Below are 59,678 nucleotides of genomic sequence, written 5' to 3' on the forward strand. Positions count from 1 at the left end.
ATTGTACTTTATTCTGAGATTTTATCTTCCTATGTATTAAATTGCCTTTTAATATTTTTATCTTATTTATTTTTTATTCTCAGCCAAGGGTATGCTTAGTGATTTTTAGAGAGAGGGGAAAGGTGGGAAAAAGTGGGGGAGAGAAACAATGATGTAAGAGAGAAACATCAATCGGTTATCTCTTGGGTACCTAACCTGAAACCTAGGCATGTGCCCTGACTGGGAATCGAACCCATGACCTTTTCAGTTTACAGGATTCTCCAACCAACTGAGCCACATTGGCCAGAGCATAAAGTGCCCTTTTATAAAACGGTGCTAATGGTCGGTAGCTCTGTTTTGTTGTTTTGTTAATATCCTTATTTGGCAAAATTAAAGTTGACATTTTCTCTGCTCTCCCTCCCCTTTTTTTAACATTTATAAGCTTTTGAAATCCCACACTCTGGAACCCACTAGTTTAAATGACTTTTAGAAGCCCTTCCAACTGAGATTCTATGGTTTTGTCTCTATATTTGGTGTGTCTCCTCATTGGTTTCCAGCCTGCTGCAGTCACTATTCCAGTATTGACAATACCAAGCAAAATGTACTAAAAGTCAGACTTTTCAAATGTGATTTCAGTTGATTCCATCTGAAGATTTAAATTTGTCAGATTTAAAAAGGACAAAAGTTGGGGTATTTTTAACATAGAAAATGAAGTTTTTAGGTGTCAGTTATGACTCAGCCTTATCCTTAAAATCATCTATCATTTGCAGTAACTTTCAGCCTCAACAATTGAAGAATTACCTGTTTTAGGTGCTGCTATTTTTAAGTTACAAGTCATTCTGTATTTATTGAATCAGTATCAGTTTTGGTGTAATGGAAGGAGTCTTTTAAAATGTGCCAAAATGCAATTCCTAACTCCTGGATCAGTTGAATTCACTAAAAATACAATCAAGAGTATAAGATAAAAATGTTAGACTTTGAGGGAAATACTGCATCTAGTTAGTTAAATAATAATATTTTTAAATGCTTTTCAATTTACAGAGTGGTCTCACCCGTATCAGTTGTGCCCTACTAGGACAAAATGGCTTGTCCAAGATCAAACAGATATTAGAAGCAAAGAAAGGACTAGAACCCAAAGCTCTAGCCAAAGAGAAAAAGGAAAGGATAGGATGCAAATTGGGACAATCATGCCACAGTGATTACTTTTGTGCTTGTAGAGAGGTCAAGATGAATTGAAAATTTTTTTAAGCCATGGTGTTTACCCAAGAAAAGATCACTAGTAACCAGAGTGTGTATTTTAGATTTTATTTATTTACTTTTAGAGGGAGGGAAGGAGAAAGAGAGGGAGAGAAATATCAATGCATGTGAGAGATACATCAATCTATTGCCTCTTGCACACCCCCACCTTGATCAGGAATCGAACCAGTGACATTTCTGTTCCCAGGCTTGCACTCAGTCCACTGGGCTACACCAGCCAGGGTGTAACCAGAGTATGTTTTGAGTAAAATGATGAGGACAAGCACAAGAAATATAGATGGATGCTGTAAGGAAGAAAATACAAGGGTGGCCTGCCAATTTCTAGAGTTGTTTGGTGCAAATAGGTAGAAAAAATGGATTGCCTTAGAATATATCACTGTTTTAGGTGTTAACTGTTACACAGCCTGTGCATAATCAATTATCAGATAAGTGAGCCAGTGGAATGATGGAAAACATGTCGTTTTGGGTCAGAGTGATCAGTCATTCAGTCTGTTTTCCAGTCGTTGACTGTGACACAGTTTCTGTGTCCCTTTTGTGTCTCGGTTCTGTTCTCCCCTCTGCTGTTGTTCAGGAGGCTTTGTGAAAGGAGCCTGGTGCATCTATGATAGCAACTTCAAACACATTTAAGATATTCTATAAACATTTCTTACTTTCTATATAGTCATTAACTATACATTTACTTCAATTAATTTAATTTTTTGAACTTAAAGACTTCACAACTCTAAAGACTGATTAGCTCCATGTATATGCTACCCAATGATCTTTTTATTTTTTAAAGATTTTATTTAATTTATTTTTAGAGAGGGGGAGGGAGGGAGAAAAAAGGGTAGAGAAACATCAATGCACAAGAGAAACATCACTCAGTTGCCTCTCACACACTGCCAACTGGGGACCACCTGGAATCGAACCAGGAGACCTTTTGCTTTGTGGGATGACGCTCAACCCACTGAGCCACGCTGGTCAGGGCCCCAGTGATTTTTTAATAATCACATATACACATAAAATGTTTATTGTTGTTTTCCTTATAAACATGACAAATGTTCACTTGAAAAATGTAAGTAAATCAGAAAAATGAAAACAAAAATCAACATATGTTTACTTTTATTTCTTAAAACTTGCAACTAATAGTTATAGTCCATTCAGTTTTGAGACTTGTTTTTTTTTCATGTAATGATTTGTTGGAGACACGTTTTCATATGAATGATCCTCCAAAACATCATTTTAAATCTCTATACGTTAAATATGTATAGCGTTGATGAAACAACATTTAACCAATATCAGTGGAGTATTCCAGTTATTTTCTAACTTTTACTAGTATAAACAGTGCTTTAATGAATATTTCTGTAGCTAAATCTCTGCTGATACCCAAAATTAATTGGGTAGGATACGTTTCTAGAAATGCTACTGGTCTTAAAATCCCTTGTATGATAAACAACTTCTGATTCTGTTTTGGTAGAGTTTGTGATTATTAAACCCATATACATGTGCTATCCTATCTTCTTTCCTAAATTTATCTTCAAATTTAAATCCTAGTCCTTCAATTTCTTAAAAGTGTCTGTTAGATTTTCTTTTCTGACCAACCATTGTAAAACCTAATAAACTTAGAAGAATTCTTTGCAACTCCCCATTCCCTTCTCCACATATTTCAAAATCTCAAGAATTTTGCAAGTCTGTGGTTTGCAAATGAAAATGTCCCTTATGGACACAGCTAACAAGAAGCATTTGTTGGCCGTTAGTGAAACAATTGTGTTCTACAGAGACTGAGATTTAGCTGAAGGAGGAGGGAGGGATTAGTTTCTTGTAAGAGGTCAAAGGACCCTCAAAATCAAGAATATAATTAATCTAGTATGAAAAACAGAATAATCTCATATATGTTCAAATCTCCCAATTGTTGCATGAAACAAATGTTTATTCCAACAGAAAGAAATGTGCAAGGTCTTAGAGATGGGGAAGAATTCAGTTTGTCACTGTTCCAAACAGATTAACTCAAACTTTATTACAGAAATTTATTTTTTTTATTTTTATATATATTTTTAAAATCTTCACCCGAGGACATGCTTATTAATTTTAGAACGAGGGGAAGGGAGGGAGCAAGGGAGAGAGAAACATCAATGTGAGAGAAAAACATCGATCAGTTACTTCTTCTACGTGCTCCAATCGGGGAACCAAATGGACAGGGGACGGTACCGGAAACCCAGTCCTGTGTCCTGACTGGAAATCAAACTCAACGACCTTTCGGTTTACTGGACAACAATCCAACCAACTGAGCCACACCAGCCAGGACAGGGCCCTCTCAGGCTGCTAGACAGGTGGTAGACCCCCTTAGAGGAGGAACAAGGGGGCTAGAGAATAGCCTGAAACAACTTCCAAACAAGCCCTAGCATGACCACTCCCTTAAGTATTAAGCCCTAGAGATAGCATCTAGGCCTTAGTTTTGTTTCAGCTCCAGGCCCAGAAACAGCAAAGCCAGGTGGGATGACGCCCTGGCTGACATCAGGACCAGCCCTAATGTCTAGTGATCCCCTGCCTTGGGGCTCACCAATCAGGAGAGACCAGGACCCTGAAAGGACACACCTGGAAAGCTGATGACTATTCTATTGAGATCCTTCCCTGAGACCCCTTCCGCCTCCCTCTGCCTCCCTCCTCTCCTCCCTTCCTCTCTCTGCCCCTCTCACATGCCTTTCTCCACGCCTTCTTATTCCAGGCCCACTCTCTCTGCAGCACCCCGGCGCCTGCCTTCTTTTGTCCTTAGTTCCAAGGGCCCTTCTTTAGCCTCTGTAACTTGCTTCCTGGGTCCTCAGAGCCCAGCTGGCTCACGTCTTCCACTGCTCACTTCTTCTACCCCTGTGACTTTCTAAATAAATTTATGCTTGTATTTGAGTTCCTTGGCTCTGAATTCTTTTTCTAGCCGAACCCAAGGATCAAAGTCTAACATCTGGTGTTGTTCGCTGTTAACAGTTCCAGGACTCCCAAGGATACCAAAATCCACAGATGCTCAATTCCCTTACATATATGAAATGGCGTTATAGTTGCATATAACCTATGTACATTCTCCTGTATACCCTGAATCCTCTCTAGATCACTAATAATACCTAATGCAATGTAAATGCTATGTAAATAGTTTTTACACTGTATTGTTTAGGGGATAATGATAAGAAACAAAAGGCCTGTACTTGCTCAGTACAGACAACCATTGTAGGTCTAATTACATAGTACACGTCAGCAACAACATAACATTTTTTTTTCCTGAATATTTTTGATATGTTTGAATCCACGGATGTGGATGAGGAACCTGGGGATAAAAAAGGCCAACTATAATGGTGTCTTAGTTTCAGGTATGGCTTTCCCTCGAGGTGAGGGAGGGGCTTCCCTTAAAAAACGATCTCTCAGTCTCCATATACTGCAACTTGGTGCTCAGTCAGAGTCTGCGTTCTGTCTTCCAGCTGTGTCTGAACTCCCACAATTTTTAGGGCTGACACCCGTCTCCTACACGGTCCTTGTTAGTCTTTAAAAAAATACTTGCTTTGATTTGCATAGAGGAAAATCTTACTCTTCAACAGTCTTAATTCTTGGCAAGGAATGAGCTTCAAGAGTGAAAATCAAGCAAAGCTGGTTTTTGTCCTCTTATATTACTGTTTCCACTAGCCCCACCCCTGCCTCTCAGAGTAGCATTGAAATAATGCCTGAGGCTTCGGCTCTTTTGTCTGCAATGAACATTCTGCAGTGTAATATTTAAATGCCAGAAATATGTCCTAACAGGGAGGAAATTCAAATAATTTGATGCTCCATGCGCCTATTGAAAACCTTGCTAAGGCCAGGATTTGAAACACACTATAAAAGATGAAATGCCTGAGTTCCTCCTGTGTTCCCCACTCCAACCCATTAACTTGTTCTGATCAGTCTGTCTTGCCAGGCAATTTTTATATAATCAACTTGTACTTTAAAATTTCAGTTTTAATCAGATGAACCATTCATTCCTGGAAATGCACTGTCATGCATGGCGTTTGGGGATATTTGTGCTGGCCATTTTTATTTGGAAGAATTTTATCAGTGTTTTGGAGTGTCTGTAATTTCTGCCCCTTTTCCTTCCCTGCCCCAGCCCTCTTTCTCGGCATTGTTCATTAGCAAGGCCATGAAACTGCTCCTTGTGACTCGTTATTACTCACTGTACTAATCTACTCTTCTTTGTGAGACTAAATTTGGAAGGTGCTTGAGTTGCCAGTCCTGAGAGCCAGTCCTAAAAGCACATCCTGTTAACTCTCAACTCTCCATGCTGGTGCCAAGAAGCACTGATAGCCATCCCAGCAAATGGAATCGCGGCTGCATTTGATCCTGGCTAAGCCCAATATCACCACAGAAAGACTTTCTGCAGTCAACAAAGCCAGGGGCTTGATTGCAAAAAAGGAACTCTGGATTGTAGGGCCCCGATGCACAAAGCAAAAATGTCCAATTATATTCATATAGCCTTTTACAGTTTATAAAGGATTTTGTGATGCACTAACTGGTGCTTTTCATGACCGGTGTAAGAAGTAGGTAAAGCGGCTGTGATATTCATCTTGCGTGTGAGGAAGCTGAAGATTTGGAGAGGCGTGGTAACTTCCCCAACACCACCAGCTTTGGAGAATGCCCCGTGAGCCACACCACTGCTCTGGGATATTTGCTTGTTCACCCTCACAGTCAGCACGTCCTGTCCAGACCTCGGTGTCTGTGGTATATCTGCGTAGGAGCATATTAGCCATCACTAGCACAGCAGACCTACATCTGACTGAAATCGAACCCCTCCAGTTGCTTGGTTCAGCACATCTGCAGCTCAATTGATCTCTGAGTGGCCATGTTCTGCTGCAATCAGTGTCTGGGTTCAGACCTCCAGCTGTGTCTGAACTCCCGCAGTTTTGAGGGCTGACACCCATCTCTTCCATGGCTGGGTCTCAAATCCAGTAGTCCCTGGCTCTCCAGCTGGTTCCTTGATCCCAGCTACCTAATCTCGGGTATTTACCTCTAACCAGTCCCCACCAGCCATCCTGCCTTACCCTTGCCTTGCCAGTGTTAATTACTTCCTTCTCTGCTTTCAGATTCTGAAGCCAACAGATATATTTAGTAAGAGTCTTAGCTACTTACTGGACTTCCCAGACCCTCCTTACTTCCTGTGGACTCTGAACCTGATCTGAACTCCTAAGAATGCTTCTTATCTGTGTTCTCTAGGCCAGGCAAATGAAAGACATGAGGCCCTTTCTACTTACCCTTCAGCCTCCTCTAACCTATGTAAAACTCATATTTTAAAATATTTTTTGGCTTAGAATTTTAAATTCTATTGACCTTCTTAGCCGATATTTTCTTGTCCCACACAGCCATTGATTGTCATAGGTTCTAGTCTAGTTGAAATAGGACATGTAAAAGCACTTTGTTTAAACTATACACCTTGTACAAATATACTCTACTGCTGTTATTAGATAATTCAAGCCAAAGGTGATTTTTTTCTAAGCTTCCTGGTGGAAGGAGATAGGCTGTCTGCTGAAACAGGAACTTAACAATTATTGCCCAAAGCCAAAATAAGACAAGTATAACAACAACAACAAAAATAACTATGATACTACCACAACTGATTGAATTATGTATATTATTCCTTCTGACAAGGTTACTGCCTTAGGTTTTTAAAATTTCTTTTATTGATTGATTTTTTTAGAGAGAGGATAAGGGAGAGAAAAAGAGAAATATTGATTTGTTGTTTCACTTATTTATGCACTCATTGGTAGACTCGTGTATGTGCCCTGACCAGGGATTGAACCCACAACGTTGGCATATCAGGACAAGGTTCTAATCAACTGAACTACCTGGCCAGGGCTCATAGGCCTTTAAGATGAGTCACAGGAAATAAAACAAATATTCTAGGTGATTCTCAAGGCCTCAGAACCTTTCTTCTAGTCAACCTGAAGAAACTGAGTTTTCAGATGGCATTTAACCTGATTGATTTTTCCATGTTAAGGTAGTAATTACTTTTAAGATTTATACAGCATTTTACACTATATATCCTTTTTTAATTTTTAAAAATGTTTACTGATTTTAGAGAGAGAGGAAGGGAGCAAGAAACATCAATGTGAGAGAGAAATGTCAATTGGTTGCTTCTATATGCACCCTGACTGGGGATTGAACCCACAACCTACGTATGTGCCCTGACTGGGAACTGAACCCCCAAACTTTTGTTGTATAGGATGATGCTCCAACCAACTGAGCCACACCAGCGAGGGCTATACTATATTATTCTTACCTACATTATCTTATGTTATAAAAGAAGATTTTGTGGGGAAAGTAACTTCATTGTTTTAAATTTTTAGATAGGGCAACTGAGGCCAGGAGATCTTAGTTAACTTGCCCAAATGCAATAAATGAGTCAGAGGGATATCTTGTTCTGGAACTCAGGTTTTTCTGACTCCCAAAGAAACTGCTTTTTCATTTCTCCAATCAATGCATCTCAGAATGTTAAATCCCCCTGGAAAAGAAACTGCTCATCTATTTCACGATTAAGTGAAGCTATAAGACGGGCATCCACTTAATAATAGATCACAGAATTTGCCACTGAGGGGTAAGTTCAAGAACCTGTGCCTCATCATGGTTTTCAATAGTTATACAATACTGCCATCTTGTGGATGTCCTCATTTGCTGTTACTACTTGAGCCTGCTTCTCTGACCTGGTATCATGCAGGGCCAGAATTACCTAGTTGAATCTGAACAATCAAATGTTAAATGTCCAGGAAAGGGAACTTAGAATAATATTTGAGGGGCTCCTCAACTAAACTGTAGAATTGTCCACTCCCTCCTACAGCAGATACTCTTGGCCGCCTACTCAAGAGCATTCATCTTTCGTTCTTCCTTTTTCCCAGCAAGACTCTTAATTTTGCTAGGTGACTATATACTTCAGAGGGAGGCTGGCCCAATGTTGGGTCTTCATCCATCAAACCAGTCAGTGATTGGTTTCGGTGTGATTAGGTGTTCTAGTCAATGGGATAGGAGGAAGAGTCTACTGGAGAGCTTTTTTGGGGAACTTGCTCTCTTGAAGAGACACACAGGCAGGGATGGTCTTTTATTCTTTGGTCTTTGGTTTTCTAATGTACATTATCATTTCTGGGTGAGCTGGATTTCTGGCACTGGGAACCAAGTAGTACTTACTAAACAAAGAATATGGGAAAAGTAAATAAGTTCCCCAAAACTGGGCTAAAAACTCATAATGGCAACAGGTTGTTGGGTTGCGACTTCTTCCAGAGCTTCTCAGGTGTAATCTGAAACCAGTCCCCATGCACCTAGGTCAAGGAGAGACTGAAGAAAAAGGTAGATCACCCCAGATTGGTAGGTGGCAGGTTTAACAAGCAAGAGAACTTATGAGCCTTGTTCTTGGGTGACTACAAGACAAGTAGTTTTCTGCATCTGCCCTCCAAATCTTAGACGTTTATGCAGAGACCTTAACTGGGGCCAACCATGTACATAGGAGGCCTTAACAGAGTTCAGTTATGTACCACGTCCACATAGTCTCATCACCACATTACAGTCTCACGGCTGTGTCCTTGGGCAGCTTCCAGCTCGGGGAAGGCAAGCAGAGGGCACAGGGTAGGGAGTGGAGAGCCTCCAATTGCCAAGGTCCCGCTCATAGGTCAAACTGGCGCTCACGTCCTCGTGATAACCTTAAAGCCAAATGCTAGGACAGAGGCATTTATTTAGTAATGGAGGTCCAGCAAAGTGAACCTAGAGGGAATCTCCTAAGCTTCAAACCTCAGGCTCATAGTTCACATATTTCTACAGATTGAGAACAGGACTGTTCCAGAGATACTAAATGGTGTTTCTCAGTACAAAGTATAAAACTGGCCGAGAGCAAGTATGGCACGCTGGAGTCCTCTGCAGTCCCAGTTCTCCCACTTCCTGTCAGCGAGGCCCCTGGCAAGTTTCTGAATCTCTCTAAATCTCAGGTTTTTCATTTGTAAAAAGAAGATGGTAGTACTTATCTGTTAGGGCTGACTAGCAGACTACCTGGTTTATGATATGGGCTCAATAAAGCAGACACTCTTGTTATAAAAATTTTAATATGTTCGTAATGAGGTTACTACACTAGCCTGTTATCTAATAAAACTTTAATTCTTGTAAACACATGGCAACTGATAGTTTCTTGACTGACAATTTAATTTTCTGACAATTTAGAAAATAAAAGAAACAATTCACAAAACTTACCTTTGGATTTGGTAGAATTTAAAAAAATGGTGATGGGAGTCTTTGGAGAAAGCAACCACATGAGAGATAGTAGTAGACTTGTCACCTATGAGCCATGTAATCTTGGGTAGGTTACTTAATCACTCTGAGCTTCAGTTTCCTCATCTGTAAAGTGCAAATAATAACTATTATACAGGGTGACTGTCAGAAATAATCGATGAATGTTTTCTGACATGTACTAGGCAAGCAGTACCTAGTATTTATTCTTATTACTACTGTAGAAATTAGAGTGATAGATTTCACAAAGTTGAATGGAAAAAAAAAAAAATCCCAAGACTGAGACTCTAAAAGAGACAGGCAGTTATTTTTTTTAATTATCAGAAAAATAAGGTAGATTCATTAGGCTCATGACACTGCCCCCTCTTGTGCTGCTCAGTACGCATTTGACACAATTTACCTCTTTCTTCTCCACTTTCTTTGTTCAACTGTGCAATTATAAGTGATTCCAATAAGGAAGAAAAGGAGATGCTTAGGAAGAAAATATTGCTGTTGTAAAGAAGTTCTTTTTAAAAAAAATTTTATTGTTATCCTGTTACAGTTGTCCTGATTTTTTGCCCTTTGCCCTCCTCTGCCCAGCCCACTGTTGTAAAGAAGTTCTTGATTAGCTAAAACTTTAAAAGGTTGAGTAATAAGTATGACAAGGCACCTCTTCTGGTTTTGAGAGTTCAGTTCAGGTGCTGTGTTAAGTACTTTATACACATTATACTCTTTAATTCTTTCTGTTTTTTTTTGCCTACAAATTATTAGCAGGTGACTGCAGAGTGTACATTTGTAATATTTCTTCTCACTCAGCTTCCAAATTGCATTTATCAGTTTGAGGAACAGGCCATTGGGTGAGGCAGGGCCCTGCATCTCACTCAATGAAGCCAAAAGGCCCTGGTATTCATTTTTCTTGATTACTGACTTCCTGGGACCCAAGCATGACTGATCACTCAATCCCTCCCGGGTTGTGATGCTGGAGACAGGAGGCAAGAAAAGCAGGCAATGTGTATAATTTATTCTGGTAGCAGTGACATTCAGTATCTGGTAGCAATGACCAGTTGATGCCCATCAATATTTCTCTCCCTCTCCTTCTCCCTCCATTCCCCTCTCTCTAAAAATAAATAAATAAAATCTTTAAAAAAATTCCTTTTCTGCTTCAGTCAACCAGACTCAGTTTTTGTTGATTGCAACCAAAAGACTCTGGCTGAGTACATAGCTATAGTGAGCGTTCAGACTCTTTAGGGAATGATCAGCATCAGACTCTTTCTAACCCAAGGAGTCTGATACTGCTGGATAAAGTCATGGTCAAATTTACAACTGGTCTGGGAGTTCTGTCTGGGCTTCCTTTAAACCCATGCACCTCATGTAAAACGTCTACTGCCCCACCCTAAACCACATCTTTCTCTGTCTCCAACAACTTCTTAATTCACACTCAATAAACACTTACCCAGTGCCTACTACATACAAAGCAATGTGCCAGGCACTGAGAAGAATCCAAGATCAACAAGCTGTAGTAGTCCTGACTGTATATTTTCAAATCTGAACCAGGAAAATATATTTTCTTTTCAAAAAGTAAATTTAAAAATGGATTACTCTGTTGAGGGTAGAAGTGAAGGGAAACGTTTTATCTTTGAGTTAGTGCCATTAGGAGCAAGGTGATGTTCATTTCTTTATAAATGATCCAGAAATCAATCCCAAAAGGCAACTGGATTCCTTTGTTAGAAGCTTCTAGTCAAGAAGAAGCAAGTAGCTCTTTAGAGCACTGAGAAAATAATGTCTCTTCTGAGGCTGACAACTAGATTGCTGCTCATCAAAATATTTGTGATGAGGATGAGAGATGGGGAATTAGTGCCAGTGTGTTAGAAATTTAACTCCAGATAACAGAGTCCTAAAACAGAATAAAAGAAATAGCAGTTTCACATGAAAATACTATCCGGTTTGTCTCCTTTGCCTTAAATTACCAAATATCTTTCCAGGGGAGTCCCTACTTTGGGGACCCTGCTGCCTCTGGGATGCCTATAATATAGCAAATTGTCCAGGAGGGTTGACACTTACTTATATATGAAAACACAGAACACTCCACACAGTCAAGGAAGAAGGACACACATTAGTCGTCGTCGTCGTCGGCAGCCGTCCGTCTCGAGAGACGATGGTGTAGCTTCTTCAGAGTCTATCTGCACCGCCAAGAATGGCTGTGCAGTCCGACTCGGGAGTGACATGGTATCTGTCTCCTCCCGTGTTGAATCGACATCTTGCGATGACGCTGAAGCTACAGAGCCTGGGCAGGGTAATATGGAGGGTCTGCTGTTGCCCATGCAGCAGACCACCCCTCTCTTCGCAGCTGAAGGGTCCAAGGGAAAGACGGAGTCGATACAGCTTGGGTTCAGGTGCGCCGCAGGAGTTGCCGGTGTTGACTACAACGTCAAACCGCCTTAGGGACTCCGGCTCCGGATTTTCTGTCGGGGTTTACTCCCTTAGCCTTTCCCCTGAAGAGGTATGCCGCAAGGCAGCGGAGGTTTTTTGGAGTCAGAGTTTTCCTTCTCTGATGTACCCTGACTGGAAGATCGAACCAGCGACACTTAGCTCGCAGGCCGACGCTCAATCCACTGAGCTAAACCAGCCAGGGCAAACACACATTAGTAATGTGAAGTAAAGCAGGGAAAGCAGGTGTTTCCACACACTCAGGGAAAGACTGGTCACACACATACAACACTTACTTTATAGGAGCTTACACTGATGAACTAAGCACTCACAAGACCCTTACCCACAAACAGGTAGTTTGATCTAGAAGTCAGATTTTGTTTGGGGGGTCAGGGCTTTACTCCTTGGGTGACTTTGAACAAGTCACTTAAGCACTGTAGGACTCAATTTTCCTTCAGACTTCCTTCAGAATTGGAAGGACACTTAGAGACGTTCCAAACCAGTCTAACTTTTACATGACTTTTCTTTGAAGCATCTCCAATAAGCCCCTGACTTTTAGTGACAGGATGCTCACTATCTCCAGGTGACTGATGTCATTTCTGAAACACTTTGATTGTTAGAGACGTTCTTCCTTACATATTTTCAATGCGTCTCCCCATAGCTCTTCTCATGCTAGTAACCTCTAAGGTCAAGTCTAACGCGACAACTCAAGAAAGCTCTCAACTTCCTTTGTTTTTTTCCTCTACAGGCTAAAACCACCCCCTCCTCTTCCACTCTTCTCACCCATCACATTCAAGGTCACAACACCATCCCACTCTCCATATTTTTATGGATGTAGAGTGGAGGGTAAGCACTCTGAGGCCTCAGACAGTCTGAATTTGAACACTGGTCCTGCCACTTAGCTGTGGGCCAGTGGACAAGCTACTTTCATTTCTCTGATCTCCTCTCTAAAATGAGGATAATAAAAATAATAATCATCACCAGCAGCATACATATGAGAGAAGTTGTGAAAGAGATAAATGAGAAAACACAGGTAAAATGTTTAGTATAGTACCTGGCAATATTACTACTGCTATCACTAATAATAGATAATAAGCTCTAATAATGAGAATAAGAATAAATGTTAGAACCCGATTTAGAAATGCAACCTAGTCAATTCATGACTCCACAAATAAAGTTCGGTCGCTCTGACATGAAACTTCCCATACTTTTCATAGCAATTATCACTTTCAATTGTGTGTGCAACGTCTGACCCACCAGGAGGAGTCCGAGGACGTTTTCTGTCGTGTTGACTGCTGAACACTTAGTGCCTAGAACAGTGCCCCGTTCGCAGTAGTGTAAGAGAATGGACATTTTCATATCATAGAAAAGGAAACTGGCGTGCAGGGGGAATGGCAGATTTGTCCAAGATTGTGCAGAGGGCTCCCAGGAGAGCTGGGACAAGAATCCAGAAGTCCTGAGCAGGCGACACGCAGAATTAAATCAAGGCGCACCCCTCAAGTTTGGTGATTCGTGCAGGAGCACAGATATCCAGCGATCCAGGCTTCAACGTTCCCGCCGGTGGCCTAAGTGCCAGCCCCTGCTTGCGGGGTGCTGAACCGAACGGGAAGGCTGCTTAAAGAGAAACCAGGGATGGGTGTGTCCCGGGGCGCGGCGCTAACACCCACATGCAATGCTTCGCGCTGGCTCAGGGGTTGTTGCTGCTGAAGCTGCGCCAGCTCCCGGGAGCAGCGAGTGGAAAACAACCTGGATCCCGGGAGACAATTAACAAAGGCGGGACACCGGCCGCCCGTTCCCGGCGCACGCACGCACGCAGCGCGGGCAGAGTCGTGCTCGCCTGCGCCCTCGGCGGGGACAGCCGCTCGGAGGCCCGGCGTGGCGTGGGTCCGGGCAGCCCGGGCCCCCTCCCGCCCTGGCTGCGCAGTCACCGGGCGGCGGAGCTCCGCGCGTGAGCCCCGGCACCTCGCACGCGCGGTGAGTCGGCCTGGCAGGACAGGGCCGGGGCGGGGGCGGGGGCCGGGTAAACAGCTGCCCCCAGATGGAAACGGAGGTGCGGGAGCGCGGGAACGACGACGCCCCGTTCCAGGTTCCTTTGTAGGTAGCTTTGTGTCTTGAGCCCTAGGTAATGCAAGCAACTTGATCCAAGTGACCCAACCAAGTTGTTTTACAGGTGTCAAACTGAGGCCCAAGAGAGGTAAGCTGGTCTAGTAAAAACTGATCACTCCTCCTGCCTGCTTCAGTGCAGGATTTGGGGTGACTTTTAGTAAGAAATCATACATTGAAACAATGGAATAATACAAACAATGCTAAAGAACCCCTGCCAAGAAAAGTATGATTATAAATAGACAGTCAAGGCCGGGAAAAGAGAAGGAAATCTGACGTCCATCAGGTGAACAGCCTTGGCAAAGGGGCCTCAAAAAACTGCCAAAGCTGGGGCTGGAAGCCAGATGGTGGTTGGCTCCGGCTACAGTGCCCCCTGCCCCGTGAGCTCCTGGACCTTAGAGGGGAATGGGGAAACGGACAGCCTGCCAAGGCCCTGGCTCTTAACCTTCTTGGGATCCATGTCCCCTTAGAAATCTTGGTGCCCTCCCCACAGCGGGGTTCACACATAACCTTGCACACGCTATCAGATTTGACATGAAGCATGCCTGCTGTCAGGAGCAGCTGAAGGCTGTCACTGGGGCTGCGCCGTTTCAGACCAATTTATTTTCTCCTTTAAAGCAAAGCAGCTGGTTGAAGAGTATCTGCTGTGAGTCCACACAGAGTCCTGGTGTCACCAGCTGTGTGATCCAGGACACATAGTTTATCCTCTCAAAGGCCCAGTTTTCTCTGTAAGATGGAGATAAGACTGTCTGCTTCCTACTTCAGGCTATGGTCAGACTTAAGAACGAACGCTGAGTTTGGAGTTTGGATCCTAGCACGTGAGAAGTGCTCCATGAAAGTGCTGGTGCACATAACCCAGTGCATCACAGCTGTGCCAGTTGGAAAGGGTGATGGCCTGGAGGAAATTGGGCCGTACCCGAAATAAAATAAAACAGAACTGAAAAAGTTATAAACCTGCAAATATAAAGGTTACCCTATTATGACTTACAAACAACAGCACATGCCTTGTGGTAGTAATTTAAATTGGAGTGCACTTATTTAGAATAAGACGGTATAGTTAATATTTGACCTAAGGGCAAATGCTGAAAGTAGAAACTACCAGACACTAAAAAAATAATAATAAAATAAGAGAGTGAGAGAGGAAAAAATAAAATAGAACAAAACTACCAGACATTCTAACAAAGACTGTTTATTAGGCCTCACTTCCCTCTTTGAATGGAGTTTGCTTTTCAATGAGAGGAAAGATGAGGACGCACATGGGAACCTGGGCCAGTCTTGCCCGGCAATGGTGGTTCAGCTGAGTTTCTGCCAATGTACAGAGTTGCTGACAGTTGGCTCACATCCCTCTTGGATCAGCTGCTTGCTGGGGTGAACAGTGCTTTGGTTGATTCTGCTCTAGATCAAATAAATGGCTTTTTATTTAACCAATGGGGGGGGGGCGTTGTCTTTGGGTGCTGAAACTGAAGCAAAATGGCATTTGTTGACCTTGATTTTCCAAAGCCTATTGCTTGTTTATTGACAAGCTTAAGGATTTAAAAATCTATGGATCCAAAATCATGGGGACAGGGCCTGGGCAGGCCTAGTTATCTATAAAAAGAACTGCTCTTACAAAATACAGTGTTGTCTCTTTTCTCTACCAATTTAGGCCTTATAATTATAGCCAGGGAAATATGGCTTAGGGCAAGTAGCTGGGGACAAGAATGTGCGTGCCTAATAAGTGCTCCTGGTGATTCTCATACACCCTTGGTTACATGTGTTGGGAGGGTGGGGATCAGTAATGGGAGACTACTAAGTCTTTTACCTTTCTGTGTTGTTTATCTAGCTATGTAATGAATGAGAGCCTCTTTTGTAATTTCAGCAAACAAATAGACAAACAACCCCATGATGTCCAGTGAAGATATATGGGTAGCAAATGAATACTTGAAGATAAGCTCAAGATAATTAATCATTGGGAGAATGCACACTAAAACACAATGACATATTGCTTCATACCTATTAGGTATGGCTAAAATTAAAAACATTGCCTACGCCAAGTGTTAAGGAGGTTGTGGAAGAACTAGAACTCTTATACACTGTTAGTGGGAATGTAAAATAGTACTACCACTTTAAAAAGTTTTACATTTTCTTAAAAAGTTAAATATACATCTGTCCTGTGACACATGCATTTCATTCCTAGGTCCAGCTTTATTATAACGAAGAAACGAGAAACAACCACTGCACAGATTATCAAACTATGGTAGATCCATAAAATAGAATACTGCTCAGCAATAAAAAGTAATAAACTGTTGATATATCCTACAACATGGATGGATCTTAAAGTAATTTTTCTGAAAGAAGCTAGGAAAGAAAAAAGAATACATGCTGTGTAATTCCATTTACATAAAATTGAAGGGGAGTTGCCATCTCTTACCTTACCTCAAACTTTTTGGTGACTTTCAAGAGCTGCATATGATCATATTAGTCTAACTCCACTTGTAATAGTGTCATTGGCAATTTGATGATTATTCTGCCAGTGTTTATCCATGTCATTCATTCATTAATTCAACTAGTTGAGCACCTACTATGTTCTAGGTCTAGAGTTGACACTAGGTAATGTGTTGATGAATAAAAAAGAGATGATCCCACTCTGTCTGGGTAGGTCAGTTGGTTGGAGCATCACTCCATGCATCAAAAGGTTGCAGGTTCAATCCCCAGTCAGGGCACATACCCAGGTTGTGGATTCAATCCCCAAATGGGACACTTACAGGAGGCAACCAATCGAGGTTTCTCTCTGTCCCTCTTCCTCTCTCTCTAAAAATCAATCAACATATCCTCAGGTGAGGATTAAAAAATTAAGACTATAAAAGAGATATGATCCCTGCTCTTGTGGATCATACAATCTATCGAATGAACCAGTAAAACAAATAGTATAAGAAAATAACTACTGGGGGAAAGCAGTGGTTCTTTGGGTGTCAGGGAGGACTTGTTTGGGTTTCCAGCAGGGAAATAAAGCAATCAGTTTTATATTTTGGAATGACCACTCCACTCGGACTGTGCATTCAGTCAGGAGGCTGCTGTACTGGTCCAGGAGAAAGGCGGCAGAGGTTTAGACTCAGGTGGCCTTAGAGACGAAAGGCAATGAAAGGACTAATGGATATCCTTAACAAGACAGAGCAGATCCTAGAGGTTGCTACTCATCAATGCTCTTTGAATTTGGTAGTTTTATCCATTTTTAGTTCATATTAATTGTCCTAGTGCCTCTCCCACCTTTAGCCTCCATCAGCACATCTTATTCCTTGATTGTAAGGATGTCACGGGAGACTGACGTCAGCACCTTGCTGGACCAGTTTTGCTAGCTTTCAGCATTCCTTTGATCTACTGATCTAGTTAACTTTAAGTAAGGGAATGAGGATAGTTTGGCATGACCTATTTTTGTTGTTGTTGTTAACCTATGCTGGCTCCAAGAGCTCTGTTTTGTTTTCCAAAGGCTGACAGACCATCTGTTTTAATCAGGTGGCAGAAACCCAGCTCCGCATGGATTACAGCAAAGCAGGGTGGGGAACGAAAACGTAAAAAAGTCCAAAGGGAATCAGATTTATTTCATTCTGGCTGGACTGAGTAATGCCATTGGGGCTCAGTCTCATGGTCTCTCTTATCTCTCAGCTCCAATTCTTTGGTGTGAGCTACGTTCTCATTCAAGCTCTGCTATATAATTATTATTATCATCATGATTACTGTTCTCACCATCTGCTTCTCTATGATCCATCAAGTGTCCTTAGACAATGTCTTCATCCATGTGATCCATGGTAATGTTATGGTTTTTAGTTTAACAGTAATAGTAACAAAAACAACTGCTACTATTATTGAGTGTTTACAATGTACCAGGCACCCTGTTAGACACTTTGCATGGATTATCTAATTATAAGAAAGGTTATATAATGATTGTAGGAAAACCAACCAATTGATTGCAGAATCAGAATTTGAAATCAGGCTTTCTGGCTCCAGGGTCCTGGCTTCAAACTTTCATAGTGCCTCCTGTAGTCACTCTTTAGGGCTAAGAGGGAAGCAAAGCCATCAAATGTGTGCCTATTTCTTACTTTTTCTGAACATAAATCATAAAATATCATTGGCAGTCATAGTAGGGGCAGAGCTTTGGAGGTTTTTCTTTTAACTTTGTCCATTCCAGATCCTTCAGGTTTTGAGAGTTCTGGAAGCTCTTTATACAGGATCGTGCCCTCTGACTAGTGTTTATATCTTCATAAACCAGGCTCATTAAACCGGATCCCTTTGTGACCACTCTTGTTTTTATAGGTGTTTCCTCCCTTTATTCTTCAAGAGGGTCTTTGGCTGTCATGATGCTTGAACTTTATCTTTGACAGCCTTCCCTAACCCCTAGAGTCTCAAACCAGAAGTTTTACTTCCTTTCCCGGCCTTAAATGTTTAAATTGACCTATAAAACTTGGGGTAGGAGGAGGATACCTGTTCAGCTTTCTTTGCTATGACATTTTACTTTCTGGAAGAACTCTTTAAGATGATGGTTTCACTTTTCCCCATAGATCTTACTTTCATTTCTCCAGTTCTGACTGGTCAGAATTAGGTTCAGAGTATTATTTTCCCGTTACTTCCTTTGTATTGAAAGGGATGAAGTAATCAGGATGTTCATTACATTTACTTAGTTCCTCTTCTTCCAGAGGAATGAAACGTGGAGCAAATAACCAGATACTTTACATGTCCCATCCTTATTGCTGAGCCATTTTATCTTGATCTCTGTACCCTCAGAATCCAGGAAAATGCTTGGCATGAAGTAGCTGCTCCAAATTCCTCTGTGTCAGTGTGGACAGAGGAGATGAGAATTAACTGTTTTATCCTATCCTAGAGTTGGAAGCAGTTGCTGCAGAACATTCAACAAACACTTTTTTGTGTGTGAGTGAGAGAGATACATCGATTACATCAATTGGTTGCTTCTCACACCCCCCTGTCTGGGGACCTGGCCCACAAGCCAACATGTGCCCTTACCAGGAGTCAAACGGGCAACTTTTCAGTTCACAGGCGGGCACTCAATCCACTGAGCCACACCTGCCCTTCACTGTCATCCCTAATGAGGTGGCCACTAATCTGTTCTCTGTCTCTATAATTTTGTATGTTATATCAATGGAATCACACAACATGTAGCCTTTTCAGATTGCCTTATTTCAGACAGCATGATACCCTCAAGAATCATTTTATTTCTGAGTAGTCAGTGATTATTGGATGTACCACAGGTTTTTTTAAAACCATTCACCTATTAAAAGACGTTTTTGTAGTTTCTAGTTTTGGGCTACTATATATAAACTTCTGTGAACATTCATGAACAAGTTTTTGCATGGACATACATTTTTGTTGTCTGGAATAGATGCCCTGGAGTGTGATTGCTGGTAAGTGTTTGTTTAGTTTTAAAAGAAACTGACCAACTATTTTCCAGAATGGCTGTACCATTTTACATTCCCACCAACAATGTACAAGAGATTGTTTCTCTGTATCCTTGCCAACAGAGAATATTTTTTTGTTAACAGCTTTATTGATATATAACTCACCCATTTAAACTGTACAAGTCAATGATTTTTAGTATAGTCACTGAGTTGTGCAACCATCACCACAACAAATTTAGAACATTGTTATCATCCACAAAAGAAACCCTGCACCCAGTAGCCACCTAGGCCTCTATCTCTTCCACCTGCAGCCAGTAACTACCTTATGTTTCTATAGACTTGCCTAGTCCAGACATTTCATGGAAGTGGAATCATAGAATACGTGACCCTTTGTGTTTGGCTTCTTTCACTTAGCATAATGTTTTCAGGATTAATCTATGTTGTAGCATGGATCAGTACTTCATTCCTTTTTGTTGCCAGATAATATATAATATTAAAAAAAATAAAAGTGTGTTTCCTCCCATTACATGGGCTATGCGCTGAGAGATAACAAAATGCTACTACAGAGAGCTTTTGCCAGGCCTGCTTGGAGGCCTAGATTGCAATTAACCTAAGTACAAATTCATGCTATTTTTAATATTTAGAAGTTCCCTATGAGGTATTACGTATGCATTTTGTTTATTCAGCAACAGTTACAAGTAGTGGGACCTGGGTAGCTCTCCTGAAATCCTGTTGGGATCTTTCTAGAGAAGCTAGGCATAGAATGGTGAATATCAGCGATTCAGGCCAGGGGGCAGGTCAGCAGACCACAGGCAGCGTTCAGGACCTGGAACAGAGCTGTGCAAAAGACATTTGTGTTCCAGGATCTTTCTAGGCCCTTTGCCTTCTGAACAACCTCGCTCTCCCCAGACATTTGGTTTCCATATTATCTAATCCGTGGGTCAGTGTTTATGGCGAAGGACAGAAACTCCACTGCTACTACTACCACTATGTAGTATGTGGACACACAGAGGACACAAGATGAATTGGTGCTCATCTTGTCTCTTAAAACTCAGTGTCTAGCCAGGGTGATGAGGCATAGCCCTAACTAACACAAGTACAAGGCTAAATGGGATGTGTGCCACTTTCAACATTAGGAAATATTTTAACTATCAAGAAAAGAACAAAGAACAATAAACAAATGCCCATGATCTTACCACCTAGCTATGTTTAATTTTAACATTTTTGCCCTGTTTAGTTTTGTTTTCAAACAAATAAAACATCTCAGATGCTCAGCAATAAAAAGTAAGGAACTATTGATACATGCAGCAACTTACATGAATCTCCAGGGAATTATGCTGATTGAATAAAGCCAGCCCCCAAAGGTTCCATACTATATGGTTCATATATATGTACTGTGTGATTTACATACATTCTTGAACTGACAGGTGATAGAAATGGAGAACAGATTTCTGGTTGCCAGGGGTTAAGGATGGGATAGGGCTGGAGCCAAGGGTGAAATGGCAACATGAGGGATGTTTGTGATGGAACTGCTCTGTATCTTGACTATCTGTGTCTATCCCTGGGTGTGATATTGTCTTTTTAAAATAATTTTCGAGTACAATTGACATACAATGTTATATTAGTCTCATGTGTACAACATAGCAATTGACATTTATATAAATGTGTAATTACAAATTCATTGGAAATATCTTCTGATTAGAGACATCTCTTTTCCTTTTGATTGTAGCATTGTTTATAAACAGAATATTTCAATATTATTGGAGTCAGATTGATCAACCTTTATCAGTCTTTTCTTTTGGGGTTTGTACATTTTCTGTCATATTGAAGGAATTCTTTCCAGCTGGAGAACATAAACATATTTTCCTATGTCTTCTTCTGAGAACTTAAGAGTTTCACGTTTAACATTTAGGTCTTTCATTATCTGGAGTTTATTTGGGGTGCGATGTGGAATTGCATTTGTTTATTTTTCTATATGAGAAGCCAGTTATCTCATGGATTATCTTTGCCCAGGGACTTATGATGACACTATGCCATATATCAAGTTTCCATATTTACTATGGTCTGTTTCAGGGCTCTGTAATCTGTTCCACTGATCTGTTTGCCCATGTCAATATCATACTGCCTAGTTATTATGGCTTTTAAATAGATCTATATATCTGATATGACAGACCCCCCCACCCTTGTTTTTCAGAATTGCTGTAGCCATTATTAGCCTTTTACTCTCCCTTATATATTTTAGAATAATTTCATCATGTTCTATTAAAACAAACACAAAAACAAACCAAAACACCCTGTTGGAAGTTTTATTGAAATTGTGTTGAATCAGTTTGGGGAGAATTTTCATCTTTACGTTATTGATTCTCCCTATCCATGAACATAGTGTATCTCTACTTGTAATTAGTTCTTATATGTATTTCAATAAAGTTTTATAATTTTCTTCATAAAGATCACCTTGTACATGTTTTGTTAAATTAAGATATTTAGGAAGGAATAAATGTTATTCATTATATTATTAAGTCTTTTTATTATTATGCCAATATCTTTCTTTAAATTGCACATTTAAATGTTGTTATAGGCATATATAGGAATATGACTTATTTTTGAATATTGATCTCCAGCAAACTTGAGAAACTCACTTTTTCTTATATTTAGTTTTTTATATAAAAGCATAGAATTTACAGGGATGGATAGTCCTATATTTGTTATGAGAAACAGATAATTCTGCAAGGTTTGTTGTGAGAAACAACCTGTTCTCCTTTCTGTGTCAGCCACTGCTAGACAATGCCTTCTATCATTTTTAGCCGATTGTTTTGGTATTTACCTCCATGTCTTTAAATAGCATGCACATACTGCTCTTGTTGAGCTTTCAGTGCAGACATTGTTCGGTGGTTTTACACTATGGAAGATGAGAATTTAGCTATTTTTTCCTACTCCTCTTCCACCACACATATACAACCTTCCCATTACCCTATCCTTTCCGTATAGTTGCATGTTATATTAATTAGATCACTCACATTACTATGTGTGTAAATTCTATTTATAACTGAACGAGGTAGTAACCTATAATTCTTGTGATAAAACTTGTCGTAACAATTGTTTTTGTTTGTCAGCTTGTTTCTTAGTTTTGCATATATCATCTGTGCCTAAATAAACGCCATACACTCTACTTTATAATAAATCTGTTTCCAAGACTTTCTAGTGCCTTCTGAAGTACTCTAGTCCAGACTGTTGGCCACCTCCCTGTAGCCAGCAGTCAAACCGAGGATTCCCTTCACCTCTGCTGGGGCTTTCCTCAGTCCCTCTCCCAGATTAAATCACCGGTCCCTGGAGCCCATGTCTTCCTCTTCCTTGATTTATTTATTTATTTTGGTGGAGCACCTTCTCCCATAGTTTCCTGAGAACAGGAATATACAAGGTAATTTTTTTAAAAGTATATTTTATTGATTATGTTGTTAGAGTAGTTCCAATGCCCCCCCCCTTGCTCCTCTCTGCCCAGTAGCCCCCTTCCCTCTAGCAATCCCACCCCCCTTAGTTCATGTCCATGGGTCGTGCATATAAGTTCTTTGGCTTCCCCCTTTCCTATATTATCCTTAACTTCCCCCTGTCTATTTTGTTACAAACAATTATGCTTAATCCCTGCACCATTTCCCCATTTCTCCCTCTCCCCGCTCCCAGCTGATAACCCTCCAAATGATCCCCATACCTATGATTCTTTTCCTATTCTGGTTTGCTTAGTTGGATTTTATTTTGTATATTCAGTTGTTAATAGTTGTGAGTTTGTTGTCATTTTAGTGTTCATAGTTTTGATCTTCTTTTTCTTAAGTAAGTCCCTTTGACATTTCATATAATAATGGGTTGGTGATGATGAACTCCTTTAGCTTTACCTTGTCTGGGAAGCACTTCATCTACCCTTTCATTCTAAATGATAGCTTTGCTGGATAGAATAATCTTGGTTGTAAGTCCTTGCTTTTCATCACATTGAATACTGCTTGCCAGTCCCTTCTTGCCCGCAAAATGTCTTTTGAGAAATCAGCTAATAGTCTTATAGGCACCCCTTTGCAGGCAACTCTCCTCTTCTCTCTTGCTGCTTTTAGGATTCTCTCTTTATCTTGAACCTTTGGCATTTTAATTATGATGTGTCTTGGTGTGGTCCTGCTCGTCTGGGACTCTCCATGATTCCTGGACTTGTATGTCTATTTTCTTCACCAAATTTGGGAAGTTTTCCTCCATTATTTTTCACATAAGTTTTCAATTTCTTGCTCTTCCTTTTCTCCTTCTGGCACCCCTACGATTCGGATTTTGGCACATTTAAAATTGTCCCAGAGGTTCCCAAGCCTCTAATTTTTTTCAATTCTTGTTTCCTCATTCTGTATTGGTTGACTGTTTTTTCCTTCCTTATGTTCCAAATAATTGATTTGAACCCGGTTTTCTTCCTTTCACCATTGGTTTTGTGTGGATTTTCCTTCATTTCACTTAGCATAGCCTTCACTTCTTTCCTTATGTGTTTGCTGTACTTAAGCATATCTGTCAAGTCTGTGAGCATTTTTATCACCAGTGTTTGGAGTGCTGTGTCTGTTAGGTTGGCTATCTCCTCGTCATTCAGTTCTCCCACTGGAACCTTGATCTGTTCCCTCTTTGGTGCCATACTTCTCTGTCTCCTCATCTTGACAGGCTCCTGTGTTCGTTTGTCTCTCTGTCTTAGGTAGAGCTGTCACTCCTGTTATGTTATAAGGGGCGGAGCCTTAGGTATTCGTCAGACCTGTTTCATCACGTTGTGGCGCTGAGTGTTGGGGAGGGGTCTGAGAGGGAACAATGTTGCTTTCCTAGCACTCATCCCTTTTCCAGACACTTCTCCCATTTCTGTTTGGGACTGGTGCCTCTCTAGCTGTTGACCTGGCTGTTGTTCCCAGAATGGGTGGGTCTACGGACGTTCTAGGACTGTGGGGGCCCTTTAAACAAGCGGACTCTGCTGAGAGACTGGCAGTTTCTGTCTCTGCCCCAACCCCAACTAGTTTGCATAGTCAGAAGCAATGAGGCTTGATTTTCCCTGGCGCTGGGACTGTGAGCTGTGCGATCTGGTGAGGAGCTGGGAATGCTCCCCAGGTGGCCCTCCCTGGTTTTTAAAACGTGTGACTGCGCTTTCTGCCAGCCTGCTGGTACCGCCGCTTCTGCCACCACCACACCAGATCCTCTCCACCCCGGCTCCATCCCTCCTACCTGTCTGGATGAGTATTTCTTCTTTATATCTTTGTTTGTTGGACTTCCATGAAGTTTGATTTTCTGGAACTTCTGGTTGTTATAAGAATGGAGTCACTCAGAAAACCATCAAGATGCAACAAGCAGAAAAAGTGGTTTATTGAGGGAATCAGCAAGCAGGCTGGGAGCTGTGTTGTGAGTGGCTTTGACTCCAGGCTCCTAGAGAAGGAGGGGGTTGTTTTATAGGGGGAAGAAAAAAGAAACTATTGAATTTTTAGTCGTTGCCTGCTTATCTTGCAGCTGCAAGCATGTCGGGCTGATCAAGGCCAAACGGGGTTCGGTTTGATGCACCCCACTATCAAGGGAAACTCCCAGCCCAAAATATCACTTTCTCCCAGGAGCTGCAAGCAAGTAGGGGGAGGGGGGAGGGCATGGTAACCGAGGCAGTCAGTTTCTAGTTTTGAGGTAGTTGTATTCCTTCTCAGTTGTGGAGGGAGACGCAGTGTGTCTGTCTACACCTCCATCTTGGCCGGAAGTCTCCTGCAAGGTAAATTCTTGAGGCCTTTAAGGTTCTGCAGTTTCTCCTCAATATGTTTAGATGTGGATTTAAAAAAAAAAAAAAATCCTGCTTGGGTCTTGTACTTCTAGGATCTAAGAATTTATATATTTTATAGATTCTGGGAAATTGTTAGTCTTATCTCTTCAAATACTGCCTCTCCTCTCTTTCTTTAATATTGCCTCTGGAACTCAGATCTGATACATGGCCCTCTTATTTCAGTAATCCAGATCTCTTAAATTCTCTCATATTTCCCCTGCTTCTCTCTCTCTTTTTAGCAGTCTGGATAATTTCTTCAGCTCTCCCTGTCCCTTTCTCTTTCCTTGATGTCTGTTGAATCTGTCTACTGAGCTATTAATTTTAAAGGTTAAAATTTAATTTCTTTAAGTTCTACTTGGTGCTTTAAAAATTATACAGGTCTTTTATTTTTTAATATAATGTTTTTTCTTTCCCTGCTTATTTTATTGATTTTATCTGATTGTTTGATTATCTGATGCCCTTGGGGTCTAATTTTGCTCTTTGTTGTTTCTGATGATGCTCAGTCACAGTGAAGTTCTTGTAAGTTTGGATTTTAAATTCATCTTCAGAGCAGGGTTATCTGGTGCAGTACCATGCGTGCTAGGTTAAGGATGTGCCCTTCTGGAAACATTAGTCCAGAATGTTTTTCGTTGTTAATTTCTCGTCTTTGGGCTATTTGAACCTAAAACCCAGTGAAGGCAGGCCTGTGTTTATACATTTTCAGAGGAGACTTTTTCCCTCAGCCAGGACTCAAGCCAAGATGAAGGAGCATCTTCGTCATCTTCTCTGTGGGTTGCAGGGGGAAATGTTTTTTTCTGATCTACCATTTCACCGGAGTCCTTGGGGATCCCAGTTCTGTGAAGGAGCTTGTCTCCTGATCCTGCCTGGGTTCTAATGCCCAAGTCCCTGGTTCACTGAGCTCAGCAATGCCCTCTTCCTTGCCCACTCCTGCCACTGGAGCGGCATCGGCTCAGCTGTACCGGCTCTGGTTTTCAGTTCCCTCTGTTTGGGGGCCCTCCTGCTTTCCTTTACTCCCCTGCAAGCCCTGCCATGCAGTAAAAAGGAAGCTTGTTATAGCTGACCTAGCATTTTTAGATATTTTGTGGCAGGGAGGTGTCTCAGGCCATCTTCTCTATTGCCATTTGCACTTTTTAAAACTTTGTGATAAAGAAAAAGAGTACATCTGGCTGGAAGGATCAGGAAAGGCCATAGAGAAGATGAGTGTTAGAGGATATAGACACAGGAAGGTGCATAGCAGGTGCAAAAGCAGAGGCAGGAAGTGACTGCAGGTATGGAGCAAAGTGTGGAACTCTCTTTACACTGGAGTGTGTTTAGGAAGGGGAAAATGAGGTTGGAGCCGGCCCACGGAGCTGCAGGGGTCATCTAACAGCGTGGACTGCGAGAGTCCCAAGCTTTCTTTCAAGAAGTTTAAGCTGGAACCATGTCCAGGCTGAATGCGTGTGGGTGGCAGCAGCTGGGAGAGGGGTTTGACTTTGGGAAGGTGATCTTGGAGGCTGTGGAAATAGCCCAGGTGACGGGTAGTACGGCCTGAATGGGGTAGTGGGGGGACAGGGAGGGGAGGGAACCTCTGGTGGTGGGATGGGGGAGAGAGAGAGAGACTGATTCAGCTGAACCAGATAAAGAAATCTGGGTCAAGAGCTGGGGAAACAAGTAGAAGAAAAGCCAGACAAACATATTATCTGAATCCTGGGAAATGAATTTAAAATGTCAACAGTTTTCTGAGTTGTGTTCTACCTTTTAAGGCTGTTCAGATACCACTTGCAAATGCTAATACACAGTTCATGTTGACTGTGCATGCAGCTAACGATGTCTTTAGGCTGCTTGATGAATAGTTAGTTAGCTTTGGATTAGTGATCACATGTTCCAGTGGAGCTCCCAGAAATGAGTTGGCTTGTGTTTGCCTTCCCCAGAACCTGCTGACATGGCTGATCGTGGAGCTGATGAACCGTCCCCCAGGACAGGGAGTCCAGATGGGGAAAGTCTGGCCTCTGAGGACAGATGGTCGCTCCATCAGAGACTGGCCATCAGGGAGCTCATTGACACCGAGGCCTCGTACTTGCACACGCTCCGCCTCTGTGCCTTGGACATCAGGAGCCGCCTGCAGCAGGTACCTGGGTGCAGCCACACACAGCCTGTCTTTTGGGGCAACTGTGGGTCCTAGGTTCCAAGTCCTCACATCTGTACCTGCAGCAGGCTTGATGGAGGGAGAGTCACAGCGGATGTGACAGCACCTGGATGTAAGCCCTGTGCTTTCATGTATTGGCTGTGCAGCCCTCAGCAAGGCTTTGGAGCCTTAGTGTGTTCATCTGCTAAATGCGGAGAGGGATCATCACCTCAGAGAATTAAGTGAGTTAAATAAAGTAGCCCTTTATCAAGTTTAGAACAGAGTCTCATTGTCTCATTTGGGGGATGGTGGCATGGAGAGGTTAGTACTATGAAGGGTTTCTAGTTTAGGGTTCATTTTTACATCTTTTTTTCCCCCTTGATTTCAGAAATAATGCAAGCTTTCTCTGTAAAATTTCAAGCATTCCCTAACATGTAAGCTCCTTAAGAGCAAACCTGTCGAATTCAATATATCCCAGTTCTTGACACAGAAATAATGGACCTCAATTAGTGTTTCTTGAATGAATGCAATATTAAAGTAGGTAATGTAGAAGGTGAAAGGCCTCTCATATTTTACTCTAGAAATTCAAATGTTTGCATTAAACAAACAAATATAGATTGTTACTTATTTTAACAAAAGTAAAATCATACTCGAGATATTTTTTGACAGTTTTCCCCCCTTAATTATGTACCCAAGGATGTATATTTCCTATATATGTTCCTGTACATAAATAGATGTTCTGCATCCCTTTAATAGTGGTATAGCCTAGTAATAGGGGCTGGAGTTCAGAATACATCCCAAGGTCATGATGGTAGGTGTCAAATATATCAGAGCTGGAAAGAAGTCTGATTTCCCAGCTTTATATGACAGATAGGGAAACTGAGGGAAGAAAAATGATAGTTGGTAAAATCCCAGCTTAGGTTTCCTTCCATGCTGAGTGCCCCATTTTTCCCTCTCTTCTTGTAGACTAATGAAAATACCTAATTTATAACATTTCCAGGCACTTGCAAGCATCCCACTGGGGCAAACTTCCCAAGAGTGATGGGCCCCTGGGGGCATGCGTGTTTTCAACTATTCCCCAAGGCCTGCAAATCAAGTCCCTCTACTGACCTCTCAGCAACCTCCCATGGCTTCTTTGTTCCTTCCAGCTGTCGCAGGGAGATCTGGATGTCCTGTTCTCAAACATGGATGATATCATCAAGGTGAACAGCAGATTTCTTCAGGATCTGCAGGAGACAGACTGTAGGGAAGAGGAACAAGTGCAGCTAATTGGTAAGCAAAAGACGAGGCATCTGTCATCCTTGGGTTCCTGTGGAGTTGTCCGCAGCATGTGGCCATTGCTGAACTGTGTCCAGAGATCCAGAAAAATGCAGCTCAATGGAAGCCTGCATTTGGGATCCCTGAGACATAGTGTGTCCAAGCTGGCAGGACCCTCAAATAATATCTAGTCCAACCCATCAAGGACACGAACACTTAACATGTAGCCCTTTTCATTCTCACAACATCATTACTTATTGATTATTATTATCCCCATTTCACTAAAGAAAACTCAAGATTCAGAGAGGTTAAGTAACTTTCTCAGGGCCATACAGCTTGACCAGAGAGAAAGAATCTTTCAGACTCTAGAACCCTAGTTCTTTTTGTTTTTTAAGATTAAAAAATAATATTTAGCCCTGGCTGGTGTGGCTCAGTGGACTGAGCGGTGGCTTGCAAACCAAAAGGTCACAGGTTCGATTCCCAGTCAGGGCACATGCCTGGGTTGTGGGCCAGGTGCCCAATTCGGGGTGTACCAGTGGCAATGAATCGATGTATCTCTCACACAACAATGTTTCTCTTCCTTTTCTCCCTCCCTTCTCCTCTCTCTAAAAAATAAATAAATAAAATCTTAAAACACACACACACACACATATATATATATCTTTTTTTTTTTTTTTTTTTTTTTTTTTTAAGGAGAGAGGAAGCGAGGGAGAAAGAGAAGGGGGGAAACGTCAATGTGTAATTGCCTCTTGCACACCCCCAGCTGGGAACCTGGCCCACAACCCAGGCATGTGCCCTGACTGGGAATCGAACCAGTGACCCTTTGGTTCACAGGCTGGTGCTCAATTCACTGAGCCACACCAGCCAAAGCTAGAATCCTAGCTCTTGACCATCCTGCCTTCCCTTCTCTCCTTTTTGACTAATCCCAGCTAGAGGTGGAGTGCCTCTTTGATACTGGGAGTAACTTTTTCTCTGCTATGACTTCTTCACAATCTGTGACTGAAGAAGGACAAGATGAGAGGAAATACGTCTTTACCTTGGTGTCCCAGGGAATTCCCTTCTCTTTGAACAGTTCTGCTCTATGGGAGTTTGCCTTCCTCTGTCCTTCAGTTACAGACATGCCCCCGTCCCTAGCCATACTGGTATGATAGTTTCTTTGACCTCAGCCACATTCCTGTGGAAGCACCCATGTTGAGGAGAATGTGGGACCTGCCCTAGGTTTCATGGCTATGCCCAAGTTATCTCTTAGTGGAGATCATCTCCACCATTGGCTGATCTCCCTGACATGCTGATCCTCCCTACCTATAGTTATGGGTGACTTTTCCTGGTCACATTCTCCCTGCTTCTGGGGGCTTCTCCCGAGGGAGCCCTCTCTGAGGATTCACTGAACTAGCACTGGGGAGGGGGTTTGGTCCTGGGCTGGTAATGCTGCTATGAGAGTCTTTGTCAAGAGCTGGACCACACTGAACTAGGTACCATCTGTTGTGTCCCAAGCGGGGCCTGGTCCAGGTCAGAGGTCCAGCCCACAGCTTTGGCAGGCAGGAGGGTCAGCTGGGCTTCCTGGGGTCCATGGCCCCCCACCTGCTCTTTGGGGTTGATACATTTCTCTTCACCCTCACCACTTCGCCCCAGATGGGCAACCACATACTCTCACCTGGGTATTTGTAGCAGCTTCTAACAGCTCTTCCTTTTACTACTTTGATCCCTGTTTAGCCTCGGCATAGTATCGAGCTAATAGACTATTTTTTAGAGCAGTTTTAGGTTTACAGAAAAATTAAGCAGAAGGTATGCAGAGAGCTCCCATATGCTCCTTCCCCACATCAGAGTTTCCCTATTATTAACATATTAGCATAGCACATTTATGATAATTGATGAATGAATATTAATATATTACTTACTGAAATCCACAGTGTACATTGGGCTCACTCTTTGTGTTGTATGGTTCTGTGGATTTAGACTGATGCAATGTCACGTATCCACCATAACAGTATCGGACATGTAGTTTCCCGCTCTAAAAATCCTCTAGGCTCTGCTTGTTTATGCCCTCCATCCTCCAACACCTGGAAACCACTGATCCTTTTACCATTTCATAGTTTGCCTTTTCCATAATGTCATATTGCTGGATCCACACAGTACGTAGCCTTTTAGACTGACCTCTTTCATCTAGTAATATGCACTTCAGGTTTCTCCATGTCTTTTCCTGGCTTGACACCTCATTTATTTTTTTAGGCACTGAATAGTATTTCATTGTATGGATATGGTGCAGTTTATCCATTCATCGGCTGAAGGACAACTAGTTGCTTCTAAGTTCGGGCAATTATGCATAAAGCTGCTATAACCTCAGTGTGCAGTGTTTTAAAAAACCTTATTTAAAAATTTTTGTGGTTGGCTATACATAACTTATAAAATTTACTATTGTAACTATTTTTAAGTGTACAATTTAGGGGCATTAAGCACATTCACGTTGTTGTACAACCATCACCACTATTCATCTGCAGAACCTTTTCATCATCCTCAGCTGAAAGTCTACCCACTAAAGCAGCCCCTGCAGTTACCCATCATTCTGCGTTCTGTCTCTATGGATCTGAGCGCTCCAGGTACCTCATATAAGTGAATCAGACCATATTGTCTTTTTGTATCTGGTTTCCTTCACTTCACATAATATCTTCAAGGTTCTTTTTACACTTTTTATCTTGAAATAATTTTAGACTTCCAGAAAAGTTGCAAAAATAATACAGAAGTTCCTATATACCCTTCATGTAGCTTCCTCTAATTTTAACATCTTACTTATCCATAGTACACTTATTGAAACAAGGAAATTTACACTATTAACTTTACAGACCTTATTCAGATTTTACCAGTTTTCCTATTTATGTATTTTTCTGATCCAGGATCTAATTTAATATATCACATTTTATTTTATTGTCATGTTCCCTCAGTATCTTTTTGTTTTTAATCACCATAATACTTCTGAAGAGTTTAAGTTTATAGAATATTCCTCAATTTGAAGTTTTCAATGATTAAAACTAAATTTTTTCATATAGTATGTAAAAGTTTCTATAATCTGTATTTTACAAATTTGTATTATAATAAAAATTTTCTATTTTGTAAACTTTTATATGATTTATAAAATTATAATTATTTTAATTTTAGATTAAGTTTGATACATTTTTGACAAGCATATCATAGCCAGTGTCATATACTCAGTGCATCATATCACATGATTACACTACATATTATTACTTAGAATAATGTTAGCTTTGATCACATAGCTGATAGAAGGTAGTCTCTTCTAAGTTTTCTGCTATAAAGTTACTATTTTTCCCTTTGTAATTAATAAATACTTATGGAAAGAAACTGATATTATGCTAATGTTCTGTTTCTTCTCAAACTTTAACCCATTAATTTTAACATCTACTGCTGGTACTTGCTACAATAATTATTACTGGTGTTCTAATAGTAATTTTATATTTCCATTATTATCCTTTTACATATATTAATTAGAATTATCTTTTAAGAACGAACTATCTTTTCTCCCCATTCATTTTTTAATTCAATTATTTATTTATATCAATATGGACTCATGGATTTTTACTTTATTCCATGAGAGAGAATTAGTACTATCATTTATTTTCTTGCTCAAATTGTACCAACTTCAGCCATAGGGAGCCCCTTCAAGTTGGCTCCTATGTTCTAATATGCCTCTAACAACTTTTGAGTACTTCCTTACTTTCTGACACCATAAGATGTTCCAGGATCATCTTCTATGTACATATATATACTGGGAATATGTGAAACATTACCATGGTTCCAAGAGTCAACATATAGAAAGGTATATTGAGCAAAGCATTGCCGCTCATTCCTACCACCCCGTACCCCCTCCCATTTCTTCATTCTTTCCAACCCATTCCGTCTCCCCCTACAGATAGCCAATCTCATAAGTTTGTGATTTAAAAATATGGAATGTGTCGTGAATTTGCATGTCATTCTTGCACAAGGGCCATGCTAATCTTCTCTACATTGTTCTAACTTTAATGTATGTTCTATTGAAATTGAACACCGGAGCGATCCTTTTAAAACAGAGACCAGATTGTGTCACCTCTGCTCAGAACCACCCAGTTGCTTTCTGCTGCCATTAGAATAAAATCCAAACACTTTACTCCACCTTACTTCCTTCTCTCAAGGCTCTGCATGATCTGGCTTCAGTTTCCTGTTTATTTTCTCAACACTGTGCCCTTGCTTACTCTATTCCAGGCACAACTGCCTTCCTACTGTTACCCACGTGCCAGGTGCTCACCTGCCTTCAGGCCTTCATATCAGTTCTTCATGAAGCCCAACGTTCTGCTCTCCTCTACACATTCCCAGGGCTGGGTACTTCTGGTCTCTGGTAAACATTTTTCACAGAAGCTTTCCCTAAATAGATCTACCACCCTCTGTTTTTCTGCCTTTTTCTTGGTTCGTGGTACTCATCACTGCCTAGCATATGGACTATATTTACTTATTGTCTGTCTCTCCCACTAGAATATAAGCCCCATGAGACAGGGGTTTTGTTTTGTTCACAGAGCTTAGAAGAGCGCTTGGCATATAGTCAATAAAGAAGCAGTTGGTAAATATTTGGTGAATGAAATTTGTGTCAAATGCTTTACATGTATTATTTCATTTAATCCTCATCCAAAGAAAAAAGCACTTGGAGGTGAATACTATTTTTATTCCAATCTATAGATGGGAAAATGCAGGGTCTGAGGGATCAAAGACTTACCCCAGTTTACACAGCTGAGGAAGGGTTGACTGGCGATCTGGCCTTAGTTCTCCTTGAGTCCAAAGCCCAGCCATGCCTGTCACTTCCTGGGCTGTGTTAGAGCGTGTCTTTGCAAACTGGGGGTTAGTGGTTGTACATGCCACACACAGTAATTGTAAAGGTATAACATGAGTGCGTTTTGTCAACTGTAAAGCACTGTACTAATACAAGCATTTTCAGTGTTACTGCTCTAATTATAGCTACCATTTATTAAGTACCCACAGTGCGTCAGCCTGAGCCCCACATCATTCTGTCACCTAACCCTTATAGCAAACTTGTGGAAGTAAAATGAAACAAATGGAAACTCAGGAAGATGAGGCAACTTGCCCAAGGTGACAAAGGACGTCAGGCCAGCAGTTGTCTCCCTCGTTACCTCCCTGTCCACGCAGACATGCCTCTGTGAACTTGTTGCTTTTCCGCTCTCAGGTGACTTATTCCTGGAATTCCAAGAGGAGTTCGAGCGAGTCTATAAGGTCTACTGTGCCAATTACGACCAGGCCTTGCTGCTGGTGGGGTCGTACCGGCGGGAACCAGAGCTGCAGCGGGAGATCCAAGGCATCCTTGAGGCAGTGGTGTGAGTAGAATGACCGGTGGGCATCGGTTCCTGCTGCACTGACCCCAAGATCAGGGACCGTTAAGGCCTCGCCTCTGCTTGGTGCTGCTCACACAGCTTCAGGGGTGTCTCAGTCAGGGTAGGCTAGGCGATGCTCCAGACACAAACAACTCCCAGCTCTCAGTGGCTTCAAACCAGAAAGGTTGATACCTTCCTTTGGCTCCATTGTGGGGTGACTTGGGGCTCTTTGCATAATACTCACTCTGGGACCCAAGCCAACAGCAGCCTCTGTCTGGACTATTGCCAGTAATTGTGGCAAAGGGAAAAAGAGCTCTGGAGGGTTGAACCCTGGTAACCGAATGCTCTAGCTTGGAAATGATAGCCACCGCTTCTCATAATTCATGGGCCAGGACTAATCCCATAGCTTTATCCAACTAGCAGGAGGCCAGAAGTGGAAAGCAGAAACATTTGGTGGACAGCTTTCATGACTTCCACAGGAGGGGCAGTGAGGTGGGGTGAACCCCGTGCCGTAAGCAACAGTGTTGGGGAGCAGGTGTGTATCACCTGGGGAGGCCTCTCCATGGACGGCTGAAGTCCTGCCCCATGGAAAAGGATCAGAACTGCCCTGAGTGGCATCACAGCCAGAGCTGACACCAGTGCGTGGAAGCTCCAGGTAGATATATGGAAAGAGAAAAAATTTTAATTAAAGTTTTAAATGGGTAACATAATTCCATGGTTCAAAATCTTTAAAGCATCCAAATTTATACAGTAAAAAAAACAAACTTCTCAACCCCACCCCTTTATCCACTCAATTACCACTCTCATCCACAAAGTTAAAGTAGCTGCTTTAAAATTTTTTATGGATCTTTGCAGGGTTCCTTTATACATGTACAAGCCACTTCAAATATATACTATTTAATAGCTATGTAGAGTTTTTTCCAGGGCAGTTTTATGGTTTATTTAACCATTACCCTGCTGGTAATTAGGGCTGTTACCAACTTTTTACTGTCAGAAATATAGTTGCTGAATAACTTCTTCCTTCCTTGCTTGAGTTGATATTTCTGAGGGTAAATGACTAGAGGAGGATTGATGGAACAAAGGGTTTGCACACTTCACGTACAGCCAAACTTCTCTCCAGAGAGGTCTCACCAGTTGACTCTCCCACCAAGAGGGCCTGTTTCCTCACATTCACCTAGCTCTGGGTATTATCTTCTAATTTGTCTTGCCTCTCTGAAAGGTTGCATACAAATTTTTCTCCGGATTAGCTTAGGAAGGCCGTACTCGTAAGAGGCCGCTGTAACTCTGTAGTGACTCCTTGCTAATTCGGAGAAGAAATGTGATCATCTCTTTGAAGACCCCCTGCCCTCTGACTTAGGAGGTGACAGCTGTCCCCATGAGGAAGTTGGCCCTTTCCTATGGGAAGTAAGCCCAGAGGACAGTTTTGCCAATACCTGGCAACTGTGTCCACCTCTCCTGACCGCGGTCAGCCAGGCACTAGGAAGCCCTTGGCGAGAGCAGATGGTCAGCCCTGCCGCCCCACTCCCTGCAGCTCGTGACAGGGCTCCCACCTGCCCTGCCTATTTTTAGCCTCATGGCCGATCTTTCCTGGCCATTTGGCCTGGAGAGTTTTCTTTAGGACAAAGAGCAAGAGCCCAGGGTACCATGGCGTGGTGGTGCAGAGAATGACTGTGAGTAGCATTTGTGAGACATTGAGGATTGGAACCCTCATGGGTTTCTTGAAAGCCAGGAATGAGCGCTGCTGGTCGTGATGACTGAAGGACTGTTGGCAGTGTCCTAGATGTCCCAGGTGCCATTGACTTGGGCACTCTTTCTGTAAATACCAGCCATCATCATGAAGGAGATTGGAGAAATAGTCATCCATTCATAACGAGCACATCTGGAAGAGACCTGGGCACTATTAGTACCTGTGGCTTTTATTTTTACTTTCTTTTAATGAAAAATTTCAAACCTATGGAAAAAAAGAATGTAATGAACACTTACATACCCACCACCTGAAATGAACCAGTGTTAATCTTTTGCTTTTTGCTTCATCTATTTTTATGCTGAACCATTTAAAGGAAAATATAGCTGTTCTTTTTCCCTTAAATACTTTAAATCTCTAAACATTAAGCTCCTGCAATTTTAAAAGCTTTCCTTTTTTAAAGCAGTAGAATCATTTTATTAAATGCAAAACCATGTGGATGCCCAATACAGAGAGTTGTGCTTGGGATGTATCCAAGTGGAGCTGTTAGGCAGGCAGTCGACCATGTGAGTCTGGAGCTCTGGACATAAGTAGAAAGGGAGGGTTAGGGTTTCGGATATGTTTAAAGCCATAGGACTACATGAACTCAGTACGAGAGTGGGTGCTGAGGGAGGAGAGGAGGCCCTAGAGCACTCCAGCATTGGAGAGAGCCCCGCAGAGTTGGCCAAGAGAGCAACGTGGAGTATAAGAAGGACATAGGGCATCTCTGGGGCCAAAAGAAGTAAGTGTTTCGAGAACGAGAGAGTGGTCATCTCTGTTTGCTGTTGAGTGAATGAGTAAACTGAGGGCAGAGAACTGACCCTTAGGTTCGGAACAGATGCGAACCAAGGCCCAGGAAGGGAGTAAAATGAGAACTAGCAGCATCCGTCTAACTTCTAGACCTCACAAACTACAGATGAGGAGACCGAGAACCACAGAAGCAGGTGACTTATTTGGGATCACTCAGGGAGTTCAATGGCAGAGCTGGAACTAGAAGCCCAGGTTCCCTGGGGCCCCCAAGGGTGGGCTTTGCCGACCTAATTCCAACCTTCTCCCTCAGGCCACAAGCTGGATCCTCAGGCCTCAGTTTCTTACTGGTCATCCCTCTGCAGAGGATTACCAAGTACCCACTGCTGCTGCAGAAAATTCTGGAGAACACACTCCCTGATGCCAGTGCCTACCCTGTTCTCCAGAGGGCGACCTCTGCCCTCCAGGACGTGAACACCAACATTAATGAGTACAAGAGACGCAAGGAAGTGGGTAAGGACTTGGGCAATTTAGAGGATACACCAGTGAGCACACTTCCAGTTATAGAAAACTCATCTCAGACCAGCTTCACCAATAAAGGGCATGTAGCAGCTCATGTAAACACATGTCCAGAGGTAAGTGGTCTTAGGGAGGATTTGATCAGGGTGCTGGCTCAGTTTCCCTATAAGTCTTTTCTCTGCTCTTTACTGTGTCACCTTTATCTTCAGGCTGGCCTTCCTTATAGTAAATGGCTGTTGCTGTTCCAAGATGCGCATCTGCATACCACACCCTCCAAGATAAGGCAGGGCCTTTCTCCTCTTAGCCATGCAAATTAAACTGGAGCTTCACTCTGGCAGGACCCACTTGGGTCATGTGCTTACCCTGCACATTGGTTAGGGGCGTGCCATGAGCTGATTGGCTTAGGCCTGGCTTATGTACCCTTCTTTGGACCAATCGCTGTGGCACCCATGCTTGAACTAAAATAAGATCACCATTCAAACCACATGACTGCTAGCCTTTGGAGGAGAAATGAATACTCGAGTGGGGGTGGGGGCAAAGGGAAAGGGCTGTGTATACACAGGGCAGGGAAGGGGGGGTAAGTGGGGATCCTGCCTCTCAGGTTGTTAAACAGAAAGGTTTGAAAAATGAAGCAGTGTCCCAAGGAGAGAGAAACTTATTTACACAACTGAGACAGTAAAATTAAATTATCATTTAGCTCATGTTTACTAAGGGCTATGACAAGTTTTTTTTTTTTTTTTTTTTTTATCTTGTTTAATCCTTACCATGTCCCTCTGAGGTTGGCACTGTTAGTTCTGTTTCACAGTTGGGTAAACAGAGCTTTAGTCATTTGCTCCAGGTCACAGAGCTGGGAAGGGACAGAGCCAGGTTTTGCACTCAGTCCTGGGGTCAGGCAGTCAATAGAAAGCCCTGAGCCAGGAGTGGCCAAGTCTGGTCCCAGTTTGACCAGGCTAACAGCAACTGAGGAACCTCAGGCAAATCACCTCTCACTTGGGTCATTTTTTAGAAAGTAGATTCAGACCCATCATCTTATGTGATCCTCCCAGCCACCCCGTGAGCTGGCTGGCCTCATTTACAGATAAGGAAACTGAGACCCACGATGTGGCAATTGCCCAAGTCAAGCAGGCTGTTCAGCCAGGGCTCACACCTCAGGGTGAGGGCTCAGCCTGTGCTTGTCTTTCCTGACTCACCACCATTCTAATGGGTGTGACCCTCTTGTTTGAGAAGAGGGCCCACTCGGGTGTCCAGCCAGGTGGGTGAGATGCTGGCTTCTCCAGGTCAGCTTCCTTCCCCACATGCTCCCCCCCCACCCCTTGTCATGCAGCCTCCAAGTACACCAAGGTGGAGCAGCTCACCCTCCGGGATCGGCTGGCCCGCATCAACACGCACACCATCTCCAAGAAGACCACGCGGCTGGGCCAGCTGCTGAAGCAGGAGGCGGGGCTCGTGCTCAGGGTGAGCATGGCAGGAGGAAGGGTCACAGCCCAGCCATCCCCAGGGACAAGCAAGGCTGTGTGGTGGGTGAGGCAGGGGCTTAGACTGCTCTCAGAGATGAGAACGCTGCGGCCAAGGGAGGGAGGTGACTTCCCAGTACTGACAGCCGGCTATAGGCAGCATTGGCACCCCACTTGATTCTGAGGAGCCTGAGTAGGGCTTTCTCCACTGCTCCTGGTGCTGGTGTCTCTCTGGGACCTCTGGACTCAGATAGGAGAGCTAATCTCTGGGTCCGGGCATAGGACCAGTCATAACTTGATCCACACAATGAAGTAGGTGTTCCTATCACCTCCCCTACCCATCCCCCAATTTTGCATATGAGAGACTCAGAGAGGGTAAAACACATGCCCAAGGTCACGTAACTTGGAAGCAAGTGAACCAGGACTCATGTGCTCCTGTGTTTGATTCTGTGGTCTGAATACAAAACCACTAAGCTGCACTCACTGCCTCAAACTGCCCAACTCAGCCAGGGGGCTGGAGGAACTGGCTCTGATGGGCAGGTCTGTGGAAAGGTGGTCCTCAGCGCAGACTTGGGGGTGCAGGTATGTGGTGTACACTGCCCCCACGTGGATATTCTCGGCCCTCACAAGCATAATTTGACTCTCAGACAGAAGACAAGGAATTTGATGACTTGGAAGAGAGGTTCCACTGGGTGTCGCTGTGTGTGACTGAACTGAAGAACAACATCGCTGCTTACCTGGACAATATGGAGGTGAGGATTCTGCAGTTAATAATAGGTGGGGCTGGTTGGGTTCCCTGGGCAGGAGGCGTGCGGGCCCATCTGATAAGCTGGCAAAGGGACCAGCTGCAGGCACCACTGGAAGAGGTCATCATGGGACTGGATAAGGACCCATGGGCAAGCATTCGTTGGGCTGGGCAGCTTCTGAGCCCACTGAGCTCTCAGGGATTGGGGTCAGAGCCCTTAGAAGGACCCTGTCAGACTGTCACCCAGAGTAGGGGTGACAAACTCAGGCACTTAAAGGGGCCAAGCACTGAGTGAAGTGTGCACGTGTATAAAGCCTAGTGTCTGTTTGTGAGACTTTTTTGGTAGTTAAGTCAATATGTGGTAATATTTTGAATTTGAACAAATGAATGCACTAATGAGTAAGTAAAATCTAAAGGGGCAGTTATTACTTGACTCGGGAGAGTTGTTGCTATGGGCCTAGTGCAGCCAGTTCTGACTTTAAGGAAGAAAAGAAAACTGGAAATCCAGCCTTTTAGGGAAAGCTCAGGATGGGTCCATGTGAGCAACTAATTAAATAAAAATTTAAATGTTATTCAGTTCCAAGGAAATATATTTCTATAAGCTGAATTCAGCCCACAGGAACAGCAGGTTGTATTCCCATCTAGCTTGTCACTTTCCTTGTGCCAACAATCCCCCCTCCTTCTTGTCATCGACGCTGACTCATTCCATCCGCTGTGTCCCTTTTACGTGGTTTTGTTCCCAGTTGTGTCCATTTGCGCAAACCAGCTCAGTCACATGATAATGGTCCGTTTGGATAATAGGACTTGGGGTGGTGTTATTGGAAGTGTGTACAAGGCGGGAGGTGGCCGTGTCACGCTCCTCTGGGTGGGCAGATGTCCCTGCTTGGCCCTGCTTCTTCCTGGGCCCCCCAATGGAAGCATCTGAGCAGCAGAAGGAGGTGGAAGGGGAAAATGCTCAGGGCCTGGAGGGAGAGAACCCAGAGGCACCTGAGAGACACATCTGGCTTTGCAAAGGAGGATGGATATTTGGAAGCTTTCAGGCTGCGTTTCCCTCAATGCAGGACTTATGTGACAGCTACAGTGTTGACATGGAATCCCACAGGGACAACGTCATTCCCTCTGTTAATCCTCTGAGGCCAGGAAAAGCCTCTTTTGCTGGCATGTCTTGAACACAGGCAGAGCCAGTCTTGGCCTGGGAGCCATCAGCAGGCAGTGACATCCAGACAGAACTTAATAACTTTGTTTTTGTAGCTGTTATTCTTGCATGCCTATTTATGGCAATTATTACTCGTTTTCCCTTTATGGTAGTGTCATAGGGTGTTTTTTAAATAAGCATATTGACTTAAATAGGAATGCTTAGTTGATTTAAAGAAAAGTAATAGAACACGTGGAATGTGGGCATGGGAACAACATCACAAGGGAGGTATGCAGATGTGTGCAGTTTGGAAGTGCTGGAATAGGGAGACAGATGTTGGCTTAGTCTAGGAAGAACATTCTAATCAACCAAGTTGTCCAAGAATAGAATAGGCTGTGTGCTTCCCTGTCACAGGGGATGTGCAGATGGGATGCAGAGGCGAGGTGGCTGTGACAGACCATGATTTTATGTCTTTCATTTTCCCTGGTCCAGGCTTTCCTCCACTTCCGGCCACAGGAATATGATCTGGACATTCCCGAGCAGACTGTGGGGCAGTATTGCAACCTGGCAAGAGACCTTCAGCTCCAGGTCTTCCCTGAGTTTGTGAGTGAAATTTCTCCTTCTTTCTTTGTTGGGTAGGTGACAGAACCTATAAGGGTAGTATTTAGACACCAGGCCCTTCAACAGTTGTAATATCCATAACCACCCTGGGTAGTCAGCAGGCACAGATTATTATTAGTGTGTTTTACTGATAAATATAGCCCCAGCTAATGTTTATTGAGCCTTACTGTCCGCCAGACATTGAGCTAAGCCCTACACAGTCTTCATCTCATTTAATCCTCACAACACAGCTTACAGGGTAGATTCTATTAATAGCCCCATTCTGCACATGAGAGCTGAGGCACAGAGGGGTGACCACCCGTGTTATTCAGACAGTCAGTGGCAAGCTTGAATCTGAGCCCTAAAGTCTATGCTTTGACCACCACTCTATACAAAATCTTTTTTAAGATCTGTGGTCGCTAAAGATATTAAAAGTGACATGTTGAATACCTATTCTGTTCCAGGAGTTCTGCTAATCTCATTACGCGCATGCTCCCTATTTTTCAGATGGGCACATTGAGGCCCAGAAAGCTTAGATAACATACTAGAGGTCCCATCTGGTCAGTGGGGGTAGGACTGGAGCCCAGACCTGTCTACCTTCAAAGCCCCCTTTCCCAGTGCCACTTGCTGCCATCTCTTCCCTGGAACCCCAAGCTCACCTCTCCCCACAGAAGCAGCGGCTGGAAGGCCTGGTGTGGCGACCGCTGTGCAACCTGGCCAAAGCCCTGGTCGGCCCTCAGAACCTGATCAAGAAGCGTCTGGACAAACTACTGGACTTTGAGCGGCTGGAGGAGAAGCTGCTGGAGGTGGGCAGCGTGACCTACGCGGAGGAGGAGACCCGGCACACGTACCAGGCGCTCAATTCCCTGCTGGTGGCTGAGCTCCCGCAGTTTAACCAGCTGGCCATGCAGTGGCTGGGCCAGATCCTGCGCACATTCATGACTCTCCAGAGGGACCTGGCAAAGCAAGTGTTGCAGAGGGCAGAGGGCAGCTTGGCCCAGGTGAGACCTCTGGGCCTGGGTGCCTCTGGGGAATAGCCAGAACTTGCAACCCCTTGGCTTCTTTTGCAGGGGCCGGGAGGGAGGTTGGGTCTTCCAAACAGGCTATGCTTACTTAGGAGGAGGCTGTGGGGACCTTCTGTTATCCTTCCATTAGTAGAGCCAGACCTGAAAGCAAGGATAGAACTGGAACTTCAGGTCGTTCCCAGGCTCTGGAACTCAGAAGCAGAGGAGGCTCTGCTGGGAAAATGGCAGGCCTGGGAGCTGTTCCCAGAGGCGGATTGGATGTCGGTGGCAGAGACAAGGACCGTTCTACACAGTCAGGAGTAAATGTGTCCAGTTGGTGTTCCTGTTATTACCACTACTTCTAGCAGCCACCTTCTCAGGAGTGCTTACTATGTACCTATCTGGAGCACCTTCTGTCCATGATCTCACTCCTGAAATAACCTATAAAGAAAGTTTTATTATTATCCGTATTCAGAAGGGTGCTGAGGCACAGAGAGGTTAAGCAATTTGCCCAAGGCCACACAGCTAATGGTGGGATATGACCCCTGACAGTGCAACTCCAGAGCCTGGGCTCTGGACCGAACACTCAATAGCCTATAAAAGGAGCAGTCTGTTGAAAGCATGAATAGGTCGAAGAGAGGGTTGGATAAACCTCCAAGTACAAACAGTGATTTTGGAAGTTTGAAAACTGAGGTTGATATAGGAAAGAATCCTCTACTGCTTCCAGATCTCTCCCTGATGTTAACATCAGAGCTGAATGGCCTGTGGATCCAAGTCTGGAAGCAGGGTCAGTACTCCACATACCATAGGCTGCATCCTTGTGCTTCCTGTTCCGCAACTCAGCTCTCCCCATCTAGTTCATTGCATGAAAATTCCTCTAAAAGTTTCCCCCTCCAGTATCTTTCCAGCCCATAGCCCCTCTCTCTATAACTGTAACCCCCACTTCCAGTACATCACTTCTGGTCCATTTGCACACACTCCTTCCTCGGTCTGGGTGCTCCTCCGTATCATCCCCCTTGCCTTTCATGATATCTGGCATGTGGTAGGAACTCCCCAAATATGTGACACATGTCCATGAAGTTCTCAGAATCCCCATCCCCCAGGTGGTAGACCCCATCTCCCCATCCTCTATACTCCAGTAGCCCTTAGGATGTGCTTCTGCTAAGCACTTTTCAGAGCCTGCCTTCTGCTGGGGTGACAGATGAAGCCATTTCTCTTCATTGTGGGGGGGACTATGGGCTTTTCTTCTTTGAATTGAATTAGGCCTGAGCCAACTGCAGGAAGAAGTACTTCTCTTTCCTGAAGGCCAAGGGCAAATCTGATTAGATGATCTTTTCATTTTCCTCCCACATACTCTAGCGTTCTCTCCAGGGCTGCTGAACCCCCTTGTATTTAGGCTGGGCTATGAGGGGCTGGGGAGTGTTACTGATGACAGTAGGGGAGGTCAGCTTCATAAAAGTGGAAAGAGGGCATTCTTGGCTGGTTAGGGCCTGCCAGTGATTGCTGCCAACATCCTTGTCTCTGTCTCATGGCCCATTGCCCTGGACTCATCCTGTGGAGCCTGGGCAAGACCTGCATGGTAGAACCTCAGTTTGTCTGGGGAGGGTGAGAGGAGGCCTAAATCAGAACCAAGAGCAGTGAGTTTGACGACAAGCGGAGAGGACGCATCTCTGTTAGCTCCGGGGTCTCACTCAGCCCTAAGCTGTCTGATGAGGGAGCAGGAGAAGCCTGAGGCCTGGCTGCATTCGTTACAAACAGTGTTGCCAGGGCTAGACTTGCACTCGATCCCCAGCTGTTATTGCCTCTGGGTCGGCTTGCTGGCAGGCCTTTCTCTGCGTGGTGGGAGAGATGGCTCCCAGCAACTCCAAGCACTTACCTTTACATCTCAGAATCCAAAGGTGGAACCACCCTCTCATCCCCACCCTTCATGTCCTAAATCTCATGGCAGCATTCCGATTGGCCCTGCTCAGGTCCATTGTCCAATCCTTGGACCGATCATGGTGGCCAGGAGAAGGGATGCCATGACTGCCAGTTCTGTGGCTTACAGCACTGTGATGGGCAATTCTGCAATTTTACAGGACCCCGTAGAAGGACGTGTATTCAAAGGAAAGTGGGGCAGTAGGCAGACAAAAACGGCAGCTGTGCAGGACCAAAAGACCCATCTTAACTCGTCTAGGGTTTATGTGTGGGCTGACGGTATCTGTCCCTACCCAGCTACCCCACCACCACCTCTCTGAGCCAGCCTTCAGGAAACTGGTGGAGGACGCTCTAGGCCAGACTGCGCACCAGCTTCGCTGCTTTCAAGAGAACTTTGAGAAGGTCCTGCCGCCTCCCACTATGCAAGTAAGTGACCCTCCTTCACCTGCCCCTGGGGTGGGGCTCAACCCCTATTTCTTCTCCCTTTTCTACTTTTAGTGTTTCCTGTTACCGTGGAAACATTATCCCTGTCCTTCTCTCATTTCTCTCTGAGAACTGGTGAGTTGGATTCACACCACCATACTCTTCATACATGTATGCTCTTCATACATGTATGCTCTTCATGGCCAATAAGCATCAGAACAGAACAGAACTCTTGGGTCAAGAATAAGAAAACTCAAACATTTTAATATTGAGTGAAATGAGGCCTTATAATGAGCAAGTGGCATTTAACATCTAAAAACCTGGAACTTCTTCAGATTTTCCATCAAAATTTACTGTTTCCTCATCTTCTCACAGTAGCTGCTTCAAATACCAGCATTCAGGATGAGTGAAGTTTGACTAAGAACGCACTTAAATTTTCTTTTCACTATGGAATTTCTTTAAAATTATAGTACAGTTGGCATACAATATTATATTAGTTTTAGGTATATTTGACATTTATGTACCTTAGGAGTTACATAATCACTGTGATGAGACCATGTGTCACCATACAAAGTTCCTGCGATGTTATTGAGTATATTGCCAGTGCTGTACATTACATCCCTGTGACCTACTTATTTTATAAAGAAGTTTGTATGCTAAGGAGTTTTTTATTGTAAAAGACAATATTTCAGCTCCATAATAGTTTACAAAACTTTGGATGGCCAAGTGCTTTTTTTGGTGAAGTATGTTTCTCTAATATATAAGGAAAGGGTACCTTCCAGTCAGTTTACCTGAAGAATGTACCTAGGTAGTGGATGTTTTAAAAGTAACTGAAGTAGCTGAAGGGAAAGGGGGCTCTCATGGTTTGAGAAAATGGAAACTGTGTCTTTAATCACATGTGAGATGTGAAATGAAAGGTCAGGAGACAGCCCCAAGGTTCCCCAGCAGGAGGAATGGGGCCCAGAGACACAGAGAGACAAGCTGGGGATGACGCTCCTCGGACCACAGCTGTGTCTCGCATCCCCCCACCCCACCCCCCCAACACAGGAAGGCTGCCCAGCAGAGGTCTCATGGGGGGTGTGACAGGGCACCGCCGCCTGGGAAGAGGAAGTGTTCCAAAAAGGAAGAACAGAACAAACACTCAAATGAGTCACGAGAACCTCCCCTCTCTTTTTACTTATGACAAAACAGCAGTTTTCTGATTGCAAAAGCAATCCATGCTGATTGCACAAAAAGGAGAAGACTCAGAAAGACAAAAAGAAGGAACAAATGGAAACATAATAATCCCAGTGCATGTTGGGATTAATCGGTAGGAAGAGAAGAGCCCCCTCTTCTCCGCACACCCCCCCCCACACCTCCTGTAAACTCCTGACTTATTTGGCTGAGGGTACAGAACCCACAGAAGTGAGATGGCCCATCCAGGGAATGCTGCCGTCCTCTGCACCAGGTAGGGGCTACAGGCTTGAGAAAGAAGGCAAATATTGGCTACACCGCTGGCTTTTATACTCACATTAACACCATTGGTCTGAAGGAAAGCTGCCGCATCTCTACGCTTCCATTTTGTGGTGTGTTTGGAACATTAGGTCCTCCTGGTTCCTGATCCTGACTTGGGGAATCCATTGCAGTATGGGTAACGGGAGAGTCTGTGCCCAATATCCCTGAAGGGCACCCCTGTCTATCTCCTTGCACCCAACACCTCCCGACCCAGAAATAGCTAACCACATTAACTGCATAAACACGGTGTATATAAATACATACATACATAGGTGTGTGCATGTGTGTGTGTGGAGAGAGAGAGAACACATAGTAAATCTGTAGTCAACATTTTAAGTTTCTTCTTTGTTTTATAAAAGGGGGACATTCACCCCTTAGTCCCTTCTTGTTGGTACTTTTGTTGGAAGCAGTGAATGAAAAAACAAAGGTCTTGCCAGGAGATTTTTGGTCGAGCTGACTCATTCTCCCCAGCCAGGTGGCAGTTTCCACCAGAGCCAAGCTCTCTCTGTGTTTCTTCTACGCCATTCACAAGGCTTACCGTGCCTGGTTAACAGTAGGTAATAAACCCAATACTTGTGAACCGAAAACTCACAGGATAGCATTTCCCCACTCCCACACGTGGGAGATCTACCTGTGTCTGCCCTGTGCTGGCCGAGCTGCCTGATGAGGAAGGCCTGGAGCTGATGCGAAACTCACAATCTAATGGGATTGAAAGGCCCGTGCAAGAACCATCTCCGTGGGGGTCAACTCAGCTTGGTGCTACAGGTAGAATTTAGAGCCCAACCCTGGAGTTTTATAACTGAGCAATTTCAGAACCTGAATTAGAATTTTAGAAAACCCCAGAAGTCTGGACCCGGGAGGAATTTTAGAGAATTAACTGCGATGCTCATGGATACTAATTGCACGTGTTTCTCATCTGGTCCAGCGGTCTGTTAGTCGGGACTGCTGGGCAGATGTTGGCCCCAGTTTTGATGCCCTAACCTGTCTGTGTCCCTCCTCTCCCCAGCCACTCCTCCCTGGGGCTGAACGCCAGGTGCAGGCTCTCTTGAGCAAGTATGGCCCAGGAAAGCTGTACCAGGTGACAAGTAACATCAGCGGGGCTGGGACTCTGGACCTGACATTGCCACGGGGCCAAATTGTGGCCCTCCTTCAAAACAAGGACACCAAAGGCAATAGCAGCCGCTGGCTGGTGGACACTGGGGGTAGGTAGGACTTCATGGGCCCTTCTACTCCCTCTGGGAAAACCACCCAACAGGACCACTGGGGAAACACAGGTGCCTGTGTGGGCCAGAGTCTGGTTGTGCAAATCCAAGGTGGGAAGGAGCCCAGGTGAAAACGCAGGGTTTGGGGCACAGCCAGCTCAGTGTGGTGCATGAAATGCCAAAAAGAGGATTTTAATCTTTCATTGCAACATCTGTTACCGAGCACCTACTGTGTGCAGGGTGCTGTGCAAGGAAGACAAGGACCCTGCCTTGGGGACCTCACAGACCGTTGGGGTGGGCAGAACATCAGCACCAGCCTGAGAGATGGAGATAGGCAGAGAAGGGATGCTTGGATCCCAGCTATGTGGACAGACGTCTGATGTCCAGAATGAGGGAGGTGTTGTCTGGTCCCCTCTGCACTGGTCATGCCCTTGGGGTGTGGTGCTCAGGTCTGGGTGCCCCAGTGTAACCAGGCAGGAGGCAAGTGGCACCTTGAACCCAGGAGGAGATGGACCAGTGGAATGTCTTACAAAGAAGACAGGATGAGGCCCACAGGATGAGGGTTACACAGAATTATCGGGAGGAGATCAATAGAGAGTTGTTCCCCCATCAGACAGTTTATAATTGTTACTTAAAGATATTAGAGAAAACATAGCTAGAACATAAACCCATGATTTTATTCATATTATTGTATAGTGCAAGACTAAGTTTTGAAAAGTGAGTCTATGAAAACATTAAGAAAACGGTATGAATCCAGTAGAAATCACGAAAGGGTAGTTAGTCTCTTTCTCAAGTTGAAAACAGCTGAATGGGGATTAAAGCAAGGTGTCCGGGGCCACAAGCACTGGGTGTGGGTCCCAACTCCGCCACTTAGCTGCCTGATCTTGGAGAAGTGGCGGAGCCTCTCCGAGCTCAGTAGGCCCAGCAGTGCAATGGAGAGTTGATGTGAAGACCGGATAAAGCCAGTCTGGCACCTGGCATGCTCTCAGGAAGTGGTGGCCACTCAATGGCAGCAGCCAGAACAGCTCTGGAGTAGCCGCTCCCTGAGAAGGAACGGGGGAAACTTGAAGAAGAGAAAAACAATTTCCCATGGGAAAGGCTGTGCTGGGTCAGGAAGCAGCCTTGCTCAGGGCCGCCACTTCAGGGGAAGAGGACCCGTGGTGCCAGCACCAAGGAAAGCAGTTTTCATCTCAGACCGAGGAAGCACTTCTCTCTCAGAGCTGTTCAAAACCAAGTGGGCTGCCTCAGTAGGGAATGAGCTCTCTGTCATCGGGGGTGTGCAAGCAGAAGGAAGAGACAGTGAGTGCGGGGGGGGGGGGGGCTGTGAGGTTCCTAGATGTCCTTCGCAGGCCCCCCCTTAGTGCCAAGGAGCTGTGTTGGAGACATTGGCCCCCATGCATGGTGGTGATTTCCTCTGTCACTAAAAGGGGTGGAGAAGGGGGCCTGTAGCCAGACTCAGGGTCTGTATATCCGCAGGACATCGAGGGTATGTTCCAGCTGGGAAACTGGAGCTGTACCACATCGTCCCCAGTGAGGAGAAGCTCAGGGAGCAGGCCCGGCCTCACGAGGACTCCCGACATCTAACACGAGAGCCCACCCCAGCCCGAGTCCTCTCTGTCCCAACCAGGACTCAGGTGAGTGTGGGAGTGGCATGGGGGCTTGCCTCCCATAGCCACCTGGAGTGGGGCTTTGATTTTCTCTGATCTGGGGGTGGGAGGCATTACCCTGTGAGACTGGGGCCTTGATTGGTGGCCATACCAGTATCCTGGCCGGGGTGGGACCCCAAGAAAGGAAGCGCCGATACATGCCACCACATGTAGTTAGAGACAAAAGACCGAGTATTGTATAGAATGGTTGGAATAGGCAAATGCACAGAGACAGAAAGATCAGTGGTTGGCAGGGCATGAGGGAGGGAGGGATGGGAAGTGACTGGTAACGAGTGTGGGCTTTTGGGGGGATGAAGATGTTCTGGAATTAGACAGTAGTGATGGCTACACAACCATGTGAACACATTAAAAAACCCCCTGTGTGATGAATAAGCTCCTTAACTTCTCAGAGTCTCTGTTTCCGGATCTGAAAAATGGGGCAAATAGAATCATAGAACTGTGAAAATCAAAACCAGGCAAAGCACTTGCACAGAGCCTGCCGTGGGGTGGGGGTCCGCGGAGGAAGTGGCAGAAGCAGCCATGTCTTCAGCACAGAGGGATGCTTGGGAGCCATGACTGTCCAGCGACGGTGACTGACTGGCCGGGAGGGATCAGGGTCAGCAGCTCTCAGGGGTGGGTCGGGCCATCACTGTGCCGCTCGCCCTGTATTCCAGGTGGTCGCAGCCTACCCCTTTGTGGCCAGAAGCAGCCATGAAGTGAGTCTGCAGGCAGGCCAGCCCGTGACTGTCCTGGAGGCCCAGGACAAGAAGGGGAACCCGGAATGGAGCCTTGTGGAGGTGAACGGACAGCGGGGATACGTGCCTTCCAGCTTCCTGGCCAGGACTCCGAGCCCGGCGCCATGCGGCTGGAATCTGCCCCCCTAGGGTGCCCTCCTTGGAGCTCATGTTGACAAGGGATGGGGAGGGTTAAAGCCTGTGACTCTGGGGTGGAAGAGAAGCAAAGAGGAGCAGGGTAGAAGAGGAGATCAGTCCAGGGTGGGGGGAAGGGCTCCCAGAAGGCAGCCAGAAGAGGTGAGCACGCCTTGCAGAATGCCTGGCGTGGGTGGGCATGAAAGGCTTCAACCAGGATGGCTCCTGGTGTCTTCATAAAGAGCTTGTTCCAACCCGGAGTCACAGCATCCCGGATGGTAGGCCAGGTTGTTAAGGATTTGCCGTAGCTCATGGCCAGTCTTAGCTGTGCACCCATCTGGGCCTGCCCATGGAGTGGGCCACCGAGAATGTTACCTGTATGCTGTGTGGGTGGAGGAAGGGGCCCTGGAGAAGCCCAGACCTGCCTCGCCTGACAATTGGCTTCCTACCTGTCGTGTCAGGAGGCACCTTAGCTGACCCATCTCCTTTCACCTCTCTGTGCTGGCAGCTGAGTTATGCTGGGCAGTGACCCCCTGAGAGCCCTCTGTAGTCGGGGAGTGGGGCTTGTCCGGACAGTGGAGAGGTTCCCAGGAGACTCTTGCCTGGGCCTGGGAGTGGGCGTGACCAAGCCACAGGTCTGGAAATGTGTGTAGGTAAATTCAGAGCCTGTTCCAGGGAAGAGGAGATTTTGAGGGTGTGTTAGGTGGGGTGTGTAAGGCTGTTGCCAAGGAGTTGTACACTGTTGCTGTGTTCTCTGAACTGGGGGACAAAGGGACAAGCAAATGACAAAGGAAACTGTGAAGCAAGTGAGTACAGGCCTGGTGGGTGGGAGGTTAGGTAATGGCTTGGATTCCTGTTTCTGGAAGAAGGGGAGCCAGGGGAACCCCATGTGGTTTCAGGAGGCCACTGAGGGCCTGGAGGCAACAGTAGACACAACGTCAGTTGGCCGTGGGACCTGTGACACAAGGCTAAGGATGTGGAAGCTCCTGGAAAATTGTGAAGTGTGTGTAGGTGTGAATTGCTGTTGGTAGCAGGTTGTGCTGGAAGAGGTCTCAGGTTGGCCCCAGCATCAGCATTCACTCCATCCCTTCCTGTGCCCATGGTGGAATCTACTGCAGGCTCCTTCTCAGTACTGCATTCTAGGTAGCCAAATTTGAACTTGTCATCCCTTTCTAGAACCTGGAAATGGAAACTCCTCAATAAAAAACTGACCCACTGTGGCAATTTTGGGTGCGGCCAGTGTGAATCACCTCTAGGATGTCACTTCGGGCTAAGATAAATTGCAGGATTCACAGGAGAACAAGAGGTGACCCAGCATGATCTTTTAATACAAGGGACAAAATTTGGGACCCACCCAAGTTAGAGTGTGTGTTAAAACAGGTGTCAGCTAAGACTTATTTTCAAGAACATCTCTATGTTATAATAACTATAGTGCCTATAACTGTTAGCTCCGGTTTTTAGGGGGCTTTTAAAAATATATATACATGTCCATGTCTGATGGTCTAACTCACCTCCTCTGGGATTGTGAAAGCCTGAAGATTATGTAATGCAGGGGAAGCTTAGTCCCCACAATCCCTTTCCCAGCCCAATTCACTTTCCAGTATACTCTTGACTCATTTTCCTTTCTCTTCTCAGATTTCTGATACAAACAGGAAGTATAGGGGAGCAGATGATCAAATAAGAAATCCATTTGTGGTTCCACAGTACCTACTGAATGCCTGCTGTGTGCTAGAACCCTAGCTCAGGGTTCCTCAATGTGCCTGCTCCCTGCCATTACCTGGGCAGCCTTCAGCTATGGCTGACACCAGGACCCCGCCCTCCCACCCTCCCCTGCCCCAGAGGTTCTGATGTGACTGGTCTGGGGAGTGGTCTGGGCCTCTGGAACTCGGAAAGCTCTCCAGGTGCTAAGTGTATTCCCAGGATTGGGGGCCTCTGCCCCAGACATGCAGTGGTGGGCAAAAGAGACCTGGGGTCAGCCATGACCACAGCGGCAAGCTAGGACACACCTCCTCTGAGCTTTGTACTGGCTTAGATATTTTGAACAGGCAGCTTCAGAAGTGGTTTGAAATAGGACAGCCTATTCTGTCAGGTCCCAGAATGTATATTTATTAAGTGCCATTAAAAGGGATCCGAACAAAATTGGTTGTTCTTACAGGCACAAGGGAGAACACCGAAATACACTTGGAACCAAATTGATCTCATGAAGGGAAAATAAAAATGTATTCAGTAGCAGATGGGTTATGGTTTCTCGTAGACCAGGGGATGAGAATAAAAGTCACTGAAGGGTGAGAAAATGCATACTGAGAAGATGGAGGATGGCCTGAATTTCCTCCAGGGGAATCTGTATAATGTGCCCTTTTTTTCCCCAAATGCCTAGAACCATTGCACTGTGTCTTGTTAATTTCACTCTTGAACTTGCTCAGGTATTTGCCTGTGAACTGAACAAGACTTCTAAGAGTTGAAGACTGATTCACTAGGGTGTCCCTTGCTCCCTGCAGTGGAGTGAGACCTCTTTAACCTTTGGGCCCCAGCCCAGTTCTGGACGTGAGGACAAGATTACAACATCAAAGGAAAGATGAGTGGATTCTTGGTTAATATGATGAGCTCTAGCCTGGCGAATAACTGATGTGAACTACTGGGAATAAAGGACTTCAAAGACGAAAATGCCTCTAGAATGTGTGTGACTCTTACTATTAGATAGTCAGATGCCCCAGCGTGGCATTTGTTCACTGGGCACTTGCTATGCACAAGAAAAGGCACCTCATTCATTCATGTGTTCATTTAAGGAGTAGCTGCAGCACACCTTTGGCCTTAGCAGCTGGGGAGAGAGCAAGGAGTCAGAGAGACGGGGGCCCTGTCCTCCCAAAGCCCACAGGCTGGTGAGAGAGACAGACAAGTCAATAGTTAGTTACATACAGGGTAAGTGTTAGGGGAGGGCAATAACAGGTGCCACCAGAGCCCAGGGGAAGGTCCAGCCCTGGCTCAGACTTGGCAGCTCAGGAAGGCTTCCTGAGAGAAGTGATATCCAAGCTGAGGCCTGGTTGGTAACGGGTTGAGTGAAGGTGGGAGGGAGGGTATGTACAAAGGCCCAGAGGTAAGAGCTGGCACCGTTTGTCAGGAAGCTGAAATGCTGTGGAGCTAGAACACAGGCTGTGTGTAGGGGCGGTGGGTGCAGTGAAAGATGTTTTAGAGGCCAGCATGGTAAGGAGCCTTGTTTTTTATTCTGGGCGCCATGGGTAGGGGTGGGGGGCAAGCTTCGGTTCATCTTGAAATCTCCCTAAGCATGTCACATGCCTTACAGAATAGATGTTCTATACATATTGCTCAGATAAGCACCTCCGAGGGGATGGGGACGTGGTAGCCTTACCTGGCTCCACAGGGCAGGAGACAGGAGGGAGATCGGAGGGGGCTGAGGTGGTCACGGAGGCTTCTTGGAGAAGTGGGTTAGGGCTAAGTAGGATTGGGGAAAGCCAAAGGGGAAAGAGGCCTTCTCAGGCCTGGGGAGGCAGTGTAGTGCCATGAAATGTACCCAGAACTTTGGAAAAGCTGAGCCCAAGGCCTGCTTGACCACAGACCAGTAACAAATGCACTTATCCACACGTGAAGAAGCATGGCGAGGTCCCCCAGCCTCCCTTGTCCTCCCCTCTCGGTCCCCAAAGGACTCATTGTAGAGTTCTGGTTCACCTGCAGGTGCCCCTGACTCTCTTCACTGAGACCTAACTTCCGGGGTGGAAGAGTCATTGTGGGGTCTGTGGTGGCGGGGAAGACACTGAATATCCTCCCAGGACAGGGTTAGGTAAGGAAAGAGCTGGTTTCCGCTCCTGAGGACATCATGAGGAGCTAGGATCCTGAATAATCCATTCACCTGACCTTGCTCACCTGTTTTCTTTTTCTTTCTTTACATATTTTTCAAGTACAGTTTACATTGAACATTATTTTGTGTACAGCTAGTGGTTAGGCAATCATATACTTTACAAAGTGTTCCCCCTGGGATCACCTGTTTCCTTACTGGTAATTTCTGAACTTACCCTTTCTGTTTTCTCAGCTGTAAAATAGGTACAATTCCTGTTCTCACAGGGTGGGTGAGAGGAGTAAATGTAAATCAGCACCAGCAGCATCACAGCTTTGCGATGGAGGAGCATGTGAGCTGTGACCACCAGGGGGCAGCAGGGCTCTACAATTCAGCTGGGGGAGGCTCTGGAGGCTCCCATGGAGTCAAACTGGAATGCCCACTGGTGCTGGGCAGGTGGTGCAAATCAGGCTAAGGCCCAGGTGAAAGACATTAGGGAGTGGTGCAGACTGTGCTGGAGCCCAGCATCCACGCTCCATCTAAAAGAACAGCTTCTTGGCTCCAGCCTACGTTGCCACATCAGAATGAAGGCCCGGTGCTGCCAGGTAGACTGAATTTTCAAGGGAAGCCAGAAACCACGGTTTTGTTTGTTTGAATCTTTTGATGTGACGTCTTCTGTGTGGACAGTGGGTGGGCCACAGAGGTCCCCCTCTGTATCTTCTGCCTTAGCGTGGGTTCACTGTCCTGGGTGAAGGGTCTCTTCTGAAGAATTAGTTTATATCTTGATATTTCCTGTGAAATGCCTTCCTGTGTCTCCACTTTGCTCATGAGACATTTGTTTCCCTTCGTTAGGTCTCTGGGGAGCCCTGTTTCCTTTCATGCTACCATTCTTTGTTGCTGCCTCAAGATTTCGTTAGATCGTATGCCATATTTTCTGGCTCACCCATGAGGATCTCCATAGTACCCACCTTACAAGAGTCTTTTGAGGATTAAATGAGATACTGATATGAAATCTGGCCAGCATCTGTCTCATTAGTGCTCAACAAACACAGTTATCATTATTAGGGGGACTTCAGAAGAGATGGCGTGACATTTGGAGAAAGGTTTGCAGGGCCTTTCTCTGGGATGGTGACAAGGCCTGGCCTTTCCCCTGTGTAGATGAAGCCCTGATCTGGGCTCCCTGAGGGCCTGGCTGGACTTGGCTGTCACACTCCAGAGACACTCTTGAGACTCTTCCTCCTCGGCAGGACCAGGGTGGGCAGGTTTCCCACCCAGGGCGATTCTCACAGGTGCAAGTGAGCGACCTGCATTCTGCCTCTCTCCAGCCACAGGGCTTTGTGCTGCTCGCTGCGCCCAGAGATGTGGGACAGTAATCAGGCACGCTGATAACTTCTGGAACCCTTGCAGCCAGCAGTATCCTCCTGGGGTGTTCCCAAGGGACTCAGCAGCTTTGGGACCTTGGGTTCCTTGCTAGGGAGTGAGGAGAATGAGGGGACCAGGTGGGTCATGAGCTCGATGACTGCTGTTCAGTTACCACGGAGGTCTCAGACAGCCCCCTTGTATCTAGGACATCCAGGGTGGCCCTGGCTTCCCTGCCTTGGGCCCATCTACCTGTCACCAGGTGTTTGAGCACCCTTGGGCCCTGTGAGTGGAAAGAGCTCTTAACAGTGGTGCACATTTGGGATAGTCCTGAGCCCCAGGCAGGGTTGGACTAGGGTGGGCGTAGGAGTTGCAGCCACCCTTTCAGAGCATCTCACATCTCCAGAGATCAGATATTTGTTTATTTACTCTCACAGTCATTCTCTGCCCTGCTCAGCTCTATACTCCAGGGAACTACATTTCCCAGGCTCCTTTGCCCCTCTAGTTTCCTGGTGGGTTTGGCCAATGGGAAGCACTGACAGGCAGGAGGCGGGGAGAAACCAAGGTATTTCTCCCTCTATGCTTCAGACAGCATTTCTGCTTGTGGCTGGTCTTCTCTGTGGTTCTAGTTCCCACTGGATGGCCCCTTCCTTGAGGTCTCAGGCCCTGTTGGACAGGTCTGGCTATTTTTGCCATTGTTGTCCCTCCAGCCTGAGAACTGGAATGCCTTTTTGCTGTTGTTAGCACCTGGGGCTCAGATCTTCAGTCTCTTGTGTAACCTCCTCCCTGTAGTAAATTCCTTCCATTCAGAATGAACAGAGTGGTTCTCTTTGTGACTGGCCAGTGACTGACATGCTGCTCAGCAGCTGGGGGTACAGGATGGGACTGGGTAGTGCAACTATGGGGCTCCCAGGTACCTCTGCGCCTCAGGCTGCCCAACCCTCAGGGAATCTTGGACCATCACCAGGTCTGCTGTACATTCCCTGGGTCAGGGGACCATCCTGCTTCCCCCACCTAGGACTCTTGGGAGTGTCTTCAGCCGCCCACAGTGGGTCACACTCCAGATCCAGTGGCTGAGGGGGTCTGCTGAGCTGCCCCTAGTCTTGGCCCAGACACAAAGGAGGTCCCGGGGCTGCTGTGCCAGAGCAGAGCGAGGCTCTGGGCAGGGGGAGAGGGTCATCTCTTCTCACCATAGTTCTCAGCAGCATCTGTGTCTGGCTCTGGCTTGGGTATGGGGAGCAGTGAGCCCCAGGTAAAGGAGACATGGGAGTAGGGCTCTGGCCAGGGAAGAGGCTGCTTGTCTTGATTCTGGGGTCTTTGGGCTCCTGGGCACATCAGCAGAGCACTTGGCCTAGGGAAAGACCAGTGCATTGATAGCATTCACTAGTTTCTGTTCTCTACTTACACGCCCATTGGAGCATGACAGGAGGCAATCCACTTGACAGGATTTACCCAGCGCCCAGAACATAGAAAGCTCTCAAGAGCTGAAAGCTGAAAAAGCAGACACTGATCTCTACATCAGCCAGCCACCGCAGTGGACCCCATGCTGTAGCCATATCACAGAATGAGCTGGTGTTGCAGTTGGGACTGAGGTTTTGGCCTCTCCCTTGGGGCAGAACTGGGGCTGGGGACACAAATTCTGCTGCCAGTCCTAAAGAGGGTCAAGTCAGGTGCAGGGGCTGTGAGGCTGAGAGCACGGTGATCCCAGGGCACAGTCCCCAGGGATGTAGGGGAGCCAGCAGTTATCCAGTGGGCAGTTGGAGCCCCAAGGGGACACTTGATGACACGTATCTCTTAGTGTCCAGTCAGGACAGAGATCAAGGCCAGGTCACAGAGTGTGCAGTAGGGTCCCAATCTTGGGGTTGAGGTTCGAGGACCAGGTCCCAGAGCCTATAGGATCAGACCCACTAAAGATATGGAGATCGTGGCAGGAGACAGGATTAGGGTCCACCTTTTAGCTCAAGGAACTTCATATTGAGTCTTCGTGGCAGGGGTTGGGGGTTCTGCCTAAAATCCTCCCATTTGAGGACAGGTTTGAACCTAGGGAGCGAGGTGGGCTGAACCTGGGAGAAGGTCTGGGGTGGTCAGGAGCTCAGACTTCACATCGCAAGGTACAGTATTCCCTCACTTATCGCGGGTATTATCTTCTAGGACCCCCCCCCCCCCCCGCGACAGGCGAAAATCTGCGAAGTAGGAACCTTACATTTATTTTAGTGTTTATATATATATATATTAAGACTTTATAAACCCTTCCCACACACTTATAAAACGTTCCCAGTCCCTTATTAACCTTTCCCACTCCCTTATTAACCTTTTCCACACTTTTATAAACACTACTTATGTTCTTAAACATATTCTATACTCTTAAACCTACATAACTTTAACAACATATGTATACAGTACCGCAAAATCCCGCGATATAGTGAAAAATCCATGATAAATAATTAAATATAATATTTTTAAAAATCGCGTGATACAGTGAGGCCATAAGTTCACCACGATACAGAGAGGGACCACTGTACTTGAGTTCAAATCCCGACTCCACACTTACCAGCTGTGTGACCCTGTTGAACCAGTTACTTCATCTCTTTAAAACCTCACTTTCCTCTTTGTGGGTAAACCAGGAAATAACCCTACCTCAAAGGGTTGTTGGGATGTTGAAATGGATAAGGCACAAAGGCATTTGGCACAACATCTGGGATGTATGAGTGTTAATAAACAATTGGTCCTGGATCCTGCGAGCCGGCATGGCTCCTTCCCAACTTCGCAGGCGGTGACCCTGCCCCAAGTTGTCCCTTCTCTGGGCTAACACTCCCTGTGCCTTCGACCTTTCCTCTAATGTCTGTGAGTTCCTGACCCTTCACCACCTCCGACTCTGAAAAATAGCCCTTCACTTGGTGAGCTCTTTCAAAACCGAAAACAAGTGGATGTCATAAGAGGCCAAAGGTTGTCACTGTGACCACGTCCTCAGATACTCTCTGGTGACTCCAGTCGGCCATTATGAACTACTTCATCCTCCCAAGAAATGTCCTGATAAGAGCAGTGTTTGTGGGTCTGCCTTCCCCTAGTTATTCCCCCAAAATGTCTAAATGTTTTTTTTTTCTCACACTCTTTTTCATCCCTCTTACCCCAACCAAAAAACAAAAAGCAACCCTCCTCCTCAAAACCATAGGTTAGAACACCAACTGTAAAATAAGAAACAAACACAATTGATATACATACAAACTACTGGAAAAATTTCAACATCCATCCCCTTCTCTCTCATAGCACCCCCCTCGCCACCTCCCAGGTCAGAGATTCCAAGGGATGGTATTCCCTTAGGATTCACATGTCCCCCACATCCCCACCCCCAACGGGAGAATCAGCCCAAAACACGCGGTCCAGATTTACTTTCTGTAGTTTGTACTGGGACAATGATATGCGATTTGTGTTTCTTACTCCCCTAAGAGTCTGGCCTCCTGAGAGACGCAGCACCAATACCTAACCTGCAGCCACACTCCAAAGCCACTCTTCCCGCAGCCTGCCCCTCAGTAAATGGTGCCCCCATCCACTCAGCTGCTCCTGCCAAACACCTGGGATTCACTCCTATTCCTCTCTTCCTTTCAGCTCTTCACAGTTAATCATTTGGTGAGGTCCCCAAAACCTTCCCCAAACTGGTCCATGTGTACCCCCTTTCCACCGTCCCCATGCCAGGTAATTAAAGCAGTAGCATCTCTCACGTGGACCCCTGCAGGGCCCTCCGATGGTCTCTCTCAGTTCCCGCCCTTGTCCTTTACCTTCAATCCACTCTCCATAGAGCATAGTGACTCTTTGAAAAAGTCAAGTAGAGGATGTCACACATCTGTTGAAAATGGAACAAAACCCAAGTTCCTCACCCTAACCTAAAAGGCCCTGTGCGAGGGCCCTGCCTCCCTCTGCTGGCTTGCTTTCTGTTCCTCGGTGACTGGAGGCTCCTTCCTGACTCAGGGACTTTGCACTGGCCCTTCCCTTCCCTGGGGCGTTCTTCCCCCAGATCTACCCAAGGCTGGCTTCTTGCCTCTCAGGTCAACTTCTCAGTGATGCCTTCATGGACCACTCACTTCATCTAGGGAGACTCCAACACCCCAACCTCCCCCCCCCCCCAACACACACACCCTGACCTCTGTCATTCACCCTGTCTTGCTGTCATAGGCTGTATCGCTCCCTCTTATTTTCTTGTTTATTTGCTTGTTTGTTGCCTGACTCCCCCATTAGAAAGTAAGCACCTCAAAGGCAGGGGTTTTGTCCATCTTATTCAATGCTATATTCAAATACTCTTTAGTATGTTCCAATGAAATATGCTTGTATTGAAAAATTACTGATGGTTTATCGGATTCAAATGTAACTAGTTGCCCTAGTTGTCAGCTGGTATACACGTATTAGATTTGTTCAGCTCTCAGCCTTGCAGACAGTCTCTTGCAGAATAAAGGGATCCCAACTCCTTGTTTGAATGCTGTGCAATTTTGAATAGAAAAAATAAAAAAATACTGCTCCTTCAACAGAAGCATTTCAGGCAATAGAGGCCTTTCTTGCCGGTAAAGGGAAGAGGGAGAGTTGAGGCCTCAGCCCAGTTTCAGGATGGCCTCAGTTGGCCCCAGACTGACTAATAAAGTGTGAAATTGACTTCATCCTCTGCCACTTCTCCCCAGCCAGCGTGTCCCTATAGCATCTCCCTCTGCTACAACTGATGCAGGCACTGATGACATCCCCTCTGTCACTGGCAGAGAGGCTGGTCATCAAGCCCACGCAGCCCCAGGGCCCAGCGCTCTGCAGAGCCCCCGTTTGGCCTCGGGCCAGGATGGGATTTCAAAGCCAGAAGCATCCCGGATGTGGCTTGTCTGATGCACCCTCTAAGTCAGCCACTGGCCCCTCCTGTCCCTATTTACTCCTCTGGCCCTGGCTTCTAAGGCAGGGTTGGGAATTGGAGGAGACAGCATTAGGTGAGCTCTTTGGGACTCTTCGTGACCCTGTCCTGCCTGTTGCACCAAATACAGGGTTGGAGATTCAGAGCAAAAGGGACCTCAGAGGACAATGAGATCAGGGAGCTCAGGGGAGCCCCAGGGACCTTCAGGGGAGCCCCAGGGCCCTTCAGGGATGCCCCCACATCCATCCCTCCTTCCACTAGCA

General features: G+C 45.2%; 1 protein-coding gene and 1 non-coding gene across 4 annotated transcripts; one reads left to right on the forward strand and one right to left on the reverse strand.

The window, feature by feature from the left end:
* Positions 1-13,586: 13,586 nt before the first annotated feature.
* Positions 13,587-52,048, forward strand: ARHGEF37 (Rho guanine nucleotide exchange factor 37). Of its 3 annotated transcripts, none has more exons than XM_090288385.1 (13): positions 13,587-13,866; positions 27,087-27,283; positions 28,429-28,552; positions 33,762-33,909; positions 36,690-36,889; positions 38,220-38,350; positions 38,997-39,101; positions 40,722-40,832; positions 41,501-41,830; positions 44,048-44,176; positions 46,674-46,869; positions 48,346-48,503; positions 49,190-52,048. In XM_090288385.1, the coding sequence occupies exons 2-13, from the start codon at positions 27,098-27,100 to the stop codon at positions 49,397-49,399; spliced, it is 2,028 nt and encodes a 675-aa protein (XP_090144511.1). In that variant the 5' UTR covers positions 13,587-13,866; positions 27,087-27,097; the 3' UTR covers positions 49,400-52,048. The 3 variants fall into 3 exon arrangements, with proteins under 3 accessions (XP_090144511.1, XP_090144513.1, XP_090144512.1); XM_090288387.1 differs by lacking the exon at positions 13,587-13,866 and adding an exon at positions 24,418-24,463; XM_090288386.1 differs by lacking the exon at positions 13,587-13,866 and adding an exon at positions 25,077-25,128.
* Positions 32,490-32,595, reverse strand: LOC150000850 (U6 spliceosomal RNA). Its single transcript, XR_016513901.1, has one exon. It is a non-coding gene; the product is annotated as a U6 spliceosomal RNA (small nuclear RNA).
* Positions 52,049-59,678: the final 7,630 nt, after the last annotated feature.

This window comes from Furipterus horrens, unplaced genomic scaffold (assembly GCF_987537825.1).
Source record: "Furipterus horrens unplaced genomic scaffold, mFurHor1.1.pri manual_scaffold_10, whole genome shotgun sequence".
Classification (NCBI taxonomy): Eukaryota; Metazoa; Chordata; class Mammalia; order Chiroptera; family Furipteridae; genus Furipterus; species Furipterus horrens.

What these genes read in the sequence shown, in the direction of transcription:
- ARHGEF37 (XM_090288385.1), top strand. Translation starts at nt 27,098, where the DNA reads ATGGCTGATCGTGGAGCTGATGAACCGTCCCCCAGGACAGGGAGTCCA. An exon ending in GGAACAAGTGCAGCTAATTG is followed by an intron (nt 28,553 to 33,761) that starts GTAAGCAAAAGA and finishes TTCCGCTCTCAG; the next exon opens with GTGACTTATTCCTGGAATTC. An exon ending in GGCATCCTTGAGGCAGTGGT is followed by an intron (nt 33,910 to 36,689) that starts GTGAGTAGAATG and finishes CTTCTCCCTCAG; the next exon opens with GCCACAAGCTGGATCCTCAG.